The following is a 60,948-nucleotide window of genomic DNA, read 5'->3' as shown; positions in this document are numbered from 1 at the left end:
CCTGCAGCTCCCATTGACTGGGAACGGCGAACTGTGGCCACTGGGAGTTGCGGGCAGCCGTGCCTGCAGACGGTCAATGTAAACACTGTCTCCAGCCTGCCAGCGGATTACCCTAATGGGCCACGTGGGGTTGCCCACCACTGACCTAAGGAGTACTATCTGTACTGTGCATCTATACTGAAAATTACGTTCTTAAGGCAGGTAACCAGGAGGTGACATGTCATAGACAGGTTCCTTTCAAGCAGGGGGTGACAGATGCTTATCTCCCTGTCTGGTTATGTGTGTATGGGGCATCATATGTCTCACAGTGGATGCCTACTTGCATACTCAGCTTTCATGGGGGGGAGGGAGGAAAGTTTCTAGCCTTCATGCATCCCAAAAAAAGCACCAAAACATGAGCCCTAAAGTCTCAAAAACCAGAAGGCAAATAAAGATCCCAACATTTATTATATTATAAAAATGTCATGATTTTAAAGCCGACTTCATAATGGGGAGAGGGGCTAACCCTGGCTTCTGAATGGTTGTGGCTGGCAAAAGAGTGGTATGGCGGAAGCTTGCCCTGCTGCTGACTTTACTCCCCAGACGGCGTGATTATATGCAAATGATTTGCGAATATGCACATTAGCTCATCGCATGATTTGCATACGACATTCACACCCACCCAGGCCAGGGGCTTGGTGACCCTGGTGCAGCGAGCACTGCTGCAAGCACGTGGGCAGCCAGCTGCTGAGCCCCAGCAGCACGCGCCGCCTTCCCGCGGGACACCCTCTCCCCGGGGCGCCCGCCGCCCGAGCCAAGCCACGCCTCACCTGCCGCTTCCCACAGCCTCACCGCGCAGGGGGCAGGAAACTACAGTCCCCAGAGTCCTTCGGGGCGGAGGCATGGCGCCTGCGCGGTGCGCGGCCGGTGTTGTAATCCCCCGCGAGCGCTGCTGCGCTCCCGTAGAGTGTCGGCAGCAGCAGTGACCTGCTGCGGGGACTGGGTGCAAGAGAACAACGGGGGAGGCTGGAGGGGTTGGGCGCTATAAAAGCGGGGGGGGGAGGCAGCGTCTCTTTCCCCTGCGTGGTGCACCCTGGGGACGTGGGGGGGTGTGCATCCATCTCCCGTCTTTCCCTCCGACTCCTAGCGCCTAGGGCTGCCGGGGTCTGATCTCCCCCCTCTTGGCTGCAGTATTGGCCCTGCTGCTGTAGCAGCACCCGCAGGATGTTGGAGTAGGACAAAGGCTGCTGATCAGAGTGAGGGAGGCAAAGAGGAGGCAGCCGGCGAAGGTAACGCAAGTTGCATTTTTCAGGGTCCTGAGGTTGTGTAGCGTAGTTAATTAAAAGAGAAAAAAGAAATCTGCAGGCTGGAATGGCACATTCGCAGGGTATTGGAAGCCCCAGTGTGACTGCGTTACACAACCAGCCGGGGAAGGGCTAGATCCAATTGATGTAAAGTCAATTACAGGGCGCTTCTTGCCCTGATCTCATCAGGTGGGAAGAAGTCCCCCAGGATTTCTCTCGCTGGGACTCATTCCTCCCGTCCTCTCTCTCTCTCCTCCCGTCCCAATTTAAAAAACAAAAAAAACTTTTACCTGGGCAAGGCAATTAGAAGGAAGAATAAAGGGTGTCTGAGGGTAAAGGCACCACTAATTTGTTTTATGGGAAGGAAGCAACAGTGTAAGAAACACTTCTGCTATTGGAGAAGCTCTCTGAAATTTTAAGTGATCCCGAGGACAGTGCTGCTCCGAGATGTTTTGGAGCAAAACCCCTTGAAAGGCTTTGGCAGTGTCCTACAACTGGCAAAACCTACAGGTCACAATCTGATCAGAAGTTTGGTGGCCTTATGATGACTCTGAATAACTTGTATTTTAGTCTCTTTGAAACAAGCTGATCCGTGATTGTTTTCAAGTGGTTTATTTCTAGAGAGTGTTGTCAATCTGATGGCAAGCAACTAACACTAAAACAGCTACGAAAAACTGATGGCACTGGATTGGTTTGTAGAAGCTGCTTGATTGATTTATTTGGTTTGTTTCCTTTCCAGCAGAGTTACTAAATCCCACTCTTCCACACCTTTGGATGGGAAGAATGAGGATGGAAGAGCAATGGTGGAAAGGGGAGCTGGCAGCAGACATTCATCAGACTCTGAGAATGAAGGTTGGACTTTAATTCCCTTCTCTCCCCTTCCCCTGTTCATTTTCGATTCAGCAAAAATGCTTTGGCACCCCTCAAGCATTATAAGGAAAACAAATGTTAAAGCTCTAAATTGTCAAGTAACTGTCTTCACCAATTGAGTTAATCAAAGAAGAAGCTACACTTAACCCTCTCTGTCCTATAAAAATGCTTTAATCATAATTTAGAGTCTGCAAAAGCCTATTTACAGGCTAAAAATATCTGCCTGCTTTGGTTCAGCAGTTTTAATTCAGGCAAGCTGGTGATGAGACAATGTGTTTAAATAAAAAGGGGATACTATTGCTGAGCTGCATCCAATCAAAAGATCTTGAGGTCTGAAGAAGTAACTCTGTTTTCAAACAAATACAGGTTGAGAGGCGGTTTTACTGCAGACACTTGTTTCTTGGCAGACTGCAGAGGAGTTGAGATAGTACAAATGCTGGCTGTAATTGTCTGCTTTGATAAAGCTAGTACTGCATCTACGTGTGCTCCTAAAGAAAAAAATCTTTGATATTAAAATACCTAAATGAGCAATATTTGGGCAGTATTTGAAGGGATTTATTGCTGTGCTTTGTCTTGTCCTCTTAATTTAAAAAAACTTGCTTTGAGCTGCTAGAAATAATAGCATTGTCTATTTTAATGCATCCGATGAAAGCTTATGCTCAAATAAATTGGTTAGTCTCTAAGGTGCCACTAGTACTCCTTTTCTTATTGTCTATTTAGATGTTGCATTTCCTTAAGTACTCTTCAAACATTAAAGAATTGCTAAATGCATTTAGCTGGGTAACATGAAAGAGAGATCACAGCAAAGATTAACTATCTGCACTTTACTCCCTTTCAAGTTACCCTTAACAAAATTAACACTTTGGATATTCTACTACTTTTGTCTCTCCAGCAGGCATTCAACAATAAATTACATCAGGTGACTTAATCATTATCAGGTCTTGGCAAGTGGGTTGTTTGTTCTCATGCAGTCACACTGAGGGACAGGTCCTTCTGATTCTGAAATGGAGTGGGGGGATAATTGATGCAAGTAAATCTAGATCTACAGCTGTTTCTTTTCATGCAGAAGAAAACACTGAACTTGTTTATGAAGTTACTTAAAACTAATTTTTACTGAAACCTACACTATTTGGCTTGTCAATTTCTTCTGAGGCTTGCATAATTTCTTAGCCATATTTTACCTCTTGTATATGTGGCTTAGAATTTGTCTTTAGCAAGTGCATACTATGTCCCCAAAGTAGGCTGAAGTTACATTGGACTATCCTAGAGTGCTAACATCTTTTCTTTGTTCATGTGTACCTATAGATGCCAATTGCTATGACAGGAGTAGGCCTGGTTGTTTGAATTTGCAGGTGAAGCTGAAAAGGGGGGAAAATGGGCTTGTACTTTTCTTTTGCTACTTCCTTCATAAGGAAGGCCTGATCTGAACTGTGCGTCTTTGTGTTCTTGCATTAGAAGTTTAGGTCTTGCCTAGTTTGGAAGATTCTGGTTAAAGAATGAAATGATATTTAAGAGCTCAGAGTCTGAGTGTATTGAGAAAGAAAAGGACTGTCACGGCGTACAGTTTGAGTCTTTTTGTTAATGCCTTTAACATTTTGGAAAAATGAATCCTTGAAACAATTGAGAGAGTAAAACAGACCGTCCTTCAGCATAACCAGCAAGATAAGAGTTGATATTAAAGTGGAAAAAATACCCGTAAACCCCTCCCCCCCCAAAACCCTTCAGGCTTTCTTTATACATAATAAAGAAGCAAAAGAGAGGATGCAAACCCAAGCTTTCTTTTTTAAATTGCAAATTTCCCTTAAAGAGAAATCTAAATGCTGGATTTGTAAACCCTGCAGTATTGAGGATTTGATGCCACCTGCTCATGCTTTTGAGGTGGGAGTTTGGAAGGAATCCTTCCTTTTTTAAAAAATAAATAAAAAACAAAAAAACAAAACAAACATACATAAAAGTAATTTGACTTAGCATGTTTCTAGTCAAATAGAAGAAGCACATCTGATTTTGTTCTGGAAGAATACAATGTATTTAACTAATTAGCTTTCAGTGATGGGAAAATCTGCAAAAGCAGCACAGAACAAAAAAAGCATAAATATTGTTCTGCTTTTTTATGACAAGATTGCTGAGAGTCCTAATGGTATATTATGGTGCTGTGCTGTAGAAAATGGTAAAACAGATGGTGGTGCCCACAAAACAAAGCCCTTTTTTTTTTCCCCCTCGATCTCTGAGTGATTTTTCTAAACACTTTCAGTTCTGTGGTCTGGCACAGCATGTTAATCTGGTCATGGATGTGGTGTAGGGGGAGGGAAGAACACACCAACAGATTAGTCTTGGTCTAAGCAGGTGAGTCTGAAACAGAAACAAACTATAGTAAAGGTTAAGGAGGACTTGTGGCACCTTAGAGACTAACAAATTTATTTGAGCATAAGCTTTCGTGAGCTACAGCTCACTTCATCGGATGCATCTAGTGGAGAGTAAAGGTTGTATTTGGCACTGGGGAAAAATACACTTTATGTAGCCCATGACTTGCAGTGCAAATTTCTTGACAGATTATCCCCCCTTCAGAAGAACGTACTTAAAGTTTGTATTTAATGCGGAGAAGACATTTCCCATCTAGCAACATAAGGATTTCTGAAGGAAAGTTTCTGAAAATGTTTAACTTTCTTTAAAACAAGACATGTGGAGATCATTTTAATATTAAACCTAACTGAGCCTTCCTTTGGAGGGTATAAAATCACAAAAACCTGTAAGGGTGGTGGCATAATATATCTGTGTCCATACTTTACATAGTGTGCAAAAACCTGAAATTACTGTACTCTGAGGATAATCAGGGACTCTGAGAGCTGGTGTTACTGCATGAAAGACTCCAGTCCATGCTGTGTGTTCATTAGTTGTATGTAATGAATGAATGTGGTGCGCTTGAGGGCAGGCACCTGATGTACATAGCACACCTGAAGTCTTCTAGTGTAAATTGGGTTTAAAGGTGCTGGGAGGTTTTTTGCTGTAGAGATGGAGTGCTCATAAGACAGAGGAAATAAATCCCTTGAGTTGGCATTCTAAGTTGGCTGGCTGGTCAGCAAGCAGTGTTGTGGTTGCTATGGAGGTAGCTTCTGCTAGGCTACACAGGGTTTGGTCTTGCAAGGTCTCGAGGGTTCTGGCCAGATCCAGAACACTTGTAAGCACATGACTAGTCTCAATGAAGTCAAAGTACAATACAAGTTTAATGGCTTCTCTGGTTGGGTGGGAACACTTAAGCCTTGCAGGATTGTGCCATGGAGGACTGCTTGAGGAGCTGGAAGGCCACTGGTGGAGTAGAAGGCAGAGCCTGCCCTGCAGTCTTCAGTGTTCTCTTCTACCCTGTTCATCAGCAGTACTGTGCCAGGTGGGTTGAGTATATGTGCTGGTGCCCATGATGACCTTTCAGTAGCCTAGAGCCTGTGTAGTAGTGGTCAGTGGTGCAAGGACATCATGCTAGCAGGCTGACTTGCATTTTATTCATTCAGCTTTCAAGAGGTTTTTGGGACCTACCAAATGGATAGAATGTCACAGAAATTGGCCTTCTGATGCTTCCGTTCGATGTAAAAGTGTACCTCTGCTTTAGCAGGAATAATTACTCTAGAAAGCTTATGCCCAAATAAGTTTTAGTCTCTAAGGTGCCACAAGTACTCCTTTTTTTTCTAGAAAGAGAGAGAGTTTAAATAGCAAGTCAGCATTTTTCCTTGCACACAAGGGCTAAAAAGAGGGAAAAAATCTATTTAGGACATGGTCTGAGCTTGTTTTGGAAACAGAGTACTGAATTGTCCCCCAACCCCCAGCGTTTGTGGTTATGTTGGCTTTCTTCCTTCCAGGATATGCACATTTCCTACAATTTAAAAGTACTCAGTAGATCTGCTTGTATTTCCTCCTTTATTCACCTCTTACATAGCTTCTCAAAGCAATGTGAGTAAGAGCAGGGCTGAATTTCACAAAGCCCATTGAGTGTGCAAGCTTTAAGAGTTTATATTGTAACTTAATCCTTCAAAGGCCGCCTTAATTGCTTTGCGAATGAGTGGTCTGTGGGCTTTCCAGCCAGGTGGATAGTTGAACAGAGCTGATGCCTTCTGCTGAAAACAAACAGTTATGTGGCTTTACATTTTTACAGTGTCTGGGGGATAGATATTTCCTCTAGGTAAAAGTTACTCCCCCAGATAACCCTGATAGTAATAAAACAAGTTGTCAGAAGTACTACAAGCAACAGGTTTATGGTCACCATTCTTCAGTAAAAACATACCCACCCCCACCTTTCGCCCAATGAATAGGGGGGAATGTTTCCCTGTGTTCTTTACACACATTCTCTGGAGCTCTGAAACACTTGGCTTCCCTGGTCTATTAATTAAGCAAGATCGTACTAAAAATGAGGCCACAGTAATTCATCGTTTCAATTCTGTATCCTCTTAAATCCACTATTATACTTTTTACCCCTTACCTAATGTTATTTGATAGGTGCTTTTCAATAACTTACAGGTGCTTGGCACAGATAATTGAATTCAGCGTTATACAAACATCACAACTGAGTAAATCAGGCAATTGTTTGTTTGTTGTTTTGTTGTTTGTTTTTTTTTGTCCAAAGGGGTAGCTGGCACTAGGACATTGCAAAAGGCTGTGTAACTTTTCCAGATCTTGAAAGCAAAATCTAGAGGAGGATTTCTGGGATCCAGCATGTCTGAGACACAATTTATCTTTTCTGTTCATCTTGATGAACAGAAAAAATGTTAATATTTGCTTTTAACTTGCCCTTCTAGTTTAATTCAGTTGTAAAATGAAAGTAGGCATCACCAGCAGTGAGCAACTCATTGCGTTAGGGCCTCTAAAGGGATTGTCAGCCCAGCAACAAAAATGTAATCTGTCCACTTTAAAAACTCCAGCTTTTGAAACTTGTAACAATAGCATTACTGGTTTCTAGCTTTAGTTTGTTTATAGTATAGATGGCACCATATGTATGGAACTGAAAAGAACAGGTGTTCTAATAAAGTGCATGGTTATTCATGATCTTTTCTTTCTTCTTTCCTCAAAGTTGGAATCTGTTTTCACACTCCTTTCTCTGATCCTGCCTCAGATTAGCTGCTGAGCATTTGAATAATTTAAATTGAGTAAGGAGAATTTAATGAAACACTCTCTAAAATGCCAAAGCGAAACACATGAAGTAGTGGATTTTTAAACATAGTAGCAATTAAACTGTCTTTTGAAATTAGAATGTTTGGTAATATTGTGATTACACATGCCTGCTGTGGAGTGCATTCAAGCAGAAATACATCCTCTTACATAAGAACAGTGTGTTTATCTTCCTGTCTGTCTTCTTTAGTAGGCTGCAAACAGATTAAATTTTTGAATGTCTGAGCAGTGAAGTGTGCAGTTTTATCTGTGTATATTGAAAGGCATTGTCAGTGGGCAGAAATCTGTCAGTCCAGTACAAATATGAAGTGAAAAATACGATACACATGGTCAGAGGTAGCTTCCCCTCTGGATGAACGGGACAACATTATGAAGGTTTGGCTCTTCTCTGAAAGCGAGTACGTGACCTGGCAACTTGTTACCGAAGAGGAGGCAGTGTGATCTTTCTAGTAGATGAAGCACTGGATTAGGACTCATTAAACCTAGACTCCGTTCCCAGCTCTGCCACTTGCTGCTAGGTGACCTTGGGCAAGACGTGTCCCTTGTTGTGCCCCAATTTCCCTGTGTGTAAAACGGGGATGAAGGTACTGTGACCACCTTTTTAAAGCACTCTAAGGTCTGCTGATGAAAAGAGCTATCTAAGAGCCAAGGTGGTTTTCAGATCCTTTATTTTCTGACTTTGATTTACTCGTGTTAGCTTTATTGGCTTGGCCATGCTATAGCATACTAGGTGAATTACTACGGAGTTTTAATTAAATTTTGGAAAGAAGTCATCTTCCCCACAGGCCTGTGTGAGTCTTCTAAACGACTCCCCGTTAGGAAAAAAACCTTTATCTGCAAGTCTGATGTGGAGTTGAGAGCCGTAATTAATTTGTAATGAAAGAGGTGCTGGGGCTCAAGCAATTTTTTTTTACATTCAGAGCTGATGCATCAACCAGAGATGCCGGGGCTCAACCCTGGCTAGCCCTGGCACAAATTAAGCCCTGGTTTAGAGACATAAACATGGAACATCACTCTTCCAGTGATGCCATTTGAAGTCAGTAGACAAGAACCACGTGTTTGCATGAGTAAAGATTATTTAATTTAAATAGTTTGTCTTCTTTTTAAAACCGGTAGGTGCATGCAGTAATATTTGTCATCCCTTACTGGATAGGGGAAGTTCTGGTGTACTCCACTTAGAACAAGTTGTGTACTCTTCAAAAGGAGGTCTCCGCCATCTCTTTCAATTGTAGGAGAGTGTTGGTGCTGCATAGAATCCTATTTTTTTTATATAATATATAGTTTTGATGACATTTGGGTGGCATACTTCACCAATTGGCAAGGGTAGTTCATTGAACAATAGCTTGCACACAACCTTATCCATTGTTAGACTCTGTTGAAGGAGGGAGAAACTTGGCCCGTATACTTCTCAAAAAGAGCCCTGGGATCTTAAATTTCAAGAGAGCTGCATTTTGACATCCTGTTTAAAGGATAACACTAATAGTTTAGTGTCCCTTCCAGGCCTGTGCTTAAGTGAGGGCAGTGGGGATGAACCCAGGTCTGTTACGAGACTCTAACCCCACAGTCTTCTAGAACTTTGCTTAGTTAGAAATGGGGGGGGGAGGGGGAGAAATACTGATAAAACTTACCTGCTTAATGGAACTGGAGGACTCATTTAAGCTTTTAAGTTATATTAATAATGTTTCTCTGCCACTTAAGCCCTATCTATTCTATAACAAATAGGTGACCTAGTTATAATAAGGCTAAAAGTTGACGTGTGGAGCGTATCTAATTGTAGCCCCATAACAAGGTTAAAACCCTGGACTGTCTCCCTAACATAGTTAGAACCCATCTACACTACAGCTTTGAACTGATAGAGCAGTAGTGTAGCTGGAGTCTGATGCAGACTTAGGGTGGTGTGTGGTTTTTGTTGGTGGATTTTCATGCACATTCCTGTCCTCTGACCAAACACATCCTGCTAGTTTAGTGGTGGGCAACCTGCAGCACACGTGCTGCACACAGCCCGTCAGGGTAATATGCTGGCAGGCCATGAGACAGTGTGTTTACATTGACTGTCCTCAGCCATAGCCCCCCGCAGCTCCCAGCGGCTGCGGTTTGCCATTCCCGGCCAATGGGAGCTGCGGGAAGCAGCAGCCAGCACATCCCTGCGGCCCACACTGCTTCCCGCAGCTCCCATTGGCCGGGAACAGCGAACCACAGCCACTGGGAGCTGCAGGGGGCTATTGCTGAGGATAGTCAATGTAAACAAACTGTCTCATGGCCTGCCAGCATATTACCTTGATGGGCCGCATGTGGCTCGCGAGCCACAGGTTGCCCATTGCTGTGCTGGTTCCTTCTGAAGTGTCATTGACCTGTCAGTTCTCTCTACCTCTTCCTGTTGGGGAGGTGGTTTGCATAATCTCTGCATTGTGACCAGCAAAATCCAAAAGCCTCAGTTGTAAACCACTAACAAGCTTTCATAAACATAGTATCTGACTCTTAACCTTAATGACCTGTTCACTAAACTACTGCCAACTGTCTAATCGTAGAAACGTTTACCAGAATACTTCTGTAGATGTTTTTGTAAACTTAAAGGCACAACACTGCAGTTTTTGCAGAAGCTGAAGTTAGTTTCAGTAGGAAACAGCATGCCATCAATTGCAGAGTCCCCTCTTGAGTTTCATGGCCCTTTGTAACTAAGCATTCAGACTTCACTTAGTGTTGAAATACTGACCAAAAATGGAAAGTTAGTTTGGAAGACAGGTAGTTTAGGTTAAATTTAAGGAACATGTGCCTCCCCCTTAAAAAGAACAGAAACTAAAGATCCATAACTCCTCTTTGTGCTATTCTCCAAACGCTTCCTGACAAGAGGATTGTTTGTTTAAATAGTGTCAGTTGCAAAGGAGTTAACTTTTCACCCCTGACTTTTCATGCTAATGCTCTGTGCAGAAATTGAATTCAAGGAGAGAAAATGAGAACCTCTCCCCCAGCTAAGTAAGATAGAAAACAGGAAAAAGTTGAATTGTTGTGAGTGTGAACTTTTAAGGTAACCTTATCTAGGATTTTTTCCTTATCTGTAAACTATAGGCCAGGGTGGCCAACCTGAGCCTGAGAAGGAGCCAGAATTTACCAATGAACATTGCCAAAGAGCCACAGTAATATGTCAGCAGCCCCCCATCCGCTACCCCCCTCCAGCTCCTACCGCCTCCCACCCACTGGCAGCCCCACCAATCAGCATGTCCCCCTCCCTCCCCACGCCTCCTGCCTGCTGCAGTCAGCTCTTTTGCAGTGCGCAGGAGGCTCTGGTGGGGAGGAGCGAGGGCATCGTGGGCTCGGGGGAAGGGCTGGAGTGGTGGCAGGACCTGGAGCAGAGCAGGAGCAATGAGCACCCCCCAGCACATTGGAAAGTTGGCATCTGTAGCTCCAGCCTCAGAGACAGTGCCTATGCAAGGAGCCGCATGTTAACCTCTGAAGAGCCGTCTGCAGCTCCAGAGCCACAGGTTGGCCACCCCTGCAATAGGCATTTCTGCTGTTGCTTAATTGGCAATAACCTTACCTTATTTCTTATGACACAGAGATTCTTGTTATAAGAAATCTGAGGATCCAGTGCAATAGGGTATTTACTGAGACATACTGTGCAAAGGAAAAGCCAGCATACAGAGAACTTTAAAACAAACAAACAAACAAAAACTTGTTGGTTAGTGCTGACTCCCTGATTTGAATAAACTGTGGGAATTTTTATTATTGGTTTTCAGACCTGGCTGTGGCCCTAATGTAGATTTAGGCAACTTTCCACTGGATTAAATAGCATCCTTCAAATATAGCTGTAGTTTGTTTCACAATTACATTTTAGAAACATAGTATTGAAACAGTCGTCTTTCAAGTATTGGTTTTCTTAATCTGACTGTCATCAGCAAATGGTGAGAGAGATATGCTATCCTTGGATTAACTTCTGCCTGTCACAAAACAATAGAGGGATCCCAAGAATACTACTGTAAACTTTGTCCTCGCTAAAACTATTTTGTATATGTGTAAAATAATATATGCATATGTTAATGATCAGTCCCTGTTGCTATCTGAATTGCCTGCTTTGGCAGTTACACTGATTTAACTCTGTAAAACAGCAAATTCTGGTATGAGAGCAAGCATCCCAGGTTGTTGGTACATTTGTTGAGAAATGATAGCCAGGAGTATTTCTAGGAAATATTTTGTCAATTTATTTAAAAAAAACAAAACAAAACAAAAAACAAGCTCGGCTGATGAATTCCATTTTGTTTACTTGAGCAGTGGTTTACTACCGCAACCATCACATAATTCACTAAATTTTCTGCTTGTATTGAGTCAGTTGCTGGATATTTCATGAATACCTGTAGTATTTGAAGAAAGGTAGAAGAGGAGCATGGCAAAGGAATTAAACATTGGAATTCTCTATCTTGGCATTTGGTATGTGGGGAAAGTCTAAGAAGCATATACCTCAACTGGAATAAATCCCTCACTGTTTATCTGGCTTTTTATTGACTACAAATCCAGATGCTCCTTCTCTTGAAGAGGGAAAATCTGCTCTTATTCTGTTAATGTTGTCACAACTGACCAAACTGTATGGTGCCAGTTCACCATAGAAATGCATTTTGATGCCGTTGTTATATAGATTTCTTCACAATGAAATAAATTTTAATAAGCATGTGGCTAACACTGGTGCAAAGTGAGTCAATGTTACCCCCTTACTATTAAATTTGACATGGTGGTTCCAGAGCTCTGGAGACAAACCTCCCACTGTATTTCTCATTTTATTAACAACTCAGGCACAAGCTCCTTTATTTCCGCAATCAGTTCTGAAGTGCCTTAGTCCAGACCAGTTTGAGTTCCATCCTTAGAGCTGTGATAGGCAAGACTTCACCTGACTCCTACTTAACTAAGGGCTGGCCTCCACTGGGAACTTATATCGGCATAGCTACGTCTCTCAGGGGTGTGAAAAAGCAGCTTTGCCTGCTGCTGTGAACTGTGTGGTGCGTGCTGTACATGGTGGGGGGTTTTCCTGAGACTAGGAATTCTGTGGCGCTTGAGGTGCATTTAAAAGTACTGTTTGATTTCTTGACTGCTGGTGGGCATTCTGTAATTTGTGAGCTAATGAAGCTACTTTGAGTCTCCAAAAACAGAACGTTAAAGTTTAGTGCACAAAATCAAAGTGCAGACAATGTCATGCAAATTTCTAACACAATTTAACATGAGTGAAACCTTTTAAAATTACTATTGAAAAGGAAATAAACACGTCCTTTTTGTTTTCACAAGTGGATGTTAGTCCAGTGTAGCCTGCTGTGGCTGAGAAAACCATAGATTAGTGTATCTGAAGCTGAGGTTTGCCTTGCTTTTTCCCCCCAACGTGGAGTGGTAGGGGTAAGGATGCAGTTCATAATGCCAAGTGATATGTGGGGGAGCAGTGACCATGTAGTTCTCCAGTGACTGCAAAGGCTGAGTCTGATGTTTGGCCCTGTAGATCAACCAAGGTCTGCAGTGTTTTGGGTTTGCTGCCTGAAAAAAGCTATCCTGGTGCATTTCCCTCTCCTTGTTCTGCTGGGACTCCTAGGCCTTTTGCCTGACCTTTTGTTTTGTATTGCTTTTTTTTTTTTTCATGTTTTCGGTCAGATTGTCCCTACGTGCTCTGATGCAGCACTGGCTTGAAAGATCTCTCAGAAAATTCCTAGCTTGTCTTCTCTCTCCTTCTCATCAGGTCAGGTGTGAAGGGTGCATCCCTTAAGCTCACCATGCCAGAAGTTGCTAATAAAAATAGACATACCGTTGGATTTACAGTCACATCGAGAAGGGAAAAGTTTCAAAACTCCCTTCCCTTACTCCCATAAAGAATTTTAATTAGAGGTGCTTATTAACACTTCAGCTTTGGAGCACCTTGGGATAGCACTAGTCTTGTACTCCTGGTGAGTACAGCCTGGTGGGGGAGACTTTCTGTTGCATGAAGCTATAAAATTTGGCCCCCAATTCTGTGGTTAGGAGTATAGGGCAATGGCAATGAATATTGGCAGCCTAAGTGTGGTGACTTTAGCTGAGATCTCACTCCTAAGGGTCACAAAGGCACAGAGAGCCCAGTTCTTACTGGCCTTGCAAGGTCACCTGGGCCCACCTGCTGCTAACCTGTTGGCTGTGATGATGCCAGCCATACTCCTCGCAGAGTGGCATGGGTGTCCCATTGCGGAGGACGAAATAAGGCTGTCATCCCTAGAAACCTGCAGGAGAGGATTGCAGAGTATCTACATGAAAGTTTTTTTTCATCAAGTTCTCTCAGCAGGATGAAAAGGGTGTCCCTGTTCACATAAACAAGCACATGCCAACTCTACCTCTGTTGTACCCGTACCTCTTCTCATATGAGCAAAACAATGAAAAGTCAATATCTATGTCTCATGACCTTGGGGCTGGGCACTATCTTTGGGTTTGAACATTGTAAGGAAAAATGTATACACACATTTACGTGAGATTCCTTCGTCTTCAAGCTTGTCTGTGTTCACCTGGCAGGACTGGCTAGACTGTGGTGGAGTCTCGAACAGGTCCTGGCTTGTGGCATGGCTGGAACCCTCAGACGCATCTTCTTCCTTCTCCTCATTGTTCACAGCAGAGGTCTTTGTCTCAGGCTCCTTGGAGGGATCTATGGTCTGTGGGGTGCTGGTGAGGTCTTCACCAGGTATGGCATGCAGCCTGTTGTAAAAGCAGCAGGTCTGTGGCTCAGCACCAGTTCTATAGTGGAGAATGGGGCATTGTGGGAAGGAAGCTGCTGAAGGACTGTTTGGACTGACACGTGTCACACAGTGTCTGCAGTTGCTCTGTATCAACCTGAGTAGGTTACCCATGGTTCCAAACCATTTAGGGAGGTGGTTTGACTGTCACTGTAATGGGGCATTTACATCAGCTGGAGATTAATTTGCGTATAGATGCATGCACAAATAGGCCAAAATAGGTCATCTTGTGTTGACCTAACTTTGTAGTGTAGATCAGCCGTTACTTATGCAGCGAAGACCTATTCTAAGGCCTTGTCTACACTGGAAATTTTTACTAGTTGTGATTGCGTATTGTGGTAGTTTCTAAGAGTGTGTCATGGACCAGGATCCCATTATGGTAGGCGCTATACAAACACAGAACAAAGAGTCCCTGCCCCAAAGAGCTTACCGTCTAAGTATAGTTCCCTATGTCAACATTTTCATTTTAGTTTGGCTCTTAAACACCTTCTTAAGTGACCTAAACTGAAAACAGGCCCTTCTATACTAGAATAAGAGCGTTTACTGAATTTTCCAGTGTAGTAGACAAAGCATGATAGAGGCAGTTGTCACTATTGTGGTATGTGTTTGGTTTCTAAGGATCTATGCACTTGTGCAGGGATTGGCAACCTTTGGCACATAGCCCATCAGGGAAAGCCACTGGCGTGCCGAGACGGTTTGTTTACCTGCTGCGTCCGTAGGTTCAGCTGATCGCAGCTCCCACTGGCTGCGGTTCGCTGCTCCAGGCCAATGGGGGCTGCAGGAAGCGGCATGGGCCAAGGGATGTGCTGGCTGCTGTTTCCCACAGCCCCCATGGAAATGGAAATAAACTGCTTTCTTTCTACTCAATGGTCTTTTTGTAGGGTACCACTACTCTGCAATATTTGGGTTTTAAACACAATACAATAATGCTTTTTTAATTTGTAGAACAAGGAAGGAGTTTTGTTTTATAAAGGACCTAGCAAAGTGTAGGTGTTCTGTATGGAATGTGTGTGCGTAAGAAATAAAATGAACCCCTGTGCCTTAAGAAATTGTAGTACAGAACCTGACTTTGTCAGGTCAAATTTTGCACCAATGTCCCTTTTCAGTTATTCCTCATGATCATTTTTGTTTCTGAGTCTGGATAGTGTTGGAGCTCTCTTTATGGAAAGCAATAACTGGTTATTGCTGGGTTAAACCAGAATTTACTGTGCAAAATCAAGTACCTTAAGCCTCCTAAGGAAAATGAATGAATGACTCAAACATATTAGAAGTTAACTGACTTTCAAAACATGTTAGCACTAACACAGCTCTGCGTTCTGAGTAAATCTTATTGCTGTGGTTGCTAAGCACTTACCATCGTAGGTGGCGGGTATTGGTTTGGGCATTCTGGTCGTTGAAACAAATACTCACTCTAATACCTCTCTCCCCTCCTGTTGTGTCCTTGTAGGAACTGAAACTGCCTGTCTATAAGGCCCATTCACCACAGATTGGGATGCGCCGCTACTTTACTGACCTCTTGACTGTCCTCAGTAGCCGCTGCAATCTCTGCCCTACAGCACGGCACCTTGCTGTCTACTTACTGGACCTCTTTATGGATCACTACGATATTACTGTCAAGCAACTGTATGTCATTTCGATTGCCTGCCTTCTCCTAGCAAGTAAGTTCACTGCTGCCTAGTAACATGCTTGTTTTTTTCTGATCAAGCAGATGGTTGCTTTTGTTTTATGTAACGCACAAGCTGCTATTCTCCATTCAACAGGGGATAATTTTAATGTAAGATATAACTTCTTCCGAAATTCATCAATTTGGGCCTGAAATTATGCCACGCTTGGCTTCCACTGAGACCAAAGAGAGCTGGGATCATTCAGTACATTGGAGAATAGGACCTCCTAATGTCTGAGCTGAAGGCAGTTACCAAAGCACACTGTGGCAGCTGTATGTGCTTGCCAATATACCTCTGAACCAACATTACGTGTTTTTAAAGTAGCTTTGTTTAGTAACCGAACTAAAGAACAAGTTGAATTGTTAAACTCTTGCATTTCAGGGAAGTTTTTAAGAAGTGATCTTAAAGAAAGGGATTTTTAACTTGGCAAAGAAGTTCAGGGTTCCCAGCCAATAGCTCTACATAAACCCTAAACTCTTGTACCATTGGAGAACTTTTGGTTACAGTGATGTCTTCATAGATCCATTGATGTAGACTTGAGTGAGAACCTGGCTAGAAAATTTATAAGCACAGAATATGTACTAAAACGTTACACAGCAACTGGTGTCCATTTGATTAACGTGACACTGTCCTACTTGTTCAAGATGCTTGGTCTGTCTTGAAAATGAACCCGTGACAAAGAGAACTATTTGTTCAGCCCCATCTCTGCGCTCAAGGCTATGCAAATGGTGGATGGCACTGATGTAGCCACAAGGATCCTACTTATGGTCTCTCCTGAAATGGATTGTGCTAGGATAATTTTACCATACAAAGGACACTTAAGGCCTCATAACACTATGGTGGAACAGACAACAGATTTTGGTATATGTTTCTAAATCTAGAGAGGTGTTGCCCCTTTTTCCTAGCTCTGAAAAAGGTGGAGATTGTTGTATCATTTTAGAAATATAGCGGAGCTGGGATGTAGCTCAGTGGTAGAGCACATGCTTTGTATGTATGAGGCCCTGGGTTCAATCCCCAGCGTCTCCAAGTTCTTTGGGGGGAGGGATAGCATAGGTCTGCTAAACCCAGGGTTGTGAGTTCAATCCCTGAGGGGGCCATTTGGAATCTGGGGCAAAAATTGGGGGTTGATCCTGCTTTGAGCAGGGGGTTGGACTAGATGACCTCCTGAGGTCCCTTCCAACCCTGGTATTCTGTGGTTCTATGGGTATGTCTACACTACGAAATTAGGTTGAATTTGTAGAAAGCGGTTTTATACAGTTGATTGTGTGTGTCCCCACAAAGTGCTCTAAGTGCATGTAGTCAGCAGAGTGTGTCCACAGTACCGATGCAACCGTCGACTTCCGGAGCGTTGCACTGTGGGTGGCTATCCCACAGTTCCCGCAGTCTCCACCACCCATTTGAATTCTGGGTAGAAATCCCAGTGCCTGATGGGGCTAAAACATTGTCGCAGGTGATTCTGGGTACATATCGTCAAGCCCCCGTTCCTTCCTCCCTCCCTCCCTCCTTCCCTCCGTAAAAGCAAGGGCAGACAATTATTTTGCGCCTTTTTTCTTGAGTTACCTGTGCAAATGCCATACCACAGCAAGCACAGAGCCCGCTCAGCTAACCGTCACCATATGTCTCCTGGGTGCTGGCAGACGTGGTATTGCATTGCTACACAGCAGCAGTTAATTGCCTTTTGGCAGCAGACAGTGCAGTATGACTGGTAGCTGTCGTCAACATAGTCCTGGGCGCTCTTTTAATCGGGCGCCTGGGCAAACATGGGAGTGACTCAGCCAGGTCATTTCCCTTGTTTTGTCTCGTAGCGATTCAATCCTACCGGCAGTGCGCTGTCTTTTAACCTCCAGCCAGCAGAAGATGACGGCTAGTCGTCATACTGCACAGTCTTCTGCCGAGCACCCAGGAGATGATGATGGCTAGCGGTCGTACTGCACAGTCTGCTGCCAGCCAGATGCATAAAGATAGATGAAGTGGCTCAAAACAAGAAATAGACCAGATTTATTTTGTATTCTTTTTCTCCTCCCCTCTGTGAAATCAATGGCCTGCTAAACCCGGTTTTGAGTTCTATCCTTGAGGTTTTGAATTCTATCCTTGAGGGGACCATTTCTCACAAACCACCCCCTTTGTTGATTTTAATTCCCTGTAAGCCATGTCATCAGTCGCCCCTCCCTCCATCAGGGCAACGGCAGACAATCGTTCCTCGCCTTTTCTCTGTGCAGACACCATACCACGGCAAGCATGGAGCCCACTCAGATCACTTTGGCAATTAGGAGCACATTAAACACCATGCGCATTATCCAGCAGTATATGCAGCACCAGAACCTGGCAAAGTGATACCGGGCGAGTAGGCGACGTCAGCGCGGTGACGTGAGTGATGAGGACATGGACACAGACTTCTCTCAAAGCATGGGCCCTGGCAATGTGGGCATTATGGTGCTAATGGGGCAGGTTCATGCGGTGGAACGCCGATTCTGGGCTCGGGAAACAAGCACAGACTGGTGGGACCGCATAGTGTTGCAGGTCTGGGATGATTCCCAGTGGTTGCGAAACTTTCGCATGCGTAAGGGCACTTTCATGGAACTTTGTGACTTGCTTTCCCCTGCCCTGAGGCGCAAGAATACCAAGATGAGAGTAGCCCTCACAGTTCCGAAGCAAGTGGCAATAGCCCTGTGGAAGCTTGCAACGCCAGACAGCTACCGGTCAGTTGGGAATCAATTTGGAGTGGGCAAATCTACTGTGGGGGCTGCTGTGATGCAAATAGCCAACGCATTCAAAGATCTGCTGATACCAAGGGTAATGACCCTGGGAAACGTGCAGGTCATAGTGGATGGCTTTGCTGCAATGGGATTCCCTAACTGTGGTGGGGCCATAGACGGAACCCATATCCCTATCTTGGCACTGGAGCACCAAGCCGGCGAATACGTAAACCACAAGGGGTACTTTCCAATAGTGCTGCAAGCACTGGTGGATCACAAGGGACGTTTCACCAACATCAACTTGGGATGGCCGGGAAAGGTACATGACGCTCACATCTTCAGGAACTCTGGTCTGTTTCAAAAGCTGCAAGAAGGGACTTTCTTCCCAGATGAGAAAATAACTGTTGGGGACGTTGAAATGCCTATAGTTATCCTTGGGGACCCAGCCTACCCCTTAATGCCCTGGCTCATGAAGCCATACACAGGCAGCCTGGACAGTAGTCAGCAGCTGTTCAACTACAGGCTGAGCAAGTGCAGAATGGTGGTAGAATGTGCATTTGGACGTTTAAAGGCGCGCTGGTGCAGTTTACTGACTCGGTTAGACCTCAGCAAAACCAATATTCCCATTGTTATTACTGCTTGCTTGCTGTGCGCTCCACAATATCTGTGAGAGTAAGGGGGAGACATTTATGGCGGAGTGGGAGGTTGAGACAAATCGCGTGGCTGCTGGTTTTGCACAGCCAGACATCAGGGAGGTTAGAAGAGCACAGGAGGGTGCGGTGTGCATCAGAGAAGCTTTGAAAACCAGTTTCGTGACTGGACAGGCTACGGTGTGAAAGTTCTGTTTGTTTCTCCTTGATGAAACTCCCCGCCCCTTGTTTCACTCTACTTCCCTGTAAGCTAACCACCCTCCCCTCCTCCCTTCGATCACCGCTTGCAGAGACAATAAAGTCATTGCTTCACATTCATGCATTCTTTATTAATTCATCACACAAATAGGGGGATAACTGCGAAGGTAGCCCAGGAAGGGTGGTGGAGGAGAGAAGCACCAGGAGGGGTGGTGGAGGAGGGAAGGACAAGGCTACACAGCACTTTTAAAATTTTAAAACTTTAAAACTTATTGAATGCCAGCCTTCTGTTGCTTGGGCAATCCTCTGGGGTGGAGTGGCTGGAGGCCCCCCCACCGCATTCTTGGGCGTCTGGGTGAGGAGGCTATGGAACTTGGGGAGGAGGGCGGTTGGTTACACAGGGGCTGTAGCGGCAGTCTGTGCTCCTGCTGCCTTTCCTGCAGCTCAACCATACGCTGGAGCATATTGGTTTGATTCTCAAGCAGCCTCAGCATGGAATCCTGCCTCCTCTCATCACGCTGGTGCCACCTTTCTGCTTCAGCCCTCTCTTCAGCCCGCCACCTCTCCACCTGATCATATTGTGCTTTCCTGCACTCTGACGTTGTCTGCCTCCACGCATTTGTCTGTGCTATGTCAGTGTGGGAGGACAGCATGAGCTTGGAGAACATTTCATCATGAGTGTGGTTGTTTTTTTTTTCACCTTCTAATCTTCACTAGCCTCTGGGAAGGAGAAGATCTTGTGATCATTGAAACACATGCAGCTGGTGGAGGAAAAAAAAAAAAAGCAGTGGTATTTAAAAAGAGACATTTTCTAGAACAATGGCTACACTCTTTCACGGTAAACCTTGCTGTTAACATTACATACACAGCACGTGTTTTCGTTCCAAGGTCGCATTTTGCCTCCCCCCACCGCGTGGCTAGTCCCTCACCTCCCCCTTCCTCTCCCCCCCCCCCCCCCCATGGCTAACAGCAGGGAACATTTCTGTTCAGCCACAGGCAAACAGCCCAGCAGGAATGGGCACCTCTGAATGTTCCCTTAAGAAAAGCACCCTATTTCAACCAGGTGACCACGAATTATATCACTCTCCTGAGGATAACACAGGGAGATAAAGAACGGATGTTGTTTCAATGCCAGTAAACATACACTGCAATGCTTTGTTCCACAACGATTCCCGAGTACGTGCTACTGGCCTGGTGTGGTAAAGTGTCCTACCATGGTGGGTGGAATAAGGCTGCCCTCCCCAGAAACCTTTTGCAAAGGCTTTGGGAGTACATCCAGGAGAGCTGCAAATGCCAGGGCAAATTAATCATTAAACATGCTTGCTTTTAAACCATGTATAGTATTTTAAAAGGTACACTCACCAGAGGTCCCTTCTCCACCTGGCGGGTCCGAGAGGCAGCCTTGGGTGGGTTTGGGGAGAACTGCCTCCAGGGTGAGAAACAGTTCCTGGCTGTCGGGAAAACCGGTTTCTCCGCTTACTTGCTGAGAGCTATCTACAACTTCATCATCATCATCTTGCTCGTCCCCAAAACCTGCTTCTGTGTTGCCTCCATCTCCATTGAAGGAGTCAAACAACATAGCTGGGGTAGTGGTGGCTGAACCCCCTAAAATGGCATGCAGCTCATCATAGAAGCGGCATGTTTGGGGCTCTGACCCGGAGCGGCCATTTGCCTCTCTGGTTTTCTGGTAGGCTTGCCTCAGCTCCTTAAGTTTCACGCAGCATTGCTTCGGGTCCCTGTTATGGCGTCTGTCCTTCATGCCCTGGGAGATTTTGACAAATGTTTTGGCATTTCAAAAACTGGAACGGAGTTCTGATAGCACAGATTCCTCTCCCCATACAGTGATCAGATCCCATACCTCCCGTTCGGTCCATGCTGGAGCTCTTTTGCGATTCTGGGACTCCATCATCAGCTGGCTGTATTTCAAGGAATCCCTGTTGAGGTTACAGGGACAAACCATCCCGATGTGTCGAAAGAATAGTAAATATGGCAGGTGACCAGCTTGGCTTAACTGAAATCCTAGCGGATCTTAAACATAAAAAAGAAGCTTACAAGAAGTGGAAGGTTGGACATATGACCAGGGAAGAGTATAAAAATATTGCTCAGGCATGTAGGAATGAAATTAGGAGGGCCAAATCGCACCTGGAGCTGCAGCTAGCGAGAGATGTCAAGAGTAACAAGAAGGGTTTCTTCAGGTATGTTGGCAACAAGAAGAAAGCCAAGGAAAGTATGGGCCCCTTACTGAATGAGGGAGGCAACCTAGTGACAGAGGATGTGGAAAAAGCTAATGTACTCAATGCTTTTTTTGCCTCTGTCTTCACGAACAAGGTCAGCTCCCAGACTGCTGCGCTGGGCAACACAACATGGGGAATAGATAGCCAGCCCTCTGTGGAGAAAGAGGTAGGTAGGGACTATTTAGAAAAGCTGGACGTGCACAAGTCCATGGGGCTGGACGAGTTGCATCCGAGAGTGCTAAAGGAATTGGCAGCTGTGATTGCAGAGCCACTGGCCATTATCTTTGAAAACTCGTGGCGAACGGGGGAAGTCCCGGATGACTGGAAAAAGGCTAATGTAGTGCCAATCTTTAAAAAAGGGAAGAAGGAGGATCCTGGGAACTAAAGGCCAGTCAGCCTCACTTCAGTCCCCGGAAAAACCATGGAGCAGATCCTCAAAGAATCAATCCTGAAGCGCTTACATGAGAGGAAAGTGATCAGGAACAGTCAGCATGGATTCACCAAGGAAAGGTAATGCCTGACTAATCTAATCGCCTTCTATGATGAGATTACTGGTTCTGTGGATGAAGGGAAAGCAGTGGATGTATTGTTTCTTGACTTTAGCAAAGCTTTTGACACGGTCTCCCACAGTATTCTTGTCAGCAAGTTAAGGAAGTATGGGCTGGATGAATGCACTATAAGGTGGGTAGAAAGTTGGCTAGATTGTCAGGCTCAACGGGTAGTGATCAATGGCTCCATGTCTAGTTGGCAGCCGGTGTCAAGTGGAGTGCCCCAGGGGTCGGTCCTGGGGCCGGTTTTGTTCAATATCTTCATAAATGATCTGGAGGATGGTGTGGATTGCACTCTCAGCAAATTTGCGGATGATACTAAACTGGGAGGAGTGGTAGATACGCTGGAGGGCAGGGATAGGATACAGAGGGACCTAGACAGATTGGAGGATTGGGCCAAAAGAAATCTGATGAGGTTCAATAAGGATAAGTGCAGGGTCCTGCACTTAGGACGGAAGAACCCAATGCACAGCTACAGACTAGGGACCGAATGGGTAGGCAGCAGTTCTGTGGAAAAGGACCTAGGGGTGACAGTGGACGAGAAGCTGGATATGAGTCAGCAGTGTGCCCTTGTTGCCAAGAAGGCCAATGGCATTTTGGGATGTATAAGTAGGGGCATAGCGAGCAGATGGACGGACGTGATTGTCCCCCTCTATTCGACATTGGTGAGGCCTCATCTGGAGTACTGTGTCCAGTTTTGGGCCCCTCGCTACAAGAAGGACGTGGATAAATGGAGAGAGCCCAGCGAAGGGCAACAAAAATGATTAGGGGTCTGGAACACATGACTTATGAGGAGAGGCTGAGGGAAGTGGGATTGTTTAGTCTGCAGAAGAGAAGAATGAGGGGGGGGATTTGATAGCTGCTTTCAGCTACCTGAGAGGTGGTTCCAGAGAGGATGGTTCTAGACTATTCTCAGTGGTAGAAGAGGACAGGACAAGGAGTAATGGCCTCAAGTTGCAGTGGGGGAGGTTTAGGTTGGATATTAGGAAAAACTTTTTCACTAGGAGGATGATGAAACACTGGAATGTGTTACCTAGGGAGGTGATAGAATCTCCTTCCTTAGAAGTTTTTAAGGTCAGGCTTGACAAAGCCCTGGCTGGGATGATTTAATTGGGGATTGGCCCTGCTTTGAGCAGGGGGTTGGACTAGATGACCTCCTGAGGTCCCTTCCAACCCTGATATTCTATGATCATGGTCACCTCTGCTGATGAGCTCTGGCCAGCGTGGCAAGCTGCAGGTGACCATGCAAACAGGAAATTGAAATTCAAAAGTTTGCGGGCCTTTTCCTGTCTACTTAGCCAGTGCATCTGAGTTGAGAGTGCTGTCCAGAGTGGTCACAATAGAGCACTCTGGGATAGCTCCCGGAGGCCAATACTGTCTAATTGCGTCCACAGTACCCCAAATTCGACCTGGCAAGGCTGATTTAAGCGCTAATCCACTTGTCAGAGGTGGATTAAGGAAATCGATTTTAAGAGCCCTTTAAGTCGAAAAAAGGGCTTCATCGTGTGGACAGGTGCAGGTTTACATCGATTTAACGCTGCTAAATTTGACCTAAACTCCTAGTGTAGACCAGGACTATGATTGGTGAATGTTCACTTAGTTGCTGACTTACCTTACAGTAAAAGATGATTAAAACTGGAATGGAGAAGAAACCAAATAATTGCATTGGCTAAAATTAGTTCAGTCTTTTCTTTGAGCCTGGTATTTTGGTCCAGTCTAACTTTTTTGAAACAAAATACCAGATTTAAATATCCCTGAACACTTATGCAAGCTCAGGATTGAACTTCACAACTTGCAGCTCATGTTTTAAAATTTCTAGTACTGCATAACTTCATTACATTACAAGAGGAGCTTGCGACTGCTGAAGTAATGCCAATTCAAAGTACTTTTCCAGGTCTCTTTAATGTAAGAGAATATAGTAGTTGTCCTTCTGTTTATGATGGATGAAGGAGGTCTCAAAGCTTTCAGACTTCTCTGCCCTCCCCTCCCCACCCCACCCCTCTCTTTTTTTTTTTTTTTTTTTTTTTGTCTAGCCTGCAAGAGTGCTGTTAAGCTATCATTTCAATAGTTCTTCAATCAGATTTAAGGAAAGGATTTTACACCTTTAACTTCAGTGACTACCATTATGGAGACAGAATGAAGGGATTTGACATACACTTCGAGTGAAGGGATGAGTACTGTGACTACTAACATTGTATACCTTGCAAGGATCGCTACCTCATTTCCTCCTCCAGTCAGGAAAGATTAGTCTTTATAGACCTCCAACTTCTAGGGTTAAAAACAAGCAGAGAAACTTTTCAGGCTGCCCTTTATATAAAGAAACAAAAAAGTCCCCTAACTGGGCGGAGGAGGAAATCTTTTGCAGGTCACCTCAGGTGTAGTAAGGCAAAAGGGAACTTGCAAGCTTCCTTATGACAGCAGTAGAGGAAAATATTTTGCGACTTCTCTGAGCATTGTAAGGAGGGAGTAACTTTTAAGATGTGTGGTAACCTAAATATAAGTAAGGACTTTTTTTTTCTAAATAGAATAGTTTTATATTGGTACAGGTAAAGCAGTCCATGTTGGCTTAGGCACTGAACCAACAGGGCCTGTGCTCAGGGGCCTGGCCAATTGCCCCCCACCCCCAAATCCACTCCGCCCAGTGCTCCTGCTGGGGAGTGGGGTCAGGGTGTGGGGGCTTGCCCTGCTCTGCCCCCCCCCACACACACACACACCTGGTGCTCCAACAAGGGAGCGGGCATGGGGTCTTGCCAGAGCGCTGGGCGGAGTGGAGTGGGGCAAGCCCCCTACATCCCGACCCTGCTCCCCAGCTGGAGCGCAGGGTGACCGCAGGCAGAAGGGGTGGGAAGGCGCAGTAACATCCTAATCTGCCTCTGGAAAGTAGTACAAACCTTCCCTGCCCCCCGCCCCTTCCCAGTGTCAGCATGGTTGCACCATAATAGCTTATTCCTGTGCATCACCTTTATAACTGTTTCTACACCACAAGTTTTACCAAAATAGTTAGAGTAGAACAAAATCTGCATGTAGATGAGGCCTTAAATGACTGAAGTCTTCAGTTTGCATACAAGGAGAAATATACCCATATAATTATACTGGCATAACTCCATCTGGATATTCTGTTCTTCTAGAATAAGTGGGTTGTTTTTTTCTGGTTTATATTGTATCATTGTCAAAGTAGCACCAGCTAAACCAGGAAAAGGGTACTCTTATTCCTCAATGAGTGTCCACATGGGGAGATATGCCTGTAAACTTTCCTCTTAGACAAGCCCTGAGAAGCATCAGCTTGAGAGAGTTCTCTCAAGAAACTTTGATCTACTGAACCACCCTGTAAGTGTGGTTTCTCTGAATATCTGTATAGGTACATCTATAGGTACAAGCTTCTTCTACCACTGTAGCAAGGAGGAAAGAAAACTGCCACGCTTGCAGAAACAAGCCAAGGGAACAGTCTTTATTATAACTTCCTACAGAGCATTTCTGTAAGAAGCTGTATAGCTTTTCAACAGAGAATCTTTTAAAAACAATGAGAAGATAATTTTTCAGTCCATGTGGCAAAACATTTGTTGTGGTAGTTTCAAAACAAGAGTGTATAAATTACTACATGAAGCAAAGAGAATTAATCCGAAACCTGTGGAAAGTAGAGCTGATAAAGTTTTATTCATTTGAAATGTGGTTTCTGATTTGGTTTTTGTTTTGATTTTTTCATCAAAATGGACATTCTGTGGGAAGTGTCTAGTTTTGACTAAGTTCTTAGGCTGACATAAACAGAAACCCAGAAGGGGTACTGTTGTTGATTTAAAAACCTGAACGTTTTTGATATTTTTTTTCTTTCACATTTTGTGAAGAAATTAAAAAAAAAAAAATTCCCTACCAGCTTTAGTAAAAAGCACTTTGTGGTGCTGTGACGCTCTGTACCTCGAAAGAACACCCTCCCCTCCCCTCCCCACGTTCATCTTTATAAAATGATTGTGTGGTATCCGATGCAGAGTTTGTCATGTTGGGTGTCTTCGGAAGGCTCAGGATGCATTGAGCAGCTTACCTTCCAGAGGCTGTGCATGAACAGCCCAGGAGTGGGGGTTCTCGCAGCAGAGCAGGGTAAGGCTGGCTCCCAGAGTCAAGGATTGGAGTGGCCTAGCAGATCACTGGTCTAGATAACACCAGAGGGGAATGTCACAGCTGCATTTTTTAAAAAAACTGAAGACCATGTACACTTGCCTACATCTTTGTGTTTATTGGCAGGTAAAGTAACTTACTAGTTACAAAATGTTTGACAAATGGGAAGGATCTTGCAGTTCCAGAACAATCTGGGACCACTTGTGCTGGCCAGCCAAATCATATTGGAATTTGAAATCATTGTAACCAAGGCGTGTGTGTCCCTTGAAAAATCATTGAGTTGTTGTAACCTGCTTGCCACTACCGCTTCAAATGCGTGCAGAGTGGGAGGGGTGGAGGAGGTTTCTGCAGTTTTGAGGGGATTAATATTCAAGTCCTGTGCACACTAATAACATGGATTGTTGCTGTTCCCCTTGAGTCGGCATTGAAAATGAACGAATGTTCATGCGGATGGGACAAAACCTTCACAGTAGTTTTAGAAAGTGTGATTTGAGACTGCTTCAGTCATGGTTCACAGGGAATCTGTTGCTTGAAAATGGCTTTCAGAAGCAGTTAAATACCCTCGTTCAGGAAGGCTACAGAGATTGACACACATCCCAGAGTTATCAATTTATGGAGATGAAAGGCATTTGATTCCTGAATCAGGCTGTTTGGGTGCCCATTCAGACAGCATTGCTGTGGTCCTTATTCTGGGAAAAGAGTACAAGACTGGGAGATTTTTCTCTGTAAAATTTCTCTGAGGCAGAGGGAACCCTATCTCTAAATTGCGTACGTAGTCTTGACTGCAGTAAAGGAAACAACTGGTTAACACTCTGCAAAGCCACACCATAACTTAAAACCTGTCGTCCAGTAATATACTAAGGCCTGGTTTACAAATGCTGAATTCTATACCAATATAACTATTTTGATTAGGAATTAAAATAAATTATACCAGCACAACTCATAGTGTGGACACAGTTATTCCGCCATAAAGGTGCTATACTGGTATAGCCACCTGTGCACTTAGGGGGAAGGACAATGCACAGCTTCCACTATACCTGTAGAGTTAAAGCAGTACCACTTTTTGTGTTTAGACTACCCCTAAAGAGAACTCGGCTTTTATCAGTATAAAATCCTGCTCTCCTTTCTTCCCTGAAGAGCAGCTGGCTTTAGGCAACATGAGTTAACATGAGTTCCATGAGTTAACACAGGACAGCTTTGAACACTCGCACAATTTTTAGGTTTCAGAGTAACAGCCGTGTTAGTCTGTATTTGCAAAAAGAAAAGGAGTACTTGTGGTACCTTGGAGACTAACCAATTTATTTGAGCATAAGCTTTCGTGAGCTACAACTCACTTCATCGGATGCATGATGAAGCTGTAGCTCACGAAAGCTTATGCTCAAATAAAAATTGATTAGTCTCTAAGATGCCACAAATACTCCTTTTCTTTTCACAATTTTTAGTTATTGCCCCTCTTTCGCCTCTTGAGGGTTCTGCTTTCATTGCAAGGTAGTTATTTTTTTAGCCAAACTCCATGAGCAATCTGTTGTTGGCTGCTTCACTGTATTCAATGCCATGTTGCTTCCAGAACATTCTAATTTCTCAGAGGGTTTTTACCCAACTTCTTCTTTTCTTTTTTTTATTACTGTTTATTTAGGAAGTATTAACAGGTTCACAGATTCTTGCCATGTAAATATCAGAAACAAAACAATCATTACAACAGTGAGCTTTTGTTTAAGACGACATTATACAGGATTATAGTAATCAAATCTCTCATTTTAACAGAGTGTTACCATATTACAGAGTTTACCCAATTTCTTAATCCTCCAGTGTGCTTCCCAAGAGCTGAGTTAGCACTAGAAAAAATAGAGGGAACTGGAGCAAAAGCAGAACACATTAACGCTCCCTGAGCTGAGGTCCGGTATGGACAATCTCCCCCCACCCTGTTCTCCTGCTGAGCATGTAGAGTGGCTTCCAACTCATCCAGTGGGTTCTGCTTTGTGGCCCCCTTGCTATGCACAGTTGGAGAAAGTCATTAGTGACAGCACAGCATGAATGCGTAAGTGCCCTGTGCCTTGATGGGGGCAGCTCAGCTGCTTGCTTTCAGCAAGGAGGATTGTGGGCTGCCTTCCAAAAGCTAGAGCAATGCAAGTCTCAGCTGTCTGAGAGAAGATGCATTTGCAGACTCCTTTGTTGAGACTAGAAGGAGGGGTGGGTGGGAGAGAGAGAGCTGCTTTCTGACTGAAAGGCTGAGAAAGAGCATTGCTCATGAGTGTGCTCTAAGCCAGTGAGGCTCGCTTTTCCGGGCACCTGACATATGTTGTTAGTGAGCTAAAGAAAAGCTTCCACAGGCCCTATTCAGTCTAGTTGGCAAAACTGCTTCATTGACACATGGGCAGGCAGTCTGTCTGTTTGGCTTCTAACAAGTTCGGTGTGGTGGGTTTTCCATTCACTTACAGTAATTCTTTTGGGGTGGGTATCATCTGTCTGTACAGTGCCTATCACAATGAGGACCCAGTTCTTGATTGGCATATGTATGTGCTAGTGCAATATAAATAACAGAAGCGCAGTAAATTGTTTCCTGGTCACTGTTAGAAATTAAGTTAGGTAGGATGGCACATAAGACTTCACTGTGAATTTAATTTCTCCCTCTTCTATAACTTGTAGCTTTTTGATTTTCACTTGTCGGTTGGTATGTGTGTGTGTTTTTTGTTTTTGTTTAGCTTAAACCCTTTCCTTTTATGCTGGTTATGGATAAGACTGTTATATGGCTACATTATGGTAACTGGTATAACTTTACCATATAGACAACTCCTAACTCTACCGCTCCGGCTATGTCTTCACCCACCAAAAAAACAGTTGTGTGTTCACTACAGCTTGACTAACTTGTGTTGATTATCCTGCTGTAAAACACAGTGGAGGCAAGGCACCGGTAGACTTGCCATGAGATAAACTAGGCGAGGTCACTGACTGGTGGTGGGGGGAGTAATAGCCTACCTATCCCACAGTATAAACTACAGGTGCCTTGTCTTCACTTCAGATTTTACAGTGAGATAACTATGGCATGCTAATCTCTCGGGGGGGGGGGACCAAACCCATTCTCCTGCCAACACCTTTGGTCAGAGAAGACAAAGCGTCTCTCTGGCCACAGGGTTGGAGAGTTCTAGGCCTTGCAATGTGTCCAGAAAATTGTTTTCCCCAGATGTCTTCTGCATGTCAGTGACTTGTGTGAGGAAAATCCTAGCTACCTTCTTGAGTGGTCAACAGTTTGTGTTGACAATAGGTCATCCAGCTTGTTATAGGCCTAGAACGGCAGAGTTTTTGATAAACACAGGTAAGTGAAGTTCATTTGGTGTCCTCCATGCCTGGCGCTGTCCCCTGTCTTTAATTTATCTCCCCCTAAACATTCCATTCTTATGAGGATTTAGCTTTACTGCCCAGCTGGAAAATGCTGACTAAATGCCTTGGTAATACCAAATGCTCCTTTCTGGGGTAAGTACAACCTGGTTGCCCTTACTTTACTGAAGCTTACCCTACAACTGCCAGGCTTTAAAATCCTTCCCAGGAGTGAGACTGTCTCCTTCAGAGAGAGATGCAGAGACACCTGAGGCTTATTTTGAATTAGCCTCACTTAATTGGGCATCCGTATTGGGGGCCAGCTTTCCATCGCTGCCAAGTCTTATGTAGCTCTCAAAGTGTTTTTCATAAACATGCTACTGTTGATTCAGCCTTCCTTTCACCACCATCGGTTCAGTGTTTTTGCTCACTTCCTTGTTTCTCTGTTCCCAAACCCTCTCCTTTCTCTACACAGTTCTTTGTCACACTCCTGATAGTCTGTTCTTCCTCAACCCTCTGCACGCGTCAGCTTTTTTCACCACCAGGTTGTCTTTGTGCACACCCTTTCCTCCCCAAGTCATTAACAGACTATGTTACTACTGCTCTTATTCGGGGCTGGGAGACAGCAGGTGGGTGACTTGTAACTGGTGCTGGCCACTCCTGGTTCCCTGTCTGGCTGCATTAGGGTGTAGTGTGGGGAGAAGGAAGAGCCCTGAAGGAGGAGCGGTTGGGCTGACAATATTACTCTTCCTTAATGAGTGTTGTTAGCAAACAGGTACATGACAAGCAACTTGAATAAATTTTAATATTTTACAAGTGAGGCACAAACTGCCCCAAGTGTGTGTGTTTTTCCATTTTAAAGTTATGCTGTATCCCCCCTCCTCCTATCCCAGGTCAGGAAACAACTGGCCTAGTGGATAGAGCATGGGAGCAGGACTCCGGAGAAGTGGGTTGTATTTTCAGCTCTGCCATTGGCTCACTGTGTGACCTTGGGCAAACCACTTCCCCTCCGTGCCTCCATTTCCCCATCTTTAAAATGGGGATGACGCTGACCTAATGTGCAAAGAATTGAGATCAAATGAAAAGTGCTATCTATGAGGTAGGTATTAGTGTAATAAAGGGAACCTAGAGCACTTTGATAAATTCCAAATATTAATCCCACCTCCTCTCCCAAAATCAAATTTCTGTGTCATGTTTCAACTGTCATTCCTATTTTTTCCCCAAGATGACCCATCCTCAGGAGATGGGGGGGGGGTGGGGTGGAGTGGCTTCTGCATTGCCTCTAATTTATCACTTAACACCTCCACACCCCAAAATGCCAAAAGGACATGCAGGAAGTTGAATGATTTTTCAGGAACAACACACTGACAGTCTTAAAACCAGCAGTGATTCGATCTGAGGTGACTGTGTGGGGTCACACCTCCAGAAAATGAATTAGAAAACTGATGGACTACATGACCCTCATCTGTGTATGTGAGCCTGAAGAGCTGTTCTGTGTTTATAATCAACACCAGGTGCCTGGAACTGATTATTGAAATTAGAAAAAGGTACATGCTGGCCCACTAGGCATTTGAAGAAAGATGAAAACAATTGGTGGATTTATGGATATAGCTAAGAGGAAGGACATCTCACAGGGGGTAAGAGCTCTTGCCTGCCCTGATTTCTGCGGACCCCAATAAGTTGGAGGCTTGTATCTGATGGGGCTACTGCCAGTTTCAGGCATTCAAAAAATCATAAGCCAAGCCCCGAAACATCCTAAGATCGGCTTAAAAATTTGAAATTTGACCCCTCCCTCTATCTCTTCCCCCCCACACACACACACACTTTAGCTTCTTTTTAATATGCTTTCTCCATCTAGGTTATGGGAAGATGCAGCAGGAAGATGAGAAGCTAGTGGGGCCGGCGGGGGGAAGAGGAGGGAACGTTAAGGCTATGTCTACACTACACAGCTTTCTGCAACATGGCTGTGTGGCCACAGCCATGCCGCTAAAAGTCACTTTAATCATTGTAGCCGCTGTTTGTCGGCTCTCCTGCCAACAAAAAACTTCTACCCCCAGCGAGCAGCATTTCCGTTGCTGTTCGCTTTAGCATTTGTCATGGCAAAACTTTTCTTTTTTTTTTTTTCCTGGGTGGGGGAGGGGAAGGGAAATACCTCTGAAAGACAGAAGTTTAGTAGTTCAGTTGTCAGTGTAGACCTAGCTTTAATTGAGCCAGTTATCTTACACCAACTAGAGATCTCATTGTGAGCTGCTAGTGCCTCTATCTTGCCAGTAACACAGACTAGTTGGGAAAACTTTCACTCAGATGTGTATTGTCATCTAGTGGGTCAAGGAGTGAAGAAAAATGTAGTTTGTCAGTATTCAACTGCATACCACTTTGTAGCATTGAATGTGTGTTTTTTCTTCAGTCCTGGCTGGATGTGCTTGATCTGTGTATCCCCCACTTGGTTTGATTGAATTGGGTATTTATGGGATGAAAAGCACTTGCATTTTAATGACTCTTCAAACTGACCGTCAATATTCCTTTTTACCCCACTCCTCTGTTGGACTCTGAAACGCTAATAAAACTAATTGCATGTCCTCTTTTATTTTCGTCACTGTGCAAAACCCCAGGAAGTCCTTCCTTCTCTCCCCCGCAAGCTCCCTGGTAAACACTCTGAGCTGCGCACTATAGCTAGGATCGCATAGCAACGTTTGCTTCGGGTACCTTTTGGCAGCTGTGGTGCCCCTTTTAAACCTTTATCTTTTTTTCCTAGTTAAAAGCCAGTGTGGGTAGGCAGTTTTAATCCTTTCTGGCAGACAGATGAGCTAATGAAATGTTCTTTTCTCTTTGACTTAAATCTGTTCCTCTTGGCAACACTGTTTCAGGCTTTCACTCTAACTAGCTGAACATATTTCTTTTTAAAGAAAGCAAGTTTTTCACACTGGGAAGACCGCTTGATTGTGACCAGAGTGGAGTGATTTAAATCTGATTTAATCAGGTTGTGGCTTTATACACCTAATTTACAACTTTTGCTATTGTAACTTTAGATTAAAATTTAGTTACACCTGCTGCTTCTTAAGAAGAACGCTACTGGAAGGACATCTTATTTGTATTGTGCAAAACTGCTATAGGCAAAGAACAAAATATTGAAAATTTAAAGCCCAGATCCTGCACACACTTAAGCAGGTATGTAACTTTGCTCATGCAAGTAGTTCCATTGAATTCAATAGTTCTGGCTCATGTGCTTAAAGTTAAGCATGTGCATAAGTGTTTGCAACATCAGAGGCCAACGTATTATTCTTTTCTTAAGAGGCATCACTTGAAAACAAAACTGCTTCAGTGTTTAATGATGAGATGTTTAGGTTTTTCAATGCATTAACAAAGGAATTGGAACTCTTTACGCATAGGCCAACAGTTTAAAAAATAGCCTAAAATCAGGATTCTAGGAAAATATTTAGGTACCTCAGAGTGGGATTTTCAAAAGCATCTAAGGACTTATCTATGCTTAAAATGCTGCAGCACTTCAGTGCAGATATTATCTACACCAATGGCAGGACTTCTCCTGTCACCACAGGTAATCTGCCTCTCCGAGAGGTGGTAGCGCTAGGTCGATGGGAGAATTCTCCCATCGACCCAGTGCTGTTTACATTAGGGGGTTAGGTCGGTTTAATTGTGTCATTCAGGGGTGTGGATTTTCATACCGAGTGACATAGTTATACAAACCTAATTTCCTAGTTTAGACCAGGCCTAAGTGACTTCATACTGATGGAGTATAGCCTGGTTGAAACACTTTCAGCTTTCTTGATTTGTAGATATAGAATGTGTCAGAAAGTGGTGTTGGTTGCAAATCTAGCACAGGCTGCTTACCTATAAAGGTTGTATTTTGAGCTTGTGGTCCTACTATGAAACTAAAGGAACAAGCACAAAACATCTACTTTGATGATTAAGGCTGTGAGAGGGGGGGAAAGTCAGAAAGAGTGACTTACAATATAAATTGATTTTTTTTAATGACTTTTCACCCTGATTGTGAGCTAATAAATCTGATGTAATGACTCTTGTTTTCAAATTCAAGTAATTTAAAGTGCAGAGTGGAAGTAAATTGCACCGTGTGCTCAATGAATTGAGAAGCAACGTTGATGGGTCAGGCTGGAATTAGGGTCAGAGAAAACATGTCCATATATAACTTGATACAATCGCTGGGATGTTGTATTGGAAAGTAGCTCAAGTAACTTAATATTACAGAATATTGTTTGCCATAGGCCTTCTGCCTTGATTTCAACTTCCTGCGATGTTATCTACCTGCAATGTGACAGTTTGAAGGGCTGCTTTGTTTAGAATGTTGTTTCAACTCCTCCAGCTAAAGTCCATATTGTAGGTCATAGATTTCTTCTGGTTGCTAATTTGTATTTAACATTCAACTTAGAAACTTGCTAAGGAGCAAAAGTAAAAAGTAGTTCTGAGAGCATTCAGAACAGTCAAAATTTGAACACCACAACTGAACTTAGCTGTCATTGTTTAAATTTAAAGCATGTAATAAATCATCTTGATTAAAGCCAAACAGGACAGAACTTTGTTTTCTTGATACTTTCCAGGTTGTACAATCATGGATTGTTTTCCAAACTGCAAAAAGCTTTTGAAGACATCTGTGATTGAGTGGAAAGAAGGAGTGATTTAGAATTTATGGAACTGATTGTTAATTTAGCTAGTCCTTAGTTTCACAAGAACACAGAGGTTCTTACAGAGATCCGCCAATGAACTCTTCTGAAATTTCTGTGCCAAGTGCTAGGATAGCTTTAGGTGAGTCATAAAGTCCAGAGGGGGAACTTTAAAAACTGATTCAAAATGATCTCTGAAAGTGAGAGGCTAATGCATGTTTTCTGTGCCCTAATTCACTCTTGAATCTTTGAAAAAAGAACAAAGAGTACTTGTGGCACCTTAAAGACTAACAAAGTTATTAGGGCATAAGCTTTCATGGGCTAAAACCCACTTCATTGGATGCAGGCCGTGGAAAATACAGTTGGGAGATAGAGAGAGAGAGAGAGAGACACACACACACACAACATGAAAACATGGGTGTTGCCATACCAACTCTAAGGAGACTCATCAACTAGGGTGGGCTGTTATCAGCAGGAGAAAAAAACCTTTTGTAGTGATGATCAGGGTGGCCCATTTCAAACAGCCGACAAGAAGGTGTGAGTAACAATAGGGGGAAAATTAGCATGGGGAAATAGTTTTTAGTTTGTGTAAGGACTCATCCGTTCCCAGTCTTTAGTCAAGCCTAATTTAATGGTGTCCAGTTTGCAAATTAATTCCTTTGCAGTTTCTCATTGGAGTCTGTTTTTGAAGGTTTTTTTGTTGAAGGATTGCGACTTTTAGGTCTGTAATTGAGTGTCGAGGGAGGTTGAAGTGTTCTCTGACTGGTTTTTGGATGTTATAATTCTTGACGTCTGATTTGTGTCCATTTATTCTTTTGCGTAGAGACTGTCCAGTTTGGCCAATGTACATGGCAGAGGGGCATTGCTGGCACACCATGGCATATATCACATTGGTAGATGTGCAGGTGAACGAGCCTCTGATAGTGTGGCTGATGTGATTAGGTTCTATGATGGTGTCCCTTGAATAGATATGTGGACAGAGTTTGCAACGGGCTTTGTTGCAAGGATAGGTTCCTGGGTTCGTGTTTTTTTGTTGTGTGGTTGCTGGTGAGTATTTGCTGGAGTGAGCGTGAGATAGAAGACGTGAATCTGCTATTCCCTCAGTCGGTCTCAGTTCCCACGTGCCTCTCGCGGCGGTGGAGTACAGGAGTCAACGGGAGAGCGCTCGGGTCGATTTATCGTGTCTAGATTCCCGCTGGATTGATCGCTGCCTGCTGATCTGGCGGGTAGTGTAGACATACCCATAGTGTGAGCATCTTGCTGCGTTGAGTGGATTCTAGTGCAGGGGTCGGCAACCTTCTGAGAAGTGGCTTGCCAAGTCTACCTTAAATTAAGGTTTGGCGTGCCAATAATACATTTTACAATTACAGGGGCCGGCAGCCGGAACCCCAGATTGGCAGTGGGCTGAGCGGTCCTGGCCGCTGACGTTGCTCAGCCCGCTGCCGGCCCTGGGTTCCGTTCATCCAGGCCAGCAGCGGCCTGAGCTGGGCCGGCGGCCAGGACCTCTGGATGGCAGGGGCCAGCGGGCTGAGCTGGTGATCTGGGTTTCTGTCCGCTGGCCCCTGCCAGCCAGGGGTCCCGGCCGCCGGCCCGCTCAGCCCGCTGTTGGCCCGCGGTTCTGTTCATCCAGGCTGGCAGTGGGCTGAGTGGGGCCAGGATCCCGGCTGGCAGCAGAGAGCCGCCAAAAATCAGCTCGCATGTGTGCCTTTGGCACATGTGCCATAGGTTGCTGACCCCTGCTGTACAGGGTTGTACAGTATACACAAAACCATGTACAGTTTACTGTACTGTACTTTATGGGCGATTTAAGGGATTTTCAAGGGTAAACTTGACTATATGCAATTTTCACCTTATGCATGACTTTAGAACCTAACCCCCGCATAAGATGCGACTCACCTGTACTGCTCTGTGGCAAAACCTGAAGAAGCTCAGAAATATGGAGGATGTTGTCATTTTCTGAAAGTTAGACAAGGTTTGTGGTTTTTTTTGTATTTTTTAACACCTAAGGAGTAGAATTAAAAATTGTCATGTCACCTTTTTAATCTGCTAATGAATGACCAAGATGAACAAAGGAAAACATCACCTTGAACAGCAAGATCTTACTGATTTTTATTTTTTTACTTTTAATATTAGACCTAACAATAACAATTAAATTTGTTTAGCATACAGCTCTGGTGTTTAAAGGCTCTACCTGTTAGTTTGAAAAATGGATTGACGGGAAGATTCTACGGGTGTGTAGTAGCACTGATCACTGCGGAAGCATAAAGGAATGATAACCTGCGTGTCACTCATATGTAACCATACATCAAAGCAGTTGGTTTGAATTTGTAGCAAACAAATAATCTGGAGAGAGACTCTTTTTAGTGAATCTGTTTATTGCTGCCTTTGAACTATGTTTAAAATTTTGCAGTGCAGCAGGCATTAATTACTGCATTCTTAACTTCGCACCAGACTAACCCTCTCATTATTCCATTATCTGTTGATTGGTCACATACTGGGAATCAAATATGTGTGACACTGCTTCCTTTCAGGAAAGTGAATGGAGACCTGTCCACACTGCTTTTCGAGTGGCAATGCGCTTTATAACTACTTTTTGAGAAGTAGGTGACTAATTCTGGGGAAAGCCACAGTCCCGTACAGTGATAAATGTAGCCTAAAGAAGTTGAGTGCAGCACAGCCATCCTGGCTCTGTGAAAATGTATACTCTCTCCTAATCCCATAGGAATTTATTTATGTTAATTACTTGGTTACTGTATACTTTTCCTAACCTTTCAATGACCTGATCTTAATGAGGCCCTGCCAGACAGGAAGAAAAAGAAATTCTGCAAAAGCAGGGCAAAGTTGGAGCTGCCTGAGGGCTTTGTGTGTCTTCCCTCTTGTAGCATGTGCATTTTAGCTTTCAAATAACATATCCAAAGAACGGGTTTCAGAGTAGCAGCCGTGTTAGTCTGTATTCGCAAAAATAAAAGGAGTACTTGTGGCACCTTCGAGACTAACAAATTTATTTGAGCATAAGCTTTTGTGAGCTACAGCTCACTTCATTGGATGCATCCAAAGAAGTTTTCTTTCTGAATATCGATCTTCTTTAGCTGCTGAGTTCCCCAGATCATGTTTCTCCACACTTGACTGCAGGCCTTCCACTGAGCCGCTTTCAAACTGTCAGAATAAATGGCCTTTAAATGATTTACGGAGGGGTGGTATAAATTAGGGGCTACTGAAAGCAAAGAACTGGGATTTGGGGCTACTATGTTCTATTCTTGGCTCTGAAGCCTCACTTCATGTGAAAGTCACTATGGTCCTGTCTTAATGGGTCAACAAGGAAAGATATGGCTTCCTTTATGTTAAGGTTAGCTTCATAAAATTAGTTTAACATGACTGAAAAGCCCTTTAGGGATGCCTACGCTAGGGAAAAGGCTTTTTTTTTTTAAATGGCTAGCTCACTCACCTCTTCCTACAGTAGAGCAGGCCTTAATGCTGATTAAAACAAAGCTAGTATATTTGTAGGTGTTCAAAGAGTTTTGAATCTGAGTACAGCTATTGAACAGTCCATGTTTTATGGGTACTTGAGTGATTACCTATTGCATTGCAGTTTGGCACATTAAATAAGTGTATGTCATTAGATCTTTGCCAGGTAACTCAGAGCTCACTTTTGAGGGTGGGGAGAGAAGTCGGTTGTAAAATGTGTGCATTTGTCTTTGAGACAATCTTGAACAAAGAGGGGAACTTCCACGTGCTAGACATCTTTAAAAATAAGCAACTTATCCAGGTGCCTAAGGTGGATTTAGGAGCCTAATTTTAGTTACCTGTTGGAGATTTTGGCCTCTGAATCTTGTCTGTTCTGAAGTGAAAGCAGGTCTCACTACAATAGACTCATTTCTTGATAAGCTTGCTTGTCCCAATTTTTTTTCCGTGTGTGTGTGTGTGTGTAAAATCTAAAATCAAAATTCAAATGGAAACAGTAGGGGAATAAGCTGTATCTCTTCAGTTATTATACTCACAAAATACTGAACATATAACAAAGTTTTATTTTAGCTGTTTCCTCAGGTGAATACCTTGAGCTTTTTGCTATTTTCCTGTACTGACCATTCTGATTCAAAACTTTTGTTGATTGGTTTTCTGACCTACCTTAATGTTCACTCTCCTTGGCCTCTGCTTTTCTTTTAACTTTGTACTCCCACGCTCTCCAGCTGTCATGAGTCTGAATCCTAACGTTTCATTAATCCTGTTTTGTTCTAAATCTGTAAATGGATTGTAAATATCTGGGTCTTTTCCCACTCCAGCTATTCGTGTAGCGGAGTGAAGTGGAGAAGTATTGTCTTTTCAGGCTGAGGGTGATGTTCTCTGGCCCTCAGCACAAAGGATGGAAATCCAAAAACTGATATCTGCAGACGGAGGTCACCACTGTGGAGGGAAAAAGAACTGATGAATAAATGAGTGTTTTGGTTATATCTGCACTCATGCTTTTTATCACATTTCCAAAGGGTGAATGCAAAGGGGTGGCAGATAGCGCTTGTGTAGACTCAAGAGGAAAGGTAGTCTTGTTAAAAGAAGAAAGGCCAGTGGCTCGGGTGCTAGCGTAGCATTTGCGAGACATTCGTTAAGTCCCTGCTGCCGGACTTCGTGTGTGACCTTTAGGCCATGTCTGTGCTGCTACCGCACAGCTATGACAAGGCAGCTGTGCCACAGGAGTGGCAGGGTGTAGGCCAGTGGTGGGCAACCTGCGGCCCACACTGCTTCCCGCAGCTCCCATTGGCCGGGAACGGCAAACTGTGGCCACTGGGAGATGTGGGCGGCTGAGCCTGTGGACAGTCAGTGTAAACAAACTGTCTCGCAGCCCACCAGTGGATTACCCTGACGGGCCGCAGGTTGTCCACCACTGGTGTAGACCCTTCCTACGTCAACAGAAGGGTTGTTCCTATCAATGCAGTTCATCTACTTCTCTGAGAGGCACTACTGCACCTTCACCAAGGATTAGGTCGCCCTAACAACGGCACTCAGGGCACGATTTCTTTTCACAACCCTGAGCAATGTAGTTATGTCAATCTAACTGTTAAGTGTAGGCCAAGTCTTAGTTTCTCTGTGCCTCCATTCCTCATCTGTAAAATGGGTATAGTAGCACTTCCCTGTCACAACAGGGGTGTCTGAAAGGATGAAGACTGCGAGTGCTGAAATACTATCGCAATGGAGGCTATTGGTTAAAACAACAGTGTGTTGACTACCCTGGTCCTCCAGCATTGCTACCACTTGGGTAGCAAAGATAGAAACTTAAAGAAAAATGCTAAATGTGGGTGGCTATAGAGACTTGATGTGCAGCTAGATTCCGCAGAGCTGGGTTGGACAGAGACAAGCAATGCTTGGAATGGCAGAACAAAGGTCAGAAACTCTGTAGCATTTCTTAATCCACTTGCCCAGAGCACCTCTCCAATTTTATTGTAGGCCTCATACCGCTGCAGGCCATATAGTTATTGAAGTATGTTTCCATTCAACCAAGAAGGTAATATTTATCCACCAGATTGATAGAATGTTTAGAGGAACAATTTGGCTCCGCATTGGGAGTCTCTTCTGACTTCCTTAGCAAGTGCTGCGTATTAAATATAGTATATATAGGGCTATGTGCAAAGAACCCTTTCTCTGTATCTGTTTTACGCCCTATGAGTTTGAAAACATACTGTATTTAAAAATTTTCCCCCATGGATAGGTATGTAAAAAAATACAAGAATACTAGAAGCACGGGAACTCTCCATTGGAAGGAAAAGCCTAAGTACATGGTATAAGCTTCAACTTGCCAGCTTGTTTCTGGGATCCAGACCTTCCATGTCTAGCTTCAGATAAGGACTTTTTTTTTCCCCACAGGGAAGTTGTGAAGGATGGAAAGTAGGCCTTTCCAATGGCAGCCTTAACACAGTAGAACATTACAACGAATGTGTATAATTAAAAAAGATTTAGACTTTGATAAACAGTTTTAGTGTTGAAAAATAAGACTTCTGGTGCAGGATGTCAAAGGGAATTCACTTTAATCGCAGCTGACTTGTCCATATTGAGAGAGAATGCATCCATCTGAGTGATTTAGGGCTTCTCTATATACGTTGGGAAAATTTTCATCAGTGTAACTGATGAATTGATCTAATTATATTAAAATTAGATCAAATTAAAATTGATCTAATTATATTGGTGCAAACTTCTGATTTAAATCTTTTCAATTGATTCAGGTTTCCAAGTGTGAACCAGATCTAAATCTAGCAGTGACTAACCTTTATGGTAAATTATTTTAGGACATTTCTCCACTGTAGAGTTAATTGGGATCGTTGGTACCTGGGTTAGCACAGCCTGGGTATGTGAGCAGCCACTCTGCAAAGAAATACCTGAGTTTTGTGTCCTGGCTGTTGCCCAAGCTTTAGGCTATACCCCAAGATGAGCCATCAGCCCTGGCTGAAATGCGAGAGAGGGGGATTTGTGTTTTGAAGGGTAGGGGAATTAAGGATAAAACATGAGTGAGAGCTGGAGGTAACTCTGAAGTGAAAACATACCTTAAAAGTTGGTGTGTAAAAGGGAAATGACAGGGTTTTTAAAAACTTCTTTAGCCACTATGAAAGCCTGAAAGGGTGTGGATTTTTCTTGTTAAAATAAGTAAATTAAATAGGCATTAGTAATTCAGGACTTGTTGGCAGTGAGACTTTGGTGATGCAAGTATTTGTTCTAATCACTAGGCAACACAACTTCAAAAGTACCGCTGAAGCAATTTATACTTTTTAAGGTGTATTCCTTCCCCCCCCCACACACGCAACCCAACATATTGTGTGTGCATATTAAAAAAACAAAAACAAAAAAACACATGGGCATATGGGTAGTGGTGTTGATAGTCTTGGTATCATGGCAGGATTCTTCTGTTTCGAGCAGTTGTTTAAAGCTTTCTGAATATTTGTAATTTTAAGTGTCCACTTGCCCGTTCCAGTGAAATTGGTGATGTTAATCTCTTCATTGCTCCCTTTTTAGTTCTGCTAGGATCTATTCAATCGTTACCATGACGAGGGTGCCTTGCAAGGCATATGACCGAGGTTGAGGAAGGGTGTTATGGTCTTGTCTTTAAGCTTGTAATTTGACCTAACATAGCAGTTGCAGTATTGAGCTTCTCTCATTTAGGTGGCCAGCATTGTAGAAGGGACTAAGAATACTTTGGTACCTACTTGGTTAGAGACCCATGGAGTGTCAATGCTGCTGGAGAAGAAAACTGGAGGGACATATTTGCACTAGAAAGAGCTGAAATTCTGGCTAAAATGATATACAGGCACTCATCTTCAGCACATCATTCATGAAAAGAATGGGTTAAGTGCATGTGTTAGTTGATTTCTTGAAGCAAGTTTTTACTTGACAGTAACATGATTTTCCTGATCAGTCTATCTATATACTGTAGCATGCTCAGAAATTGAGGTGTTTTCCTGTCGCTTTCCATGAGAAATCTGGGAGAATCTGAGTTTTTAAACAAAGAAATTGAATAAATTTATGTCAGTGGTGGCTAAAACCCCAACATTACCAGAAAGGCATTTGTCAATAGACAAGTGACGTGTGTATTTTTAATAAGTTACAGTTTTTATGTGGACTCCATTATATACTCAATCATTAAGAGTACACATTTTAAATTAGACTGTTATTTAAAGCAGTTACAGTTTGAGTTAGCACTGTAGCTACTGCCCTGTTCTCGCTATATTTAAATAGCAAATGCTTAAGTTCAAAACAGTTTTTTCCCCAAAAAGATAACTTGCTATAGAAATGGCTTGTTTTTTCTAGTATGCATTTCTATTACCTGAAAAGTTAAATGTCACAGTACATAGTTTAGCAGATTGCTTTGCTTAGATACATGCTTATCTTGGATTTCTGTTCACTTCTGAAACCCCGTGCAGTATGAAACTCTTGAAATAGGAGCAGATTCTCTTTTCATATTGAAATACAGTTTTCCTACAGAATGCATTTGCATCTCCCAAGATGTGCCACCAAGCTTTCTGCTATGTATAAAAATGTTAATGAATTCCAACATCTGCTTCTATAAGATCCTGAACAAATGTTCAATAGATAAATTATGGTTAAGTAGATGCAGTCAATCTAATTCAAGATGGCTGCAAAGATGGGGTTACTTAGTTTTAAGGCAGAAAGCAAATTCTAAATCAGAGAAGTAGATGGATGGTTAAACTCAAGAACAAGTTGTTTAGACCACTTGTTTGTTTTTCGGTTTTAACAAAAAGGCCTTTGGTGTCTTGAGACTTCTCTGGAAGTGTATTAGTGTTTTCTTAATTTATCTGCACTTGTGCTGCAGGGAGCTGCCTTTGTGTATCCAAAGGAAGAACGGAGTTGTGGGTCTTGCTGATATTTGATCTCTGGACCAAATTTTAAATCTCTTGTCTAACAATATCCTAAGGCTTTTGTGATCGGGGGGTTGATGTGTACTCCTTCAGCTACTGATAGCTGTTTGAATACTAGAACAAAAATGTACAGATTTAGCAGAGGGAAGATAGACCTGTATTTGTTCTTGTTCTTTCCCATTTCTCATTGCACTTTGTATCCTCTTATTTTGCATTATACTTTATAGGCTCTTCTTTTTACAAACTTCTTTATGGTGACTGATTTTAGGTGTGGGGGGGTTGTATTTACACATTTACAACCATCTGAGCCTGAGCTGCCCTGCAAAAACTACCCATTGCTGATGACAAGACTCCGCACTGGGTAAGCTGAATATGGAATAACATCAGCAAGGGTAAGCAAAGGCCAGTGGTGGTCTGCACTGTTCTAAAAACATGCTTAAAATCGGCTTGGATTTATTTGGATGGATTTTGTGGGGGAGGAATTTTGTGCTGCTTTTTAAAGCACTGGGATTATTTATCTGCGACAATCGAAGTAGCACCAATAGGACCCACCAAGGGTTTTGGGTCCTATTGTGCTAGGTATTTTACTGGGATGCGCTAATTAAAAATCTGTGCAATTTTTTATTTTCTAAATTTATATTAATACCACATAGAATAATCTTATAAATGTTCTGTGCTATATGGAAACAAGCTCCTTTTGAGATTCTTGCACGGAAAATATTACTTAATTGCAAATTAACTTCACTTTTCAAATTTTTATATATATGTATTTTTTGGTCTGACTCTGTTCCTAAACCTTGGAATGTGATATAAGTCCTCATGGGGAGGTGGGCTTATCCTTTGGGAGATTCGTTTAGGATTCCAATACCTTTGGCTGGGTCAGTTTCACTAAGTCTTTAAGGAAAGACAACATTGGTGACACAACTTCATAATAGTGCAAGCGTGTACCCATCTCTATAAAGTTTGCTATTGTCCTAAGTTGTATGGGCCTCCTTGGCTTGCATGTATCTAGTGTTGGTATTTGGCATATTAGAGTTGCTCTTAAAGACAAGGAAGCTTATATTGAAATATACCTTATATTCAGATCATGGCAAGACGTCATCAGACCTCACTTCCTGCCTTCTTCCCTTGCCCCAATAAATACTTCTGGAGCTCACAGTTCACCAGTGCACCAGAGCTGCACACCTTTGTCTTGCACAGATAGACCAAATACAGTGTTTGCACAGACCCTGGCAGTTTGCATATACACCACCTGATCAGTTTTGGGTTTAAGTCCACAAAACTCCAGCTAGCCCCACTAGGAGAGCAGGTTCCCCATGCTGCATGATGGATCTGTGAATTCTACATGCTTACTAATGCACAACTAGTGCCAGGATCCTTTGAATCTTGGTGACCTTGGGCTGAGTTTGTTTGTTTTTTTGAGTCAATTTTGAAATCCATCTTTAATTTTGTAATTTTTTTTTAGGCAAATTTGAAGAAAAGGAGGATCGCGTTCCAAAGCTGGAGCAGCTAAATAACTTGGCTTACATGTGCAACGTGAACGTGGTGCTAAACAAAAAAGACCTGCTCAAGATGGAACTGCTACTCTTGGAAAACTTCAACTGGAACCTCTGCCTGCCGACTCCAGCACACTACATTGACTACTACCTCTTCGCTTCTGTTGGTGAGAAGGACCTTCACAATGGCTGGCCCATCACCTCCCTGACCAAAGTCAAAGCTTTCATGGAGAAATATGCTTACTACTTCCTTGATTTCTCAGTGCAAGGTAATCTCTCAGTCCAACTGTGAGAGGTGGAATGTGTAGAGATTTACCTTTGAGTAGTTTTCCAGTGGGCTAATGGCAAAAATCCATAGCAGACAAAGGCTTTTAAAACTGGCACAATGTAGGTGCAATAAAAATACCTGCAAAGAGCAATATCTTTCCTCCATATTGCTACAGACTGCAAATGGTGCATATTATCAAAGGCACTTCTAGGGAAAGAACCCTTCCCCTAGAAGAGTCCTTATGGCCCTCTTTGCAAGCATCTAAAGCAGGTTGGAAATGCCCAGCCCTAGAACTTTTCTGTGATGCCCCTAGTGAGAGTCACTAGAAATGGGGGTTGTGGATTTTAACTTCCTCCCTGAGGGTGAGATGTTTTGGAGAGCTGCTAAAAAGCCAAAGGGGCTCACTGTCTTGGCTGCAGCAAGATTTGAACTAAGGTGTATTTTTGATTCTTGAAAAATTGGGTTAAACTTTAAGTGCCCAACCTTGTTTTAGTTGAGACCCTTCCTAGAAACTTGATTAGGAGTCAGAAAATGCCTTCAACTTGCATGAAATGGAACACATCCAAATGGCTTGCAGGGGATAGACGCCCACAGCAGGGTCATAGTTTGAAATGTTTCATCCTGATTTGTGGAGGCTTTGACTGGGCACAAAATGCCACTCTTCAGCCTGTGTATCAAATATGAAGACTTAACTGTTCACCTCTGTGGGCATTTGGCCTATAGGTTTAACTTGGTCCACCTTGCTGCATGTGCACAGAGTGAATGGAACTCGGAGTGAATGGTGATCGGTCAAAGCGTAATATTATTTTTAAAATTTCTTTAGATTATGCTTTCCTCAACTTTCGACCATCTCTGATTGCTGCTGCTTGTGTGTGCGCCTCACGCATCTGTATGCAGATTTCTCCCTCCTGGACCACACAGCTCCAGCTGCTAACGTGTTATTCCTGGGAGCATCTTGCCCAGTGTATCGAAATGATGCTAATGTAAGACTGCTGGACCAATGTAACCTATTCCTCAAACTCTTAATAGACTTTCTATTACTCTCCAAAAAAGTAGAGATGAAAAGACTCCAAATGGCATTTAGTGTAGCAGTAATTAAGATCACATGAGATTAGTACATCTCAACGCATATCAGCAAAATTGGGGATTGGGGCAATCTTCCTAAATATTGGTGCAGTGGTAGCACATGAATCCATTGAATCAACCAGAATGGTAATCAATTCATGCAACTGGGTGGGTAGGCTGCACAAAATTTGACTTCCGTTATAGCTTCTGTGTAAGTAGCTATCCATCCTTTGCGAGGTTACAGCAATACTTCATACATTAAGAAGCGTTATAAAGTGATAGCAATATTCCCCTTCCAGTAAAGACATTCCAGAACTATTCACTTTCTCTGTCTGTCTCACTCACTCACTAACTACCCCCAGGAGAGGATGTTGCTTGTCCTGTTGTGATAGGCTGGACCGCCGTCATGATCTATGTGGACGCAGGCAAGTCCTGCTAGCAGAGACTGAAAAGGATTCCCTTATTGGTACTCTGCATTTATGGGGTCTTGATGCACAATATCAAGCTGCACGTTTTAAATAATAGCTGCACGTTTTAAAAGATCTCTCCACGCTATAGACCAAATGTACCAAAATGCCCACTGAATGTTTTAATGGTGCAGAATGGTCGTTAGTAGATAGAAATGGTAAGTCTAGTCAAAGTGCCGACAGGGGAAATATGAACATTAATGAGCACAGGAAGTTCTTTTTATCTCTGACCTCTGCAGGCTAATAAGCACCCAAATCCTATGCCCATTAGGGTCAATGGGAAAACTTTGTACTGACTATGTAGGAACAGGCTGGCAAGGGGAAAATTGAAAATCAATTTGTAGAAACTCCTCAGATATTTACACCCATTCTGATAGCTTGCATTTGCTTGACAACGCTATGCTTTAATTTTTGTTTTCTCTAGATATTATGAGAATGATGTCAAAGAAGCCAGCAACTTGAAAAAACAAGTAACCTTGCAGCAGCAAGTAGTGGGAAGTGTGAACCAACAAACCACAACTCAGGTCCTGTTTCAGCAATCTAGTTATCCCCCACTAGCCCAGCACTCAACTACCCTTTCACAGTTCCAGTCTCCAGTGCAGGATTTGTGCTCTGCTTACCGTGACTCCTTGCAGGCCCACAGGCCCAGCAGCCTACTCTCTGAGAGTGCTAGCACCTCACTACATTCTTACTCTGCTCTGCAGGCCAGCCTTCAACCTTCTGTGCAAACTCTGCCCATCCAAGGACCTATCACGATGCAGGTAGCTATAGCAACAGAACCTAGACACTGCATCTCCATGGCCTATGGCAGCAGCTATTTCAGTGGACATCACTCCTACACAGCCAGGTGTTTTGACAGATGACTGTCTAGAAAAATGGTGACGTGAGTAAAGTCTGAACAAAGGGCCCCATGGGATGAGACCCAAATGTATATCTGCAGCGAAAGGAACAGGAACACAAAGGAACAGAATCTTTACAACTACTTGATTCTGAAGACGTTTGCTCTTGAGACCCTTTTCAATGTAGGTGCCATTCCTGCAAGGATTGGGGTGTTGTCTTTTAATAAGACTGAGAGAAACAGCAATGCAATAACATACATCACTTTAGGTTGTCACTTTGAAAAGCATCTTGTGTAAGAAGTTATACCCTATGGGGCTTACTAGCTTAGCCTTCTGTACAGCAGGCTCCAATTAATCACAAATGCTAACACTTGTGATTTTAAAGGGTTATTTTGAGCAGGAATGCCTGGAGGGACTTCTCAAATAACATTCTTGTGGGAGGTTATTGTTGAAAGTGGCGTCTATCCAAAGGTCTCTCTGACAGTTTATTCCACTGGAAACTACCACTAAAAATGATGCTATAGAAGCTTCTTGATGCTATCTGGATGAACAATCCCAGTCTGTGCAAAATCTGTGTAAAATGTTGTTTTCCCTTTCCTTGACCTGGAGTGAAAGCAACCCGGATGACCATCAAATCCTCTTTGCCTTAAAAGTCCTCTTGGATTTGGGTGCTGTGCCACTGAACAAAACCTCTCTGCCTTCATGTAAAAAAACCTCAATCTTAAATCACCTTTAGGATTTTTAAGATGCTGCTGCCTTATGTGACTGGATATAATTTGTTTAGTAAAATTGTTTACAAGCTACATCAGGGATCTAATGTTACTTGAAGAAAACCCCTTGGAAGAAAATTCTTATATATACACTGAAGGGGTTCACTGCCTTCAGTTTAGTATTTTTGGGGATTAATATATTGTGGTCAAAGTGAAGTTTAGGACTGAAGAACTTGTACTAATGAAGAGGAGGTGGAGAAGGGGAACCAGTTAATTCTACCATGGAAATTAGGAATGGTTATGCCTTTATTCTAAGACTGCAATGTTAGGCTATACAGAACTTTGGTCTTTAAGCATCTTGGAGCATTCTAGCAAAACTGAGTTAAGGGTACTAGTAATTTAACTGAAATGAGTATACCTGCTACCATGTATCCAAAGGGTTATGTTTTTAAAATCATTTTGAGCTGGAACTTCCTGTGTTTGGTCAAAAATTCTATGTAGGATTTGTGTGGTAATGTAGATAGTTACAAGTAACATGGAGACTTCTACTTGGGTGTAGAACATTCACTTGATAGGCAACCACCATTCTGTAGTTGCTGAAAGCCAGTATTCTTTTTTAAAGGTTCTCAGGACAGCAGTATAGACAATGTGCAATATGCTTTTACTCTGATCTGTGGCAAATGCTGTTTTTTTTAAATATCACGTTAGACAGTGCTGTTTAAGTTATATTTTTAGAGAATGTAGTTTTTAAGGGATGTGTTGGGGGGTGGAGGGCAAATCTCTCTCAAAAATAACCTGTCTGCTAACATTTGTTTTAACGATGAGGGTCTCCTTAAAAATATTGCATACTATAATTTTGAGTCACACAGTAAGATGACCGTGTCCTTAGCAGAACAGGCTAGGAAAGTTTAAAATCTATTTCATTTTTAAAATTTTTTTTTTTAAGTTACAAATCCTAACAAAACTGAAGAGGTAATGCCTTACAGAAATTAGTTTAGCAACTTAAAGAATTTAGTTCACTCTTTTTTTATTCTGTTTGTGTATTTATATGGAACTTTTTTCCACAAGGTTTTAGCGTATCTTAATGACTGTTATAGTCGGCCATTCAGCAGACTGTAAAGAACCTCTTAAACATGCAGGGAATATTTTGGTACTAGGGCATTTCTGACTGTGGAATCCATGTGTTTTTTTTGTAACCTCTCTAGAACAGGTCATATGAAGTCTTGTGTTTGACAGTCTGCAGTCACTCTTTAGTGACCATTTCCACTGCTAGCTTGATGAAGATTGTTCAATAAACAAAAGACCTGTATCTGACTACTTATTTGTTAATACTGTCTACGTTCTCACAGTGTATGTCTCCTAAAAGGAGCCAGTGAACTTCTGCCCCCACCTTGCACAGAGTAATCCCTTGGTCAAGTATCTGTGTATAGAAGCTATAGCTGTCGACAGTGCTTCCTGGGACACAACAGAAAAGTACTCTTGGCAAGTGTGATACGCAGGATGAATTAACAAATGGTATTTCCATGGTTTAGGAAACCTATGCAGGAAGGCTTTGCAAAAAGGGAATTGTAAAGGATCAGGGAGGTGCTACTCACTGCTTGGGAAGTGAGGAACTATTCCAAGTGTAAGATGTGGCAGCATACAAGGAAGCAAGAAGTGAATCAGGGAAGCAGTCTAAGGAGCAATTAGAAATGATGCAGTGGGACTGAGGGCATGTGGTGAAATGACCGCTTATGATGTGATGTGACCAATACATTTCTTGGGCATCCTATCACGCTGCTTATGCGATTTTAATTCTGAATTGGAGAATATGCCTCTGCAATTTCTTTCTTTCCTTCATGGTCACTTTTCTCTACACATGTCCTTTCCCTGGCTTCTCTCAATTTTGCTCTTTATGTCCTGTGTATAGATGAGCCCCAAAACAAAGCTCTGAAAGAAGCATATAGAGGTTTTTCAGAAAAGATGGGCTAAAAAGCCCAATGTTGCCTCTTGTTTTGGGAGAACATATCTTCTGCAATGCCTCTGAATGCTGGCAGGAGTTCCACTTTAATTTTCTGGCTAGTGTACATTTAAGCCACACCTAATTTTGTGTGTGAATTTCCTTTTGTCTTTAATGAAAACATGCCACCTGTGGAAGTAGCTAAAGTAGGAAAGCTCAGACAACTGTAATGATTAGGTTTACAGTTACATGTCACTTACATAGCTGCACAAAAAGCTGGGTGAGTTTTTAAAGCTTAATAGATGTTACAGGACATTTTTAAAAATTCACTGGTAATTTTTTAAAAGATAGAAGTGGGTTGCAAAATTAGATGAGAAAATTCAAAAGCTATTTTTTTTTCTTAACACTTATGAATCTTGATATGTAGCAGGTGTATATGGGGGAAAGCGTTCCAGTGATTAGGAAGACTACAGTGAGTTCACTAATTGAGATCTTTATGCTTTGGAGCTAACATAGACATTCCTTATTTAGTTTTCTATAATGTTTTGCGATAATGGCTTTGACTACTCCCCAGACACAGCTTGATCTCTCTGTTCTAGCCACTGTCCAAAACGCTTCATATAAAGTTATTTACTGTTAAAAGTTGGTTAATACTCTGTGATCAAAGATAAATTACTGCTGAGGGTTTGATTAACATTACAAGCAGATATTAAGGTCTGTTGCTTTATTGAGAGCTTGAACATACTCTTGACACTTTTGCTAAACAAGTAGTCTTTGATCTGATGTGGTTTTGTTTTTCTTTTTAATTCTTATAAATGTCAGAATCTGTTCCTCACGGTACTTTTGTGTTTGTTGACAGCACTGTGAAGGCAAAAGGAAATAAAGATATTGTCAATCACCCTTTTAAACATATAGTAAACTCTTCAAACAACTTCTTGCTGAAGTTGGAATATTTCAAATTTGGTCATTTAAATAATCCTTGCAAAATTCTCCCTGCCCCTCACTTAGGGTACTTAAATTATTATTATTATTATTATTTATTATTATATATATATATTTTTTACAAGTGAAAATCACTCTTGATCACTCCCACCAAAGGGGCAGTAGAATATAATGTGCACAATCTCGCATGGCAGTCTTAAGACACAGCTGGAGACATAATAAGCAAGAAACTTCCTTTTCCCTGAATTAACTTCTGTCTCCCTCTACGGAACATCTCCCTCTACTACCTCCTTACCTGCCCATATATTCTTTTGATGTTAGGTAGTAGCACTGAATTACTGAAGTGGGTTTTAGCCCATGAAAGCTTGTGCCCAAATAAATTTGTTAGTCTCTAAGGTGCCACAAGGACTCCTTGTTGTTTTTGTGAGTACTACTGCAGGTGTCAAGTGTCTCCTTAGTGTAAAAGACAAGACAAGGTGAGGTGAGTGTCCTGCTTTAAAAAGCACTTCAATAAATCCTCAAAAATCTGCTTTACTTGCCTGGCAAATCAGACTGCCTGGCAAATTGGTTTGAGTGTCCGATTTTTGGCAGCAGGCGTAAGTTTTTTGCTCTCTGACCTTTGGCGGGGCATGCACTTTTCTTCAGAACCCAACTTTTGAAAATGTGGCTTTAATTTTTGGGGGGTTGAAATGCTCTGTGTGAGTTCCCAAGCAGTTCTGTCTTCATGAGACACATTTTAAAGCTAGCATGGATCATCGAGAGGAGGGATAGCTCAGTGGTTTGAGCATTGGCCTTCTAAACCAGGGTTGTGAGCTCAATCCTTGAGGGGGCCATTTAGGGTTCTGGGGCAAAATTGGGGATTGGTCCTGCTTTGAGCAGGGGGTTGGACTAGATGACGACCTGAGGTCCCTTCCAACTCTGCTATTCTATGAATCTATTGTTTGGAACTATCTTGCAGGAGTTTAAACTTCCAAACCCTGCTCTCCCAACTCCTTTAATAAAGCATCAGTTCTTTGCATCTTTTTAAGGTCTTGTATATCCAGCTGTTAGGACTCATTTAGAAGCAGGTCTCCCCATTTCCCCCCCCCCCCCCCACTGTCCTGGCAGGGTTCCATCAACAGAATTGTGTCTACAATACAATGACATCATTTGGTTCCCTCTGAGAGAGAGCTTTGTTTTTGAACCGTGGGGGCGGGGAACATGTTGGTGTCAGGTCCCCAAGAAATCAATTTCAAATCTTATCACATTCTTATATGGATCCCAAGAATCAATTCCTAAGACTAAACTTTAACTTGCTCTTACTTTTACTATTCCTCAGCATAAGCAAATGTTCTGCTTTAAATGAAAATCAACTCTCCAAACACCTTCTAAATAGTGTTTAGCCAGGGCAGGGCAGGATTAATATAGACCTACCTGATCTTAGAAACTTTTGCCATATAGTAATGTCGGTTAGAGGAGTGGAGGCTTCTTGTGATATTTTTATGCCAGCAAAAGCCCTGCTATGGATACAATTACACTGGAAAAAAGTGTGGTGTTGTTGCATAGCTTATTTTGTTCAGGGAACTGGCATAAGCTATACTGCAAAAGCACAACAAGTTGCATCGATATCAGGAGGCTTTGCCAGAATAGCTATACTGGCAAACCTTTTTTAGTGGAGACACTGCCTAAACCCCTCCCCCAGCACATTCCTATGTATCTGTGACCTACTTCCTCACCTCTGGATTATGGCACAAGCCTATTTCTGGGGCTTTGTAGCCTCTGGTGACCCTTCTATATGGCCAGGAAAACTAAGAGCTGGAGTTGAAGGCTAATTTGTCAAGCATGGAAAGCGGTTAAGGAATACAGCCTCCGCCACAGCTTGCTGGCATAAAAGCAAAAGGGACTGCAGGGAAGGAAGACCAGGAATGGTGAGTTGGGCCTTTGGAACCTTGCATAGCTTAAAGCCTCTGAGGACACGACTGGACAGTGAGCACTAGGCTCCTGCAGTATTAGCCATTTCCACTTCCCACTTCTGTGCAGTGCAAATTGGCAGTAATGAAGGGTGGAAATGGGAAGAGAAGAAGCTTATGTAAATGCAGGACAAAACAAACATCTGTGCTTAGTCACGTGGCTCGATGCGATGGGGCTAACCATCTGGCTCCAGATGGAAATGTGAAAACGTCCGCACAAGAACCGAAAAAGTTCATAGTCATTCTTAGCAACAGAACCCCCCCCCCCCCATGCATGAGTTCCAAGTGACTAGCACAGCTGAGTGTGCACGTACGACAAGCATATGGCTTCCTACAACAGGCCAGGGGCAGCTTTGGAAAAATATTTTCTTGTCCTTTAGAGCTTTGCTGGACAATAGAACATACAGCATTAATGGCCCAACCTTTCCAATAATGAGTTGCTGTTGACTTCACTCCGTTTTGTCTGTTAGTGTCCCCTGCTAATTTCTGTTCTTGAGAGCTGTGGAATTTGTCTTGCAGTGGAGTATAAAATGCTCAGTTCATTCCAGACTTAAATTTTCCCTTGTAGTAGTGACCCTGTGAGGTGCACGAGTGTTGTTTAACCCCCCATCTTGCACATACAGAAAAACTAAGGTAAAGAGGTTATGTAACTTGCCCAAGGCCAAAGAGAGCTGGAACTGGAATAGAGTTTTCCTGGTGTATGCCTGTCCTGTGCTCAGACCACTAATGACGAGATAGGTGCATTCTTCCTTTTTCTCTGCTGGAGCAGCTTATAGGTTCAAGCAATACAACACAACCTGTGTACACAGCTACTATTGCCATCACTTTACAGTGGTAAGTGTGGGAGTGGGGAGCCAGCTATATTGTTAATACTGTCCTCCTACAAATGTGACCATAATCTGTCCACTTTCTAGGAAGCATATAGATCTAATGGCACTTTGGGGAATGAGTAGGGGATAGATAACCCCACTGTCCTAGTCAACATACTCTTCTTTCAAGAGTAACAAGCTGCAATGTCCAATGCCCAGAGGCCTTATTCGCCACAAAATACACTGTTTACCTGTAGTTGCCACACTGAGTCTTGGGCAATCACTTACGTCTTGGGTATGTCAGGCACTGTATAATTCAAATCCTATTTTAGATTCACAAACCTTAATAGTTTAGGTTTTTGATGAGAGCAACCTTAATGTACATCTTGGCATTTTCTAGCTGGGGAATGCTTGACTTTGCGACCTTTTTTAATCCGTAACTTTATATTTCCTATTTTTGTTTTTACAGCTCATTCATGTGAGCAACCTTAACTAATGTTCACTGAAGATTTTTGTCTGTGAATGTCCTTAGTTTTTAAATATAAAATCTCTTGAGTGCTATTTAAATAAAGCACTTATGCAATGAAGACAACAAATGTGTATTATTGCTATTATCTTTGTGAAGCTCCATATTTCACCACTCTGTGCCATGCTGACCAGTATTCTGAAAGTAATTAAACTGTACTCAAACAAAACATGATTTTTTATGCAAATTCAGTTTTACTCCCACTTCTAAATGACATTTTAAAAAACCCTCAAAGTTGAATAGGGATGTCTATAATTTCCTGCTCTTTTTAAAGATAACCAAGCAATTTCGATTGATAAGAAGCCATAAACAATATACATGAACAATATCATCCTCAAACAGTCATAGTCTGCTGATGACCATTGTGCCAGCCAGAGAGACTACTGTTGGTAGTGTCGCACCAAGCAGCAATATTCAGTATTACAGCTGCTCTTCATGTAACTTTTCATGTAACACTTTTTGGGGGAAATACCAAACAATTACCCTTTGAAAAGAAACAATGTAACATCACAGTACAACCCCAAAAGAACAGAGCAGAAGCTTATCCAACCCATCTGCTGTCATTATTATAAGGTGGGTGCAGAGCTGATTGAAAGACCATACTCGCAGTAGTTATCAACTGTTTGCTGTCAAACTGGGAGGCGTTATCTAGTGGAGACCCGGAGGGGATAAGTCTTGGATCTGGTGCTCTTCAATATTTTAATTAATGATTTGGATAATGGAGCGGACAGTGTGCTTATAAAACTTGCAGGTGACACCAACCTGAAAGGGGTTGCAAGTACTTTGGAGGACAGGATTATAATTCAGAAGGGCCTTGACAAATTGGCATGAATTCAACAAGATGAATTTCAATAAAGATAAGTGCAAAATACTTCGCTTAGGAAGGAAAAATCAAATGCACAATGAGGGATAACTGGCAAGGAGGTAGTACTGCTGAAAAGGATCTGGAGTTACAGTGGATCACAATTGAATATAGGTCACCAATGTGCTTCAGCTATGAAAAAAGGCTACTGTCATTCTACAGTGTAATAACATGAATGTCCTATCTAAGACACACCAGATAATTGTCCTGTCTAACTGGCAAGGGTGAGGCCTAGATGGAATGCTGTGTCCAGTTCTGGGTGCCGCACTTTAGGAAAGATGTAGACAAATTGGAGAGTCCAGAGGAGAGCAACAAAAATTGCTATGAAGAAAGGTTTAGTCCTGAGAGAAGAAGACTGAGGGGAGACCTGATAGTCTTCAGATATGTTAAGGGCTGTTATGAAGAGCATGCTGATAAATTGTTCTCCATGTCCACTGAAGGTAGGACAAGAAGTAATAGTTTTAATCTACAGCAAGGAAGATTTAGCTTAGATATTGGGAAAAGCTTTCTAACTAGAAGAGTAGTTAAGCTCTGGAATAGGCTTCCAGTGAGGTTGTGGCATCCCCATGATTGGACTTTTTTAAAGACCAGTTGGACAAACACTTGTCAGTGATGGTGTAGTATGCAGTGTAGTTGTAACCATGTTGGTCCCAGGATATTAGACACAAAGTGAGTGAGGAAATATCTTTTATTGGACCAGCTTCTGTTTGTGAAAGAGGCAAGCTTTTGAGCTACATGGAGCTCTCTTTCGGGTCTGGGAAAGGTACTCCCAGAATCACAGCAAAATGCAAGATGGAACAGATCGTTTAGCATAAGTAGTTAGCCCTGCCACATCCCACCCCAAGAAAGGACAGTGGAGAGGGTCCTCCAAGCTGCCTAGAGTGGCTGTGTCCCATACAGTCAATCAGGGCCCTGCAGCCTAGTATAAAAACACTTGCAGGGCCAGAGGGAGTTCAGTTCCCTGCTGGTGCTGGCTGGCTGATAGAGCTACAGAACCTCAGACAGGGCAGTGCTGCCAGAAGCTGGGGAGAGTGAGAAGGAGCCTTGAGCTGGTTGCTGGGACCTGGAGTATGAGTGGGTGGGCCTGGGTCTCACCCACCCCCCTTTTAGCCACTGGGGAGAAATGGCCTGGAAGCCCAAGAGGGCAAAGACACATTCTCCAGGGAGCCCTGGGGCACTGCTCTCCCGGAGCAGGGACAATCTGAGAGAGAGAGAGAGAATATGCAGGCACATGCACTCAGCCAAGGGAGCGCTCATGAGAGGTGAGTGTACCCCGTTACACACACACCATTCATTCAATTGCTGAAATTTGGTTGAAAATTGGCATGTTTACATTTTTTTTTCTTTCTGTTTTACATGATCTGTACCTCAATATCCCACCTTTTTTGGAATGCTTTTTTTGTAATCTTAACTCTCACTACTGTGAAACCATAATTTGCCAAATGCCTGTTATCTCAGATTTGAGACTGTTGGTTAGTTGACTTGAGTCATACTTAAGGATAGAGACTGAGGCACCTGGCATATCATGCTACATGCCCTCTTGCCAGTTGCTACACTGTGCCTCAGTTTCCCCACCTGGAAACTGGAGATGATTACCCATGTTCAAGAGGCATGTTGTGAAACATAATGTTTGTGAAATACATTGTGTTCCTGCTGATAAATGCATTGTAGTATATTTCTGTTGGTCAGAATAAATTGTTTTATGTAATTCACTTGTTCCAAGTTTTAATTTAGATGCTCAATATTTGGGCTTTGTTTACCTATCAGTGCTTCTAATTCCATTATTCAGAATGCTGGTAAAATCTGAATCCCATGGCACTGGTATGGAACAAGTGCCCCCCCCCCCACTTCAGAATGAAAGTGGATTTCCCATGGTGTAACATTTCTCAGAAGTAGTTTTCTCCTATACACACTTTGATCAATTGCCTGCAGGGATTTTGCCAGTCCCTTCCTTAATTGCATCACAGCATGTTAACATTCCTTCAATAGTAGGGGCCTTCACAAGGCTAATAAAACATCAAAATTAAAAATATAAAAGCATCTTTGAAGGTAGAGGGTAGGAACAGTGATTCTTTCAATTCAGTTGTCTGCAGCCTGTTAATGTGTAAAGTAGAATTTCTAATTACTTTTCTTCTGTAAGTATATTTTCTTCACTGCTTCATGATTCTAAATTAATCTGTTTTTAATAGTGACATTTCCAGAATTTATGGTTAGGGTGAGTGGAATTATAATTAGCTTGACATACCACTTTCTTGTTGCCAGTACTGGAAGTATGGCCAAATATTCCTGACCAGAGCTCAAATTCATCCAACTTAAATTGGATCAAAAAATTAATTTCACTTGGCATCTTTTCATCTGTTCTTTGATATCCGGTTGTATAACCCCCTTGGAAAATACAAATACTACCTAGTCAAACTATCTCCAAATTGAATGAGAGAAAAGCATGAGCTAGGTGCCCATCTTTACCCTCTCACATCAATTTTACCCTGATAAAACAGCATTGACATAAATGGACCTGATTTACACCAGTGTGAAGGTAACATGGCCCTTTGATTCTAACTTTCCATGAAGATCTGAATGCATAATGTGGCTCTGAGTTCTCTCTCTATTTAACTCCCACCTCTCTACAACTGTATTTGTATGTGCATCCATATCCAAGTCTCTAAGGTATGTTGTGTGACTACATTTCATGTTTACATAATGTATTTCCTATGCTCATGCACCATTCTTTTCCAGTAATAATGTGAGCTATTCTCACTCTTAATTAGTTTTAAAACTTGTTTTAGTGTGTGGATCATATGACCTTTAACTTTTGTTGCCCTGTGCCAGTTAATAGCTAGTTGATGTTGAAATGCCTAAAAACTGAAATCATTATTCATGGGCTGGAGAAGGACTTTCCACAGAGGTTTACAGCAGTGTTACAAGTTTTCATACAGCAATCTATTAAATTAACACTTTGTACAGCTGGCAGAGTGTCTGAGTGAATGCTCCAGGGGACCTACACTAGAGGGCTGACCCCCTCAGCCTCGGGAAATTGTGATGGTGATTTGTGTCCCTATTGTTGACACAATCGTGCTCAGAAACTGATGAGCTGCTATCAAAAAATCAGGCCTGCAGTCTGGAGGTGGAGCATAGTGAGGATATGGAGGAGCATCCTTGGTGATAGGGGTAGGAAAAATCAATGCCCTGCCATCATTTAACAATATTATTGGGGAGGCTGAATTTCAACAGAAGCTTGTGGATCAGAAATATCTATTTGTTGTAAGCAGCAGAAGACTGTTCCAACCGTGCACAGCTTTCAGATCTGACTCCTGTTTCACCAGTTTAAAGTTCAGGATCTTTTCAACAAAGGTGTACTTCAGTCTTGGAATCAGAAGAGGTAATGCACGTGAGCAAAACTGGACAAGGTATTCTGTGGAAGCCAAGTAGAAAAGGTCTGGGAGGGAATCTAAACATCCTCCAAAAAAATCCTACAGTGGCTAACCACTTAGATAAAGAGGGGTAATGATAATGTAATCACAGTAGCAATGCTAGCAGATTATCACAGCCACACATATAACCAAAATACCTTCTTTTGAGACTGAAGGGGTTGATATCGGATGCACAAATGTGGTTTTTCAATGATGTGTCTTTAGCGAGACACAAAGGTTAAACCCCTTTCCCCTGTTCTTACCATGATAGTTGCTTTGAACAGAGTACTGCCTATCATGCCTAGTCAGAGGCCAAATAAGAAAACTATCAAATGGTTATAGACACCACTCACCTAGGCCACGCACAAAATGAATCCTGAAAGAATTAGACTGCAGCTCAGTCACTAGACATGTATGAGCGCATTGATTTAAATCTCATGGTTTTTGACTAGGGGTGTGTGCCAGAACCCTCAGTTACACAAAGGGTGAAAATATTAACATTGAAGTTGTCTGTCTTTGAAACAACTGTTCCCTCATTTGTTTGCAATAGAGACACAGAAAGAGATGGAGTTTCTAAAACTGATTTATTGACTCTCTTGGTATTCGTTTCTCCGTGCACTGGAAGATGAGTTCTTCTTAAGCCAGCTTTTTGCTGACTCTTTTGTAGGTTACACCACCAGCTGTAGAGATCTGGAATAAAGAACAAACCAAAAACTCTGAACACGGTAACTAGAACTGCAGAGTTTCTTATAGAAAAGACTTGTTAGAGCTTGGAGTATGCCCCTTGCTGGCAAAAGATTTGGTCCCCGAAATTAAATTAATATGCTTATTAATTATATAAATATTAATCCTGGGATACTCTAGAAATACATTTTACATAGCAACTATCTCAAATAAAAACATGTTTTAGGGATGTTGTAAGGGATTCCACCCTAGAAAGTTTCACTATTCTAGAAGACTTCAGTAAGTGTTATTTCCATTTCAATTCTTGAAGTACATGTACTTTATGTAGTCTGCTAAGTCAGTCAAGGACAGACTGGTCAACCTGAGAGAAGTCAGGTTAAAAAATCCAAAATATAAATACAAAATTGTGTTTAACAGTTATCTGGGTTTTATTAGCTATGACACTTAAAAAATCTAATTCATCATGAAAGCCATTCTAAAAAATGTTTTGCATTCAGATGGAACAATGAAGCACTTGTCCATTTCACATCGGATAATTATGCTACAAAAACTGCAGGGAGAAGGTTTGCTTTAAAATCCTGCCTTTAAAAAAAAAAAAATGTAATGGAAACGTTAATAGTGGTCCCTTAAGTTTTGTAAAGATAATGTTCCATGCTGTAATTAACCTGGCAATGTTCCTTTACTTTTCATGGAGTGCCTCTAGAGGATGGTTAGAGACTTACCTCTACTAGTTTTCCTCCAGCAATCTCTGCAGTATGATGGTAGTTAGGGAAATCAGCAACCACTTTCCCATCTTCCATTTTAACAGTTGCCTGTAATGGAAATTTGTTTATCATTGTCTTGATTTCTTGGACTTTATCGTGCATGACTGCTTTTCAACAGCCTCTAAAGAAAATAAGATGTGAGCGAACCCATGTGCTACAGCCACTATTATATATTTTCAGACACTAACAAGACCAGAATCCTAGTACTTTAGCTCCTAAATATAAGTTCTCACAGCTTAAGCTAAAGTAGATCTAGCTAGTTGTAGTAGCAAGTAACATATCTTCTCTTTGGGCCAGTCACTGAAGGGAAACAGTATATCCAGAGACAGAAGGGCTGCAGAGTACTCTTTTCATAGCCAGTCCTCATAATGTTGGTCTCTTACAGATAACTAGTTTTGTCCAAGCTTGTAAGGCAAAAATAACTTAACACCAGTCAGCCATAATTAGAAAAATAGTGGTTTTCAAGGTAAAAAATGAGCTGACTTTGACAGACAACAGGGAACCCCCCTGTCAGGTTTGCATTGTGTTATATTGAAGGAAACATGTCTCATGTGAGAACCATTTTTTCTTAACTGCCCAACTCGAATCTTTGGCAGCCCAAAAGGATCCACATGTTAAAGTGTCTCTGGTATAGAGAAAGGGGAAGGGTAGAATCTGTAATATTAGAACTTTGGATGAAAAGTTTGCAGTATATGAAAGTAACTCTCCTTGTAATGGTACGTATGTTAGGTCTCAAGGGTTTTGTAAAGCCAGAATTGTTTGGCTTTTTGCACAACTCCAGTCAGAATGTAGAGGAAACAATGTTATGATTGACAAACCAGTCTAGAAATCGGGGAATATGGGTTCGGGTCCCAGTTTGGTCACACACTTCCCCATGCGATGGTTGGCTTTCCCATTGTTAAAAATGAATAATGCTTCTATCTAGGTACTTACTTCATTATTTTTGAGATGCTCAGATATTATGAGTTTATTCTTTCAACACCTCTTTGAGATAGGGAAATATTATCCCCATTTTATAGATGGAGAATAGAGCAAGTGATTTGTTCCTGGTCATTTAGGAAGATTGTGGCAAAGCCAGATATTAAATCTGTCTTCTGAGTCTCTAGGCAGTGCCTGGAAGACCAGGCTATCCTTCCTCACATCTAAGAAATGTGAGGCTTGCTTCATGCCTCTTGTAAATTTTGATGGGAAGTAGAAAGAATCATTATTATATTAGCAGTCTATATAATAAAATACATTGGAATATATAGGGCCAGGTTGCATGGATTTATAAAGGAGGAAATGAGAGCACCCCTGCATGGGTCAAGGCCCAAGCACGGTGGGAGTCCTGGTGCTCTGTGTGTGACTTTATGTAGTCAGCTAAGTCAGTCAAGGACAGACTGGTCAACTTGAGAGAAGTCAGAGTTTTCCCCACTCTCTACACCAGTCACTGAAGGGAATCTGGCATAGAAGGCAGAAGGTAATGAACTCCCATTATGGGTGGGGTGTCAGCCAGTGTACCTGCTTGAGGCACAACACCTTCTGGGGCCCTTTTGGGGCTGTCATTCTACCCTTTTTTTTCCCTGTTTTTTTTAATGTGATGATTAATGTTCAAGTCCTTACTAAACTCTTTGAACTGGCTGCCCATTGGCCTGAAAATCAAGAGGTTTAGACATCTCTATGGGCATATTTAGAAATAGATTTGTTAAAAAATATAATGGGTAGATTAAAAACAATACAGGGCATCTCTTCATATGTGTCAGGACTAGGCACTGACAAAATCCCTCAGATGGGGTACCAGATGCTA

The 60,948-nt window shown here is 42.6% G+C and overlaps 2 protein-coding genes across 3 annotated transcripts in view; one reads left to right on the top strand and one right to left on the bottom strand.

The window, feature by feature from the left end:
* The first annotated feature begins 1,066 nt into the window (after positions 1–1,066).
* CCNJL (cyclin J like) lies at positions 1,067–48,591 on the top strand. 2 transcript variants are annotated; one of them, XM_084637436.1, is made up of 6 exons: positions 1,067–1,268; positions 2,026–2,135; positions 15,474–15,684; positions 43,898–44,197; positions 45,020–45,179; positions 46,153–48,591. In XM_084637436.1, exons 2-6 carry the CDS (start codon positions 2,058–2,060, stop codon positions 46,589–46,591), a joined length of 1,188 nt encoding a protein of 395 aa, XP_084493562.1. In that variant the 5' UTR covers positions 1,067–1,268; positions 2,026–2,057; the 3' UTR covers positions 46,592–48,591. The 2 variants fall into 2 exon arrangements, with proteins under 2 accessions (XP_084493562.1, XP_084493561.1); XM_084637435.1 differs by having other exon boundaries at positions 2,023–2,135.
* A 9,706-nt stretch (positions 48,592–58,297) lies between these two features.
* Positions 58,298–60,948, bottom strand: part of FABP6 (fatty acid binding protein 6) — a 3,949-nt gene continuing 1,298 nt past the window's right edge. The window contains exons 3-4 of the mRNA XM_084636232.1: positions 59,121–59,210; positions 58,298–58,404 (exon numbers count right to left, since the gene is read on the bottom strand). Of these exons, the coding sequence (XP_084492358.1) occupies positions 58,351–58,404; positions 59,121–59,210 (144 nt within the window). The 3' untranslated portion in view covers positions 58,298–58,350. The remainder of the gene's footprint in view (positions 58,405–59,120; positions 59,211–60,948) is intronic.

This window comes from Lepidochelys olivacea (genome assembly GCF_965140295.1).
Source record: "Lepidochelys olivacea isolate rLepOli2 genome assembly, chromosome: 8".
Taxonomy (NCBI): Eukaryota; Metazoa; Chordata; order Testudines; family Cheloniidae; genus Lepidochelys; species Lepidochelys olivacea.
Note: the sequence above shows the minus strand (reverse complement) of the source record. Positions and strands in the feature narration are given on the sequence as shown.

Coding starts and splice junctions, on each gene's coding strand:
- CCNJL (XM_084637436.1), top strand. CDS start 2,058: ATGGGAAGAATGAGGATGGAAGAGCAATGGTGGAAAGGGGAGCTGGCA. Junction 2,136..15,473: donor ATCAGACTCTGAGAATGAAG/GTTGGACTTTAA, acceptor GTGTCCTTGTAG/GAACTGAAACTGCCTGTCTA. Junction 15,685..43,897: donor TGCCTGCCTTCTCCTAGCAA/GTAAGTTCACTG, acceptor ATTTTTTTTTAG/GCAAATTTGAAGAAAAGGAG.